We start from the raw sequence: 60,948 nt of genomic DNA on the forward strand, positions 1-60,948 counted from the left end.
TCACTGAAACCTGTTTAACATCATAGCAACTCACAAGCCTTCGGTGACAGATGGGTGGTGTCTGTGCATGAGGTACATTGGCTGGGAATTGATCCAGGGTCTCTCTCATTGAAGGTAAGAATCTACCACAGAACCACCACTGCCCTTCTTCCTCCTATTAATTTTCCCTTGATTTTGCCATCCACATTTCCACTTTCACATTCTTCTTCCTCTGACACTTTTCTCTTGGTCTATGTACATGCTTAGTTCTCTCCCATGCTTCTATGCTTCTCTGCTCCCTTTCAAGCATGCATGACTCATCTTCACCAATGTCCATTTCTCCTCTCTCTCAGGTGCATGAAAGTTTATACTTCCAAGTAGCCTTAAGTTAGGTGAGCTCATATGACTAATTATGGCCAATGAACTGTGAGTGGAGATAACACATCACATTGGGGCAGAAGCTTAGAGATGTTGCAGGAAATATCCATGCACTCTTCTTTCCTGAAGCAGCAACTAAAGAGATCACAGACTACAGATGATACAGCTACAGGACGGTTGAGTCCTCTGTCAGCCTGGATCAAACGGAGACTTCTCCCATGACCTGACCTATGATGACCATCCAGTCTGATGGGGAAATCAAGTTTTGTTTGGGCTAAATCACTGAGACTTGGGGGTTATTTGTGGCTGCAACATTGCCCACCCTATCCTGACCGATACAGCCCTCTTTCTTTCTCTTCAATTTTATCACCAAATATTTTCAAATAATGGTCTAGCCAGCAGTTCTCAAATCTAACTGTGCGTAATAAACACCTGGAATACTTTCTAAGATGACAGATTTCTAGGCCAGGCCAGATAAAGCAAAATATGATTCTGGGGCTAAGGCCTAGGAATCCATATCTTCATGGGCCCCCCAGGTGACTAAGAGGAGCCAATTCATACCACTCCTCAGACACTTTTGGGTATGAGTAGATGCCCATCTTCCGATTCCTCAACTCCCATTTACTTATCAACTTTTAAAAAATATTTTATTGTGTTTTAGGTGAAAGTTTACATAGCAAATTAGATTCCCATTTAACTATTTTTATACAACTTGTTCCATGACATTGGTTACATTTTTCACAATGTGAAAAACATTTTTATTATTTCCATTCTTAGTGTTCTGTTTCCATTAATCTAGCTTCCCTGCCCCTCCTTAGCTTCTCATCTTTGTTTTACGGTAAATGATGACCGTTTGTTCTCATATAGTTGATTATTTAAGGGAGCATGGTATTGTTTGTTTCATATGCCAATCTATTATTTGGATAAAAGGTGACCACTGGGAGCGGCTACTCAACATTTAACCTGGTTCTCCACCCCCTACCATTTACCATTACTGAAAATGCTTTTTCATAGGCCATGTAAGACTTCCAGGACCTCTCAACTGCAAAACCACTCAGTCCCTGCTTTACTCAAATTTCCTGTAGCATTCTATACTGTTTTCTGCCACTCCCTTACCTGAAATTCTCTCCTCTCTTCATTTTCATGACATGATTCAACTGCTGTTCTGCTTCCACCTCTATGGCCAATATGTTTTTGCTATTTCTTCTTTCCTGTCTTCTTTCATCCTTGGTAGAAGTGACCCCTATACTTTTTACTGTCAGTCCTCGGTTCTCTCTATTATATATTCTCTCCCTCAGTGATTTCTTCTATTCAGTGGCTATAATGATCACTTCTGTGAATAAAAAAAAAAAAAAATAGGACCCATTAATCTTGGCCTTGACCTCTCTCCAGGCACTAGTTCACTGATAAAAGTAATATTATTACAAACCTATGATTTCTTGGTTACATATTGAACAAGCATAGACCCTCTCCACACAGAGCTAACAGAAACTCAGTAGGTGAAAGAGAAATTGGTGAGTGTTGGGGTAGGGAGAACACAGGGATCTATGGAAATCTATTGCAATGGAATCTACCCTAGTCTTGTTCCACATTTCCAATGCCTTCTGGGTATCGCCATTCAGATGTCCCACCAACACCTCAAACTCAACATGTTCAAAATCAAGTAAATCTTCTCCCCTTTCAAATCAATGCCTCCAGCTGATTTCTCTATTTCCAAGAGCGACTTTATTTATCTAGTCACCCAGGCTTACAACTTTGCTATCATCTTTGCTTCCTCTCTACTTTATTACCAACATTCAATCAATTGCCAAGTTGGGTCCAATTTAGCTCCAGAATGTGTCCTGTCTACTTCTATCCTATTCCCACTGCCACTACCATAAATTCAGATCCACATCATCTCAACCTAGACCACCATAGTGGCCAAACTACCCTCCACGCTTCCAAGATATTCTACACCATACTATCCAATAGGTTTTCTAAAGAAGAGTTGCTCTACCCCAACATATCTTTCCAACATTATTTCCTGTCACTGCCCTCCTTTACCAAGCACTATTCCTGGAACTTGACCCATGCTTTCCTATTTCTCTCCTTGTCTTTATTATCTAAGATGAGACTTCTATATTTTTACTGAGAACATGGGCTATAATATCTTTCTACCCTCTTCACTCTAGTTATAGTGCCTTACACAAAATAATAGCTTAGTAAATACTTGTTGAATGGAAGTGTGTGGTGTTCTATGGTTCACAAAGGACATAATCTAATTGAACCTCAAATTAAGCATTTGACAGAGATACTAAACTTGGCACTCCCATCTTGAAAAACACAATCCTTCATGGTTGTCAGCCCTAGGCTAAGATGACTGGCCAGGAAATTAGGAGTGATAGCTGTTCTGGAACTTTAAAAGCATGCCCCTTGCCCAGGGAAGCATGTCAGGCCATGTAGAGAAAGGCTGTGCTTGTGAAATTACTTTTGGCACCAGTTCCAGCCCCCTGCATCTTGCTTTCCTCTCTGCTTGCTCCCTTAAGCTTATCTGGCTTCCAGCTAGTATTGCCCTTCCAGTGTGGTGACCTGTTTGATCAATCTTGTGGTCCTTGACCTTCCTGGTTTCTTTCCCAGTTATAAATTACATTCTTCCTCCAGGTTCACATCTCAGACTCAGTTCAAAGACACCATTGGGCTTGGTTCCAGGGACTTATGACTAGGAAGAGCACAGTTGCATCCCATCCCAGGAGGGACCATTACAACTATGGGGCTGTTTTCACATGTTGTACTCAAGTTTGGTGCCAGTGAAAACCACCTTTTGTCTTGTTTTATATGTATACTATAGCTTCTGGGGGTGGGGGCAGGGGGCATTATGGTTCAGTGCTAGAATTCCCACCTTCCATAGGGGAGACCCAAGTTTGATTCCTGGCCAGTGCACCTTATACACAGCCACCACCCATCTGTCGGTGGGGGCTTGCATGTCACTATGATGCTGAATAGGTTTTAGTAGAGCTTCCAGACTAAGACAGACTAGGAAGAAAGGTCTGGTGATCTACTTCTGAAAATCAGCCAATGAAAACTCTATGGATCACAACAGTCTGATCCACAACCCATCGTGGGGATGGTGCAGGACCAGGCAACATTTCATTCCTTTGTGCACGGGGTTGCCATGAGTCAAGGAGCCAACTTGAGTGCAGCTAACCACAACAACAACATTATAGCTTGCAAATGTCTGAATGCACCACCTTCCGTCTATTATCCCTGAAATCCTGGGTCCTGTAGTGGAGGGATGCCAGGTCTAGAGTTGACTGGTCTCTTAGCAAAATCTCCTCAGGCACCACAGTGTTTATTGACCACAGAGGGACTGTGTATTGATTTCCCTCATTGTGTGTGGTGTCCTTATCACCTTCCAGCATCCAGCTCCTAGTTGGTACTTTTCCTGGACTGAAAAGAGAAAGCATTATCTGCTTTGCCCCTTTCTCACTTGCTGAAAATCCTGTCACGCTTTTAACATTTCTGAGATGGGCGATAGGGAGGCCTTGTGTAAAGGGGTCCAGGATACTAGTTCAGACGACTGGCAGGTCTGGTATCAAAGCGCTGGCTCTGCTTCTCTCTTCACCAGTCCTGAACAAAAAGCCCAGAGCCCTGAGGAAAATATTTACTCTTTCATTCCAGGAACATCTAGGAAACACCAACTCCGGGCTAAATGCAGAGAACCTTGAGGTTGCCTTTCTCCAAGATCTCCCAGGACAGCAGGTAAGAACCAAACAGATCACCTCTTTTTTTTTTTTTTTTTTTTTTAATGATCATTCAAAGTAAGCATTTTCTCATATCTGGGAAACCTCTCTTCTACTTTTTCTCATCAGCTTCTGGCTTTTTTTTTTTTAGCAAGAGAAAACGAAAGTTTTGCTCAGGGAATTCTGCATATAGATCCAGTGGGGCAGCGGCAGCAGATAAAAGATTTCCGTGGCGGGATTTGTTTATAAGCTTTTCTTTGCAGCGATTATTCAGCCATAGACAACATTCCGTTCCCAGGAGAGTTTAGCTTGTGGAAACTCTATCATCAAGAAACATGAATTTGAAAAATGTCTCATTTCAACAAAGAGACCACTTCCTGACACTGTGACTAGAGCAGGGTTGTAGAGGTGAAGCCATGATGCTATGGAAACACAAGACGTCAGGTTGGGACCTGACCCATACTGGGAAGATATCAGGAAAGGCCTCATAGAGGTGATGCTTGAGACAAATTAAAAAGATTGTTGGGAACAGGAGGGAGTGAGTCAGGCAAAGATGGCCACAGTAAATGAGGATTTCATTCCAGGCAGAGCGAAGAACGGGATCAATGGCATGGGGGTGAGGAATGGCAGTTGTGCCTGGGCAATGACATGCAGTGAGAGGCCAAAGTCACCAAAGAGCCTGTCATGGATTGAATTATATCCCCCCCTCAAAAATGTGTGTATCAATTTAGCTGGGCCATGATTCCCAGTATTGTGTGGTTGCCCTCCATTTTGTGATTGTAATAGTAACACCAACCTTACTCAGGTCACCTCCCTGATCCAATGTAAACGGGGTTTCCCTGGGGTATGGCCTGCACCACTTTTTATCTCTTGAGAGATAAAAGGAAAGAGAAGCAAGCAATGAGTTGGGGACCTCATACCACCAAGAAAGAAGCACTGAGAGCAGAGTGCATCCTTTAGACCCAGGGTTCCTGTGCAGAGAAGCTCCTGGTCTAGGGGAAGATTGACAAGAAAGAGTTTCCTCCAGAGCCAACAGAGAGAGAAAGTCTTCCCCTGTAGCTGATGCCCTGAATTTGGACTTCTAGCCAACTCTACTGTGAGGAAATAAACTTCTCTTTGTTTAAGCTATCCACTTGTGGTATTTCTGTTATAGCAGCACTAGATGACTAAGACAGAGCCTTCTTCTCTTCCTTGGCAAACGGGAACAACAAAGATATCTGCAGATTCTCTGCCTCTGATGTTTGGGAAGCCTCTTCAGTGACCTTGGCAATGATTTTTCCCCATGTTGCTAGATAGAATTTCCCCTCCTCCCCTAACTAGACAACAACCTACCCTAAGTAGCCTGGGTTCCAGTGTCATTTGGGAGCCTCTCTAAGTTACTGTAAGAATTTTAAGGAGTGAGGAAAGCCACTGGGTCTCCTTTGAAAATACACAGGCCTTAGGCAGCCATTAAGGCCCTTTCGTGAATGTGTCAAGTAAACAACAAATGTCAAGTTGCCAAAGAAAACTGGAGGGCAAGCTTTCAGGCTGGACCATATGACAGGTGCAGTCTGTAGCGATCAAAAGGAAGGTCACACAAACGAGAGCAAAGGGAAGAGGGGCAGGAAGGAAGCAACACACCAATTTGAAATGGACCCTGAGCTGGCAACAGAGCTCAGCATGGCTCTTTGAAGAGGGTGAACAGAGCAATCTGGGGTTAAGGTGAGCCAGAGTGAAGATCCTAGTCAGCTGCCCAAGTAGAATGAATAACCAAGGGCCAGCATAGCCCAATGCAGTGTGCATGTATTTCCTAGGGGCACTGTAACAAATTAGCACCATCTTGGGTATTAAATCAACAAAAAATTTATTCTCTCACAGTTCTGGAGACTCAAAGCCTAAAATCAAGGTGTCAGCATGCTCTCTTTGATGCTCTGGAGATTTCTTCTTGGCTTCTTCCAGCTCCTGGTTGCTGTAGGCATTTCTTGGTTTGTGCTGCCTCATTCAATCTCTGCCTCTATCTTCACGTGGCCTTCTCCTCTTCATCTGTGTCTTCTCCTCTTCTGTCTCTTCCGAGTACACTTGTCATTAGATTTATGAGCCCAGAACGACCTCATCTCAAGATTGTCTGCAAAGACCTGTTTCCAAATAAGGTTACATTCACTGGTTTTGGCATTAGGACTTAGACATATTTTTTGAAGACCACCATTCAAGTACACATTGTTGATGAGGAGTGATGCCCTCTCTTTTCTTTTCCTGATTGTAAAGTGAGTAAATGTTCATTACAAAAAACATGGAACATATAGAAAAAAAACCATTAAAAAAATAATAATAATTGAAAAGTGAGTAAATGTTCATTACAAAAAACATGGAACATATAGAAAAGTACAAAAAAAAATCTCCTTTAATTGCAGAACCCAGGGGCAGGTACAGTTAACAATTTAAGAAATTATTTCCTGATTTCTATCAATTTATGTACATAACTTATTGAGTTCGTACTGTACTTACTATTATGTAATCTGCTATGTTCCAGTTACTGATGTATCATGCACATCATCCCACACCATTGAATCTCCTTCTATGACATTTTTATCAGCTGTGTAACATGCCATTACATGGCTGTATCATAGCTCAATTAGCCAGTCCTGTGTTGTTCAACATTTAGGCTGTTCCCAATTCTTCAGTAGTCTAATTCACAGTGGCAACGCAATGGTTAAGTGCTTGGCTGTTAACCAAAAGGTCAGCGGATCTAACCCACCAGCTGCTCCACAGGAGAAAGATGTAGCAGTCTACTTTCATAAACATTACAGCCTAAGAAACCCCATAGGGCAGTGGAATTGACTCCATGGCAAAAAAGTTTGAGTTTTTTTGGTTTAAGTCACCCTAAGATGAGAACATTCATACCAAGGTATTTAAAAGAAGGCTTGGGTTATATAATATTAAGGACACTGGCTGTGTCTACCCTCAACTCTTTGCACTTTATACTAAAGTGTACACTGGGCTATACTGGGCTGACCCAGAGGTAGGCAAAGGATTTAGCCTGAAGCTGAGAATCACTTTACTACTCCTTCCCTTTCTCAGGAGATCATCTTATTTCTTTAGTTTCATCTCCCACCAGTCCCTGCCTCATGCTTCCCCTCCACCCCACCCCGCCACGGGTGGGGGTAATATGCCCATTGCCTCTTTTTAAATCTTATTAGTATTTTATTAAGACTTGCCAACTTATCTAGCAGACAAACCTTCTTACTCAGTGAGGTACAAATATAGCTTTTAATTTTAAGCCGCATGATAAAGCCTGAAATGAATGACACTAGAAAAAAATCTACTGTGATGTTTGTATTCACGCTCTACACCTGCACATAGAAATATTTATACCTAGAGGAAGTGGAGGGTAGGAGAGGGGGCCATGGGCAAACACAGTAAATATAGAGCTGTTTGATAAAAGCTATTTAGACCCCTGAATAACTAGGAAAGATGATCCCCAGATTGATGTGAAAGGCAAGATTATGTTTGAATACAACAATGGCAGTGCAAACACACCTGAGAGTTTCATTTAATGAGGAGTACAAAGAGCCTCCAGACTGTTCATTAAAGAAAATTAATTAAATTAGTGTTTGCCGAGGAAGTCCATTCTTGTGCACAGTCAGCTTACTTTTTGAAATTGACATAGAAACTAGCAAATTCTAATCTATTTAGGTTTGTGAATTCTAGGATTATTGCCATAGAATTTTGGCCCATGAAGTGAATATTCTTTTTGACATGGCCTCCTTCATTCTTAAAGTAACCAACTGCTAAAAAAATTTACAAAGGCAATCTTGATGCTATTTCCACATCTGAGTTGGATAATGGACTGTTCTGGTGAAGAGATCACAGGAGGTGAGAGCAATATACAATACACACGCACACAAATTTCAAGTGCATTTTCATCAATTACTCAGGTTGGCTCCAGCAATGATTTCACTCAAAAAAATTTTTTTGACCCAGTCCTGGGAAAGGGGGGTTGTTGAGAACTCCACAAAGATGTATTTTAGTTAAAACAATAGAGCTTTGAATCACTATTAGTGGTGGCATCTGTCATCTTGCAGACCCACGTACCTCAGTCCTTTCCAGATTGAATCCTAATACACAGCATGAACATTCAGCCCTCCAACTGGCCAGAATGCCCTCTCAGACTTGTCCCGTTTGGTTGTTTGCTCATTCATCAAATATTTACTATCCCCACGACCAATGATCTCAGAATCTAATGGAAATCTGTGGAAAACAATTTGCCAGTTCCTCAAAAAGCTAAACATAGAACTACCCTATGATCCAGCAATTATACTTCTAGGTATATACCCAGAAAACTTAAAGCAGGGACTCAAACAGATACATGTACACCAGTGTTCACTGCAGCCCTTTTCACGATAGCCAAAAATTGGAAACAACCTTAATCCCCCTCAACAGAAGAATGGATAAACAAAATGTGGTCTATACATGCAATAGAATATTGCTCAGCCATAGAGAGAAATGAAGTTCTGATACATGCCACAACATGGATGAACCTGGAAAACATAATGCTGAATGAAGTAAACAAAAAACCCACTGCCATCGAATCGATTCCGACTCATAGCAACCCTATAGGGCAGAGTAGAGCTGCCCCATAGGGTTTCCAAGGAGCGCCTGGTGGATTTGAACTGCCGACCTTTAGGTTAGCAGCCCTGTTCTTAACCACTGCACCACCTGGGTTCCTGAGTGAAGTAAGTCAAACACAAAAGGACAAATACCGTATGATCCCACTTACATGACATGTCTAGAATAGGCAAGTGCATAGAGACAAAAGTTGATTAGTGGCTACCACAGGCTCAGGTGTCGGGGGATGGGGAGTTATTGCTTAATGAATACTGAGTTTCTGTTTCGGGTGGTGAAAAAACTTTGGAAATAGTGGCGATGATTGCACAACATGGGGAATGTAATTAATGTCACTAAATTGTACACTTAAAATAGTTAAAATGATGAATTTTATATATATAAAACCACAATAAAAATTTTTTAATATTTTTATTGTGCTTTAAGTGAAAGTCTACAAATCAAGTCAGTCTCTCATACAAAAATTTATATACACCTTGCTGTATACTCCTAGTTGCTCTCCCCGCATGAGATACCACACTCCTTCCCTCCACTCTCTATTTTCATGTCCATTCTGCCAGCTTCTGACCCCCTCTGCCCTCTCATCCCCCCTCCAGACAAGAGCTGCTCACATAGTCTCATGTGTCTACTTGATCCAAGAAGCTCGCTCTTCACCAGTATCATTTTCTATCCCATAGTCCAGTTCAATCCCTGTCTGAAGAGCTGGCTTTGGGAATGGTTCCTGTCTTGGGCTAACAGAAGGTCTGGGGACCATGACCTCTGGGGTCCCTCCAGTCTCAGTCAGGCCATTAAGTCTGGTCTTTTTATGAGAATTTGAGGTCTGCATCCCACTGTTCTCCTGCTACCTCAGGGGTTCTCTGTTCCACAATAAAATTTTTTAAAAACTTAATGGGGGAGGAAACACACAGATGAAAGTATATGGCCTGCTTAAAGTCCAGAGTGGTTGACCAGAGTGAGTAGAAAGAGGCCCTTGGATTTGATCGTGAGGAAATCACATCTGTGCACTCTGGGTAGGCGCATACTGAAAGGGGTGAAGGATGTAGTCAAGCAACAGAAACACTAAGTTGTAGGCAGTCTTCTAAAGTGGGGCAGTGAAAAGGCAGACAGAGTAATAGGTAGCTCTGTGATATGATGAGGTTATGGGGATTGGGCAGGGGCTAGAGGAGGGTTAGGAGACCTGGTGGTACAGTGGTTAAACACTTGACTGCTAACCAAATGGTTTGAATCCACCTAGCTGCTCTGCGGGAGAAAGATGTGGCAGTCTGCTTCCATAGAGATTTACAGACTTGGAAACTCTATGGAGCAGTTCTACTCTGTCCTATACGGTCACTGTGAGTCGGAATCGACTCAACGGCAACAAGTTTAACAGGTTAAGAGGAGAGTTGAGAATATTTTTGAGGCGAGAGAAAGGCTCCTGGAGAAGGAAGAACTTACAGATCTAAGTGGGGAGAAGGTGATTGACAGAGTCCCGAAGGATGGGGGCGGGTATGAATCATCAGAAAGGAGGTGGGGAGGGGAGAGAGGCATTAAATGACTGAGACTTGCGTGCATTTCTGGAGCCATCTTCATCACCTCGACCCAAACCTCATCCCAGATTCTCTAGAGGCCTGTCTCGGATTTCTTCAGTAACTTGCAGCTATCGCCGTGGAACTGTCTAGCTGCGTCATCTGCGCTTTCACAATTCTCAAGTACTGCTTGCTTACCAGTTGATAACGAGTATCACATCTCTCCTGTAGTCTTTTCTAGAACAAGGTCCAAACAAATGATTGAATAAATGAACTCATAAAGAGAAGGAGATGATGGCGCCCAAAATAATCAAGACTTAATTCTAAACCTGAACTTGACACGTCGCTCTGCATGGCCATGGTGAAACATTGAGGTCAAGGCCTGAGGGCACAGACAGGAGAAAGCACTAAGCAAGGGTATCAACAAAGCATATACACAGGACGGATCGGAGCCCTCCACTCACAGCTGGTCACACTCCAGTGACAGGGTTCTCGTAGAAAACAACTGCAAATTCCCTCCATCCCACAAGCTTGACCAAGGTAAATGATGTCACTAAGAAGTGCACAAGAGAAAAGGACATTTTTGGTGAAAGATATGACAAATAGAATTTTGTAAGAACACCTACAACAACCAAAAAACATGAGGTTATACAAATATATATATATATATATATATATATATAGGCATACATGTGTATGAGTATGAATATATGGGTACATATGTGTGCACAGATAGATGTATCTGTATGCATGTAGACATACAGGTATGTGTATGCATGCATGTATATCCTTATATGTAATAAATCACACATGAGACACAGGTACAGATACTTCTTAGACACAACCAAACCCCTTACAAGATTTGTTTTCTGGGTTTGAAGACTTAGGACCATAGACTTGTGAGACAACTCAGTTAATTGGCATAATATTGTTCATAAGGTGTACATTTTATATCCCAAAGTGGTAAGTAGTGTCTGGGGTCTTAAAAGCTTGCGAATGGCCATCTAAGATACAACTCTTGGTCTGTACTTGTCTGGAACAAAAGAGAAAAAAGGAAACCAAAGACTCAGAGAAGAAAGTAGTCTACAGGACTAATGATTTACATGAACCACGGCTTCATCTCCCCTGAAACCAGAAGAACTAGAAGGTACCCAGCCATTACTACCGACCATCCTGGTCAGGGCCCCAGTAGATGGATCCTGAAAGAATAGGACAAAGATATAGAATGGAACTCAAATTCTTAAAAAGTCCAGACTTACTGGTCTTGCTGAGATTAAAGGACTCCCCAAGACTATCACCCTGAGATACCATTTAGACCTTAAACTGAAATTATCCCTTGAGGTCACCTTTTAGCTAAATAACAGATTGGCTTATAAAATAAAGAATATCACCCATGAATCATCTATAGGGGACCAAATGGTCAAAAATCACTCTAAAGCAAAGCTGAGAAAATAATGGGGCAGGGAAACTAGAGTACTGGAAATGGCACAACCAGAACAAAATGAATGAGAATTATGACACATTGTGAAAACTGCAATCAATTCACTGGATAATTTGTGTTGAAATTGTTAAATGGGAACCTAATATACTGTGTAAATTTTCACCTTAAACACAATAAAATATTTTTAAAAACCCGCCATAATTTTCCTGCTAGGGTAACCACCAGTCAAATGTGGGCCTAAATACCTTCTCATATAATGAGCAGCTTGAACAAAAACGACGTCTTATTGCCTCGAGCTTCAGTACAGGTAGTCTCCGAGTTAGACAGGGTTCTATTCCGACAACTTCATCTTAAGTCCGTTCTGATGTAAGTCGAATAGCTTTCTGTTTTTGTTTTTAGTTTTCATAGTCTGTTATACGGCAATGTTTCAAACAGTAAATCATAACATTAAATATCTGGGAGTGAACATCTGAGAATGATAACTTCATCAAATTACATTCTGCCGCATTGTATGTAGTACATGTTACTAACAATAAGATGCACGAAAAAAAAGACAGTCTTATGTGTGGTTCCTCATAATTCAAATTTGCCATAAGTTGGGGACTACCTGTACTTTGACCCAGTTGTCAAAATCTAAGTCTAGTAGACAGGAGCAATCCTACAGATGGGTGCGAGAAGGGTCTTTTTAAGGGCATGTGGATGGCCAGCCACCAGAGCCCCAGTAATTCAGGCAGAACTTTGTAGAAATGGCTATGGGACTGTGGGCCTGGGGACTGGGTCAAGTGGGCTCTTGCTGGCACATCATGCTCATTTGGGCAAATTAAGAAGCAAATATAGAGACTAAAGTTTAATCATGGTTACCAGGGACGGGAGGATGGGGAAAAAGGGAGTCGTTGTTTATGAAGCAGCACGTTTCTGTTTATAGTGAGGTAAATTGGCAACAATTATGGGTGATGGTTACAAAACATGATTAATGTAACTGAGGTCACTAAATTGGACGTGTGAAAAACATTCAGTTGGCAAATGTTGTGTTTATATATATATATATATATATTTACAACAATTTTAAAAAAGAAAGAAAGCCTATTGGAGAAAGTCAAAATGCCATCCCCAAGAGGTGTTAGGAAGCCAGGCTCCCCGAGTGCCAGCTTGTCTTCTAACTACAGATGATTACGGCCTCAAGAATACAACACCACACAGAAGGCAAGCGTGGCGGAATTATCAGGCTTTCTCTCTCCTGTCACAATTTCTCTTGGACTCATACACGTAGTATATATTTATGGAAAGGGTTTATATATATATAGCTTACCTGCCTAAGAGCATGATTCATTCCCTACAAAATGTGACATCTTATAATTGAGCACATACTCTATATACCCTTTCTTCTTTCACTAATTTGACAGTTCTCTTTTGAAATGGAAAGCGCTCATAAACCAGCTCCCTTTGTGTGTGTGTGCATGTGTGTGTGCGCACACACGCATGTGCGTAATAACCAGGAGAATATTGCAGTCCTTAAAGCGATAGGAGCCTAAATTTGGTAACCCTATCCCAAAAAGAAAATGAAGCCTTCAGAAAACTTGACAGGTTCAACCAATAAACCCTCTCCCTTTTAAGGGAGAAGCCACAGAAACAGAGTTTTGAAATTTTATATCAAATTATAAAGATTATTATGTAGTCCACCTGCTAGACTACCCATTGGTAATTCAAATATTTTCTTTTCAGAGCAGAGTTCGCCTGAAGAAACAAACCCCAGAAACAATGCCCGTGGACTCATTCAGCCAGACCCTTGCCGGCGTGGTTTTCTTTTTTCCCTCCTCCCTCCTCCTTCAGGGAGCTAAGAGGCAATTAGTGCTGTCTCCACGCGCTCTGGTTAACCACAGAAGAACTCAATTCAGAAAGTCCAACTGTTGCTCGCTCATGCCAATTACAGGGCTCTGTGCTTAAATCTGCTCCAGGCCATCTTTTAGAAATGAACCTTTCTGACGGAAATCCTTAGATGGGGGAAAAAAAAAGAGGCACTGAAAATTAATTAGTACTATTCCTAGGTTGGTTTTGGGTGGATTCCTAGGTCCCAGCAAGGATGCTACAGCGCCACCATGCTTTAGAAAAGCTCACCTGGGACTTGAAGCTATGCTCAGCCCTGCACGAGCTCACGGATTTTCTAAACCGATTCTTACAGATGACAGATACTGGCAGGTAAGTTCAGGGAAGGTAAAACTCAAAGAGCAAAGAACCCAAAATTGGGCTGAATCTTCAATTCATGATACACATGGCCTTAACCTTTCCCTCAAAGAGATTTGTATATCAAGGATGGCTCTTCGAGCAAGCAGAGATATGCAACCACCCTCCAAGTTGTCACTGCTGATGTGGCATTTAGGGGTGTCAGAGGGGAAAAACAGCTCTTGGGTGCTCTTTTCTGGGACCTGTTGCTGAATGTCAGAATTAAAACAAAACAAAACAAAACCTATTGCTGTTGAGTAGATTCCGACTCCTGGCGACCCCATGTGTTACCGAGTAAAACTGCTCCATGGGGTTTTCATGGTTATAATCTTTATGGAAGCAGATTGCCAGGGCTTTCTTCCAGGGAGCCACTGCATGGGTTTGAACTGCCAACTTTTAGGTTAGCAGCAGATCACAAAGCACTTGTGCCACCTGGGAACCCTTGAATGGCAGAATAAACACTGTCAAATGTTCAAATGGTCAGGCTCTCTTGCCTCATGCTGACCTTTCCATCTCTACCCACTACGCCTTCTTCCCACCCTGCAAAAAACAAGAAATTGCCAAAGTACTAAGCTGACCTGTCGTGATGATGGAGTGCAGCCATGTCTTAATTACAACACATGGCATTGGATAGAAAAAAAGTGGTTCCCTTAAAATATTGGCTTTGACACATCTGCCACTGCCCAACATGTCTGTGGCATCGTGTGATCTGTCATTACAAACTGTGAGTGGGTTATCTTCTACCAAGCTTTAAAAATAAGTGAGGAACCACCTAACATACAGTCAACTCTGAGGTCCCTCTGACTGATGGAGAGGGAGACGCCCAATAGCGCCATGGGACTCTCAGAAAGAAACCTGGCTCTGCATTTAGTCTGTCCGGCACACACTTGGGGTCTGTCAGATCACCTCACCGGCTTCCTTTTTAGTCTCTTCGTCTCCTTGGTTTTAAATGTTAGAGGGCCCCAGGGTCCAGTCTTTGGATGCCTTCCCTTTCCTTGGTGAGCTCATCTGTCTCATGGCTTTAAATTCCATCTATATGCCAACAACTCCCAAATTTATTTATCTCTTCTGAGGCCCAGATGTGTGTATCCAGCTGCCTTAATAGCTCCACCTGAATATCTAATAAACAAAACTAAACCCATTGCCATCAAGTTGATTTCGACTCACAGCAACACTATAGAACAGAGTAGAACTGCCCCAGAGGGTTTCCAAGGCTGTAATCTTTACTGAAGTAGACTGCCACATCTTTCTCCCACAGAATGGCTGGTGGGTTTGAACCACCAACCTTTTGGTTAGTAGCTGAGTGCTTTAATCATTGCACCACCAGGGCTCCTTGAATACCTAATAGGGCATCTCAAATTTAACATGTCCAAAACCCAAATCCTGACCTTCACCCCAAAGCCTGCACCTCCTCAATCTTCCTCACCTACGTTGATGACAACCCCATCCTTCTAGTTGTCCAGGCCAAATCCTGAGAGTCATCCTTGTCTTCTCTCTTTCTCTCACACCACGCACCCCATCTGTAAGGAAATCCCATTCACCCTACCTTCAGAATATGTCTAGAACTCCATCGCTTCTCATCCCTTCCACTGTTAGGACTCGGGTCCAGCCACCATCATCATTCCTTCACAGTATTGCAACAGCCTCCTCACTGGCTGCTTCTGCCCCCACCCCCTTCAGTCTGTTTTCAACATAGCAGACAAGGTGAGCCTGTTAACACATGTCACGTGATATCGCTTCTCTGTGCACACCCTTCAACTGGCTCCCCATTCCTCCCAGAGTAGACACCCAAGTCCTTGCCCTGGCCTACAAGATTCCACAGGATCTGGGCCTCCATGCCCCCTCTGACTTTGTCTCCTAACATGCTCTGCCTCCTCCCTCAGCCACCTGGGTTGTCACTGACCTGGCTACACACAGGCCCATCCCAGGGTCTGCACTTGCTGTTCTCCCACTGCCTGGAATGTCCAACCCCCAGATATCTGCATAGATCCTTCTCTCAACTCCTTCAGGTCTTCATTCAAAAGGCACCTTCTCAGTGAGGCCTTCCCTTACCACTCATTCCAAAATGGCAACCTCTCCCCCACACCACATGTGCACCCCTCTCCCCCACCTTCCTTTAATTTCCTCCATAGCATGTATCACCAACCTACTGTACAGCTTTTTTATTACTTTTTTCTGTTTCCCCCGACCCTTGAATGTATGTTCTATGAGGGTAGGAATTTATGCCTGTCTTGCTCTCTGCTCTTTCCCTAGCACTTAGTGCCCAGAACCCAGTGCCGTCGAGTCGATTCTGACTCATAGCAACCCTCTAGGTTAGAGCAGAACTGCCCCATAGAGTTAGTACACAGCAACAGTGGCTGCTCAATAAATAAGATTTTAATATATGAATTATAATCCCAATCACTAGTCAATCCAGAACAAAACTAAGGAAATATATTAAAGTAGCTGTAAATTAAATAAATTGTTCCCTCCAAACAATTATTTGAGGACCACAGAAACATAGATAGAAAGATAGGTAGATCTATATACCTGGTATAGTTGTGTATCTATATTTATCTGTTGGGTAGCAACAAAGTTGAAGGGGCAGGAATAGGGGATGGGGTGGCTGAGCAGAGGAGCTCCCAGCTTCTGGGGCACCACAAAGGCCAAGGCCAATTTTATAGGCCTGAAGATTTATGGAAACAACTTGCAAAGCTTTTAATGAAGTACTACTGACAATTCAGTTAGACACAAAAAAAGCAGACTCATCTAACCCCTGGCTGAAAACTTTTAACTTTACTGCACAAAACTGCTATAATCAGTTCTAAACAGAATTACCAAGTCTGGTTATTGTGTGTGTGTGTGATTGTTCATCATCAGGAGAAAAACAGACTAAACTCAACAGAAGAAGAGTGATGCTACAGAAGAAAAGAAATACTACAGGATGAACCTGGGGCTTACTGATGAATTAATAATCATGTTTATCCTTTCTACTGGGAAGTCTCGCTTTTCTCACCACTCATTTCTGTCATTTGAGTAGGAAAGCTATCTTTGCAGGATTTTTTTTTTTTTTTTTCAGAAAAAGCCAGGCACTTCATCTCAACCTGAATTTTTTTTCTTTTACCTTTTGATATTTTTCTTCTCAGAAATATTTGACTGTGACAGGAATTCTCAGATGAAAGCAAAGTTCAAGGTAGGTTACTACAGACAAGTCTAATTAAAAATTTGAGAAAAGAGGTCCTTTGATCCAGCAAGAATTCAAAAAATATTTATTCATTTTTGTTCTAGTATGCTAAAAATTGAAAGACGGGGGTTTAAGAGAGCTGAACAAGTGATGTTAACCCAGCTAACCTGAACACAGCCTCAGAGGCTTCTGGGAGGGCAGTGTGGGATACTAACAAGAGCACTGGCCAGAACTCAGAGCCTTGGTTTCCATAACTGTCAGACAGGTAGTAACTTTTCCCTGCCTATGGCAAAGGATTCAGCGAGGTCCAAATATGATTATGAATGAGAGTGGCCTATCCAAACTATTAAATGCTGTCCACGTATAAGCCAAACTACTGGGAAGAACAAGGAAAAACTTCTTTCTACTTGATCTCTAAGCTGAGGGAGCAAATGAGATTGTTAAAAACTAGAAATGTTTGCCCCCCAAAAAAATGAAATGCTTTAAAAACCAAAAGAACATTGTCATGTTGAATCTATCTGAAATTCCATTTATGTTTGATCTGCTATGATGTATTATCTTTGGAGGCAATATGATGCTTCTCTTCTAAAAATGTCACCACTTTGAGGATAATTTAAGAATTTCAGACAGACCAATGAATTTCTCTTAGACTTTCCTTCTCAAAAAATGGCCAAGTATAAATCCTTTCCTCTCAATTTGTGTCATACCATTCCATGGCCAAAGTGGCTGGCTGACCTGTAACTGACTATATCCTACTAATATGGCTGCTGATTCTAGAATGCAGGGAAGCAGCAAGCACTTTCACAAGAGCTTGAGATACATTATTGACAATAAGCTACTTATATAGCACTATTTTCTTACATGCCCAAAACCTCATTATCTCCCTTGGGTGGGAGGATATCCTCTCTGCTCCCTTTTATCCATGTACTCACAATATGTGGTACAATGGCACATCATCTTTCCCCAGCTCCTTTGCTCATTTGCATAGTCATACACCGAGAGGATGCTGAGTGACTATCATTGCATCCTCCAGTTGAAATTCATAAATAGATTAACTACAACTTACCACATTGCTGCAGCTGAAACATGAGAGGGGTTACCTCACAAATCATCCACTGGTACAACCCAAATATCAAAACCACATAATGAAAAGAACCTAATCCCCACGTTTCAAGATTGAGCTCCAGTAAATCTGTGTAGGTAGGTCAGCCAGTTGGACCTCAAACTCCAAGCTCTGTAACCTTCGTTGTTGCTTTCTCTTGCTCTATCAATTCAGAAAAAAGCAAAAATGACTGATAATGGATACAAATTTTCTCCCCTACCCTACCGTGATAAACAGTTGATGTGGATCAAAGCCTTAAAGGGTTAAGAAAGGAGAGTAACATTTATTTTATCAATCACCTTATAGACATCATCTCACTTGATCATTCATTCTTTCATTTATTCACATATAGCCTATGAATGCCAGACAAACCAAAATAAGCCTTGCAGACAATGTCCCCACCTTCCTGTAGCTTACAGTCTATTGTGAGAGACAGATATTTTAAAAATAATCACACGACTTCTGCTTCCAGGCAGACTGCAATAAGTCACAGCAGATAAACACTCCTGCTGTAGTAACTCCTTAAAGATGAATAAGTTACATAAAATCATATTTTTAAATGCTTGAGAGAGCTTAGGGAACAATTAGGACTAGATGAACTAAAACTCCAGAGAGTAGAGAACCACTGCAAGCCCTGGCCTAGAAGAAAGAACTAAGGGAGTTCATGAGGCATAGGAAAAAACAGAAACATGAAAATGTAGGAAGGAATGAAGGACACAAAAACAGACCAATATGTGGGGAAATATAAATATTGACTTCATAAAGTAATAGTAGTAATGTCCTGTAGGATTCAAAGCAAATGGCAGCAATAACGAAAGGCAAGAGAGAGGTAAATGGAGTTTAGAGGTTCTAAGGTTATAGTGTAAACCCTGGTGACATAGTGGTTAAGTGCTATAGCTGCTAACCAAAAGGTTGGCAGTTTGAATCCACCAGGTGCTCCTTGGAAACCCCGTAAGGCAGTTCTAATCTGTCCTCTAGGATTGCTATGAGTCAGAATTGACTTGATGGCAAAGGGTTTTTTGGGTTTTAAGGTTATAGTGGTTACAGGAACATGGCAAAAATAATAATTGGGGTTATACTGAAATAATTCACAAATGAATGTTATAATCTCTAGAGTAACCGCTAAAATAGTAAAAGTATGTATAACTATAAAAATTATCAAAATAAAAAACAGGGTAATATATTTTAATTAATTCAAAAGGAAGTAAATACTATGATAAAAGACATATAAAACAGATGTATCAAGGAGGAAATGGATGGTCAAATGGTAGATATGAACTCATTTATATAAGTAATAATAATAAATGTGAAGGGACTAAATACTGTAGTTAAAACAGCAAGAATATAAAACCAGGCTAACAAACAAACAAAACAAAACACACACACACACACAACTATATATACTGATACCAAAACCAGACAAAGACATCATAAGAAATGAAACTATGGACCAATGTCCCTTTTGAATATAGATGCAAGAATCCTTAACAAAATAGTAGAAAACTGAACTCAGCAAAATATAAAAAGGATTATACACTATGATCAATGGAGACTTATCTCAGGAATTCAAGTTGTTTAACATATGAAAAAATCATTGTAATACACCACGTTAGTAGAATAAAGAGCACCCTTTCATGATAAAAACACTAAGAATAGAAGTGACCTTCTTCAACCTGATTAGAAAACCCCACAGCTGACATCACAATGACTAGTGAAAACCTGAACGCTTTCCCCTTGAGATCAGGGAGAAGACAAGGATATCCACTCTCACCACTTCTACTAAACATTGTACTAGGGGTCTAGCCAGGACAATTAGGCAAAAAACAAAAACAAAGAAGAAGGAAGAAAAGATATCCAGATTGTAAAGGAAGAAATAAAACTATCTCTACTAGCAATTGATATGATCTTGAAAAAACGAAATCCAAAGGAATCCCCCCAAAACTATTAGAACTAATAACAAAGTTCAGCAAGATTGCAGAAAACAAGACAAATATACAAAAATCAATTGTATTTCTATAAATTTAGTCTAAAATGTAATTAAGGAAACAATTCCATTTACAGTAACATCAAAAAGAATAAAAAATTGGGAATAAATTTAACAAAGACTTGTAGACTGAAAACTATAAAACATTGTTTAAAGAAATTAAAGACAAATAAATGAAAAGACATCCCATGTTCATGGATCAGAACACTCCTTAACTCTTTTTATGAGACCAGAATTCCAATTCCTGACAGGGAATCGAACCTGGGTCTTCCACGTGGAAGGCCAAAATTCTACCACTGAACCACCTGGGTAAAAAAAGTTGGTCTAGGCCTCAGCTGTAGGGATGAAACTTCTTAATATCCTTTCAGCCTCAGGGCTGGTTGGGGTTAAGTCCACAGGCTGGAGCCTGGGGAAGGCAGAGGCTGAAAACTAAGACTATCCCTGGGTCGAAGGAATGCTCAGACATTTATTGAATAGAGGATATGTTTCCCCTGCAGAGTTTGATGTGTAAAAAAAAAAAAATGTGTGGGGTGGAACAATTCTATGACTTACTGTTTTGCTCCTGTAACATAAACTCCTAGCAAAGCAATCATACCTAAGACATTCCTCCATCCCTTCTTGGGGCTGCTTCTCTTGAAGAAATGCAGGAGGGTGTTTTAGGGGACACCAGCTGAAGTAAAATGCTAGAGAGCTTTCTCTCCTCAAAGGCTGGCAAGCCCCAGGAAGAGGTGAAATGGCTGAGATGAAACTCTGCCAGCAAAGCCTCTAGAGATCATTCTTGGCAGGAGATTCTCTGGCCCAGCCCTGCACATTCTGTCACTTTGGGCTCTGGTTTTCTGGATAAGTTATCTTGTCTAGCTAACCAGGAGGCCATTGGACAGTTGTTATTATTTCCCAGGCATATTGCAGCATGAGGGTTACTCATTTTGTGGATGGCTGAGCCAAATCTGTGAGGATAAATCTCACACTATTTCTCCCTAATAACTCAGTTGGTCCAGTATCCTTCCCAGTAACTGTTTTCTCAACCTCCAAAATACAGGGCACTTTGTGCATTTATTTTAGTACTTTTTGTACATTCACACACTATTCTCATTCCATTGGCTTTGGTGAAGAAAAGTAACCACAGTTACTAACTGCATTTATTCAAAAACTCTTCTTTATTAAGTTGATTATAGCTGTTTTCCCTTCATGGGCCTCCTTATTCTAGACTGAGTTATCTCAACCATGAAAGTTCAACATGGAAATTTCTCAGGACTACACTTTGAGGGGTGCACACAGTTTGTACTTGACTACTAACCTAAAGGTTGGCCATTCAAACTCGCCCAGTGGCTCCACAGAAGAAACGGGTGACGGTCTGCTAAATTGTGTCCTAGTACATGAAGGATATTATTTTTACCACACAGCACGTGGGTGACATACAAAAGTAACCTCATTCGTTTGGTCTTAAAATTACAGGAAGGAAGGGTGGTAGTGTACAAAAGCATAGTTTGGTAGACAAACAAACCTTGGTCCAAGTTCTGATTCTGCCATTTCCTAGCTGTGATGTTGAGCAAGTTACCTCATCTTTCTGAGGCTCAGTCTCTTCCTCTATAAAGTGAAGACAGCAAAAATTCCCACTTTAAAATGTTGTTGTAAGGTAGAAAAAAGAGTAAGTATGAAAGGGACTTGAGAAGGGGTTCTGCCATATGGTTCATATTCAATAAATGAGCTCCACTGAAATGGTAAGAAATATTAAATAAGATATGCATTGTCTTTTTGAACCCTGACAACAGCTCTATGAAGTAGGTGACAACATAGTAGCTAAACACAAGGGTTTTGTAATCAGAAAGCTCTGAATTTAAATTGTGACTCCTCTGCTTTAATAAGTGCATGGCCTTCAACAAGCTATGTTCTTAGCTGTCATCAAGTTGGCCTCCTACTCATAGAGATCCCATGCACAACAGGATTGTACCATTGTGGTCCATATGGTTTTCATTGGCTGGTCTTTTGAAAGTAGGTCACCAGGCCTTTCTTCCTAGTCTATCTTAGTCTGGAAGCTCCACTGAAACCTGTTCAGCATCATAGCAACACACAAACCTCCACTGACAGACAGGTGGTAGCTGTGCCTGAAGTGCATTGGCCAGGAATCAAACCCAGGTCTCCCGCATGGAAGGGGAGAATTCTACCACAGAACCATCAATGCCCCTCTAGACAAGCTATAGAATCTCTCTTAGACACAAAGTGTCGATTTTGCCCTTTTTTAACAAACATATGATTGCTATTTCATGGGACTATTGTAAGGATCTAAGGAAATAGTATATGTAAAGTTCCTGGTATATAACAACTGTTCAATGTTAGACCACCACCTTCTCTCTTTATAATTTAATAAGGGACAACAGGTGAATTTGTATATTACTTTACCACTCTTTAGATCTAAAATCAAGTCAAGAGTTATAAGAAGCAATATAAAAAAACCAAACTCATTGCCGTTGAGTCAATTCCATCTCATAGCGACCCTATAGGAGAGGAAAAAAAAAAAAAAGAATGAAAAATCAAGCCATCTTGGAAGAAATAAGGGGAATGGAAAGAAAGCTAAAATGAGATTTTTATCCTGGCTTTTTTTCCAACACTACTCCAGAAAATGGTGCTGTCTTTACTTGAACGTGGTATTGTCTCTCAGTTTTATACACTTGACAACAACTTCAATAGGTCTTCTTCAGAATCATGTTTATTGGAAGAAAGTACACTGTGACATTTGAATAAACTAATTTTAGAGCCTCCATTTTGGCCAAATACAGCCAATGTAGATGTTAAGCAAAGCAAGTCAGAAACCCACCCCGTGGCTAACTTCAGTGTCATGGTAACAAGGCTCAATTGCCAATTCCCAGAAACTTTCTCACTGGCCTCCTAGCAAGAGAAGGCAGTATAAGGCCCTGCACAGAGCTTCAGACAAGCTACCCCTCCCACAGAGAGCCACACACCCAAGGTTTACAAACCCAAATACCACTCCATACCTTTTTCTCACTCTGACACCTTTCATTCATGGCCTCTGACCACTGTAACTTTCAGTCACCCCGTCAGCTGGACAGACAGTTAACCTAGTCCCTCTAAACTTCCAGCCTTGGCTTCTTTCTTGGCTGAATGTGTCTCTCATCTCCCTGCATGACACTTGCTGATGGTGCTCGGGGTAACACCCTTCTTGGTGCAACCTGACCCCATAGAAAACTTCTGACCATTCACTGCCCATGGGTGCAGCTTCCCTAATCTGTTATATCACAGCATTGTAAACAGCCCAGGACTGGTTGAGAAAAGTGAAGATGAGCAACCCAAGAACATCCCTCTAAAAAGCCTGAACTTGAAGGCAAATCTGATACCCATAGAATAGACCTTCCTCCTAGAAGGTCTTCCCCCTCCTTCTTCCCCTCCATCTCTCTTTTCACCGTTCCTCCTTGCATTGTCCTAGTTCCAGTTCCTTTTAAGATAAATCCCCACTATCATCCACATTTTACCCCTCCTCCCTTTTCTTTTCAGCTCATCCCTATTTGGATTGGTATTTCCAGATCCCAAGGCAAATGACTGCAGCAAAAGAAGTACCTTTCTGAGTCACTGTTGAACACACCATTATCTTTTGTAGGCTTGAATGGTTTAGCACAACAACATCCACCTTTCCTTTTAAGAAAAACGCTTTGGCTTCTATGGGCACAGCTCCAACTTTAAGACCTCTATTGCATTCAAACAAGTTATACTCCCACCTTCTTACCAAAAGTATTTAAAGTAGCTTACTATACGACAGGATATAATTTTATTTACTGCATTTTATGATAAAATAAAAATTGTGAAAAAGAAGATAAAGGGTCAGGAAATCAGGACAAGGTGAAAATAATGGTAGAATGGTTAAAACAGGGCCAGGAGTAGGGTTGGCACACAAAATGCCTACTGAAAGTCTACAGCACTTGCTAATGGCGAGCCACAAGATTGGCCAGTGTGAAGGAAGAAAAGTGGTTACATGATTTACAGTGCCAAAAAAAAAATCTTTTTTTTTTATAGGAAATAATTGACACAGTGGCTGCAACAATGAGCTCAAGCATAACAACAATTGTAAGGATGGCTCAGGACTGGGCAGTGTTTCGTTCTGTTGTGCGTAGGGTCGCTATGAGTCGGAACCAACTCGACGGCACCCAACAACAACAACAATAGGAAATAAGGAAACCCTGGTGGCATAGTGGTTAAGTGCTACAGCTGCTAACCAAAGGGCTGAGAGTTCGAATCCACCAGACGCTTCTTGGAAACTCTATGGGGCAGTTCTACTCTGTCCTATGGGATCGTTATGAGTTGGAATCGACTTGACAGCATTGGGTTCGGTTTTTGTTTTTTATGGGAAATAAGCCAAACAAGAGAAACACAGGCATTCCTGGTACTGAGACCAGACATCATATTACATTATCTACAGCAACACATTTCATTGACTTGTTTCCTATAAGATCATTCACAGTAGGCTGATGGCTTCACACCAAAGCACAATCTAACCAATGTACTTCTACAGGGAGCCAGAGTGATGGGATTCAGGTAAATAGCTCTCGAATGGTCTGGCTTAATTTAGAAAGAGATTTTAGAATTTCTGTTGGAATGGGTGGATGACATAACTTACAGACAATTCTCCATAAATAAGGTTTCCACGACTGAGTTTTGGGTTTTAGCACCAGCAAGCCCTAGGAAATGTTCCCTGATAAGTCACTGAAGTGGAGCTCTTTTAAGCTACTAGTTAAGCCTCAGAGCCATATTCTTTAGCAGTAACTGTGTAATGGATATACCCCTGTTGGCCATTAAAAACAATGTTAAATAGCCATAAAATGTCTAACCCAGAACAATGTGACTTCCTGGTATACCCTTTAAAACAAATCAGAAGTATGGCTGATAGACTCTTAGGTGGCCCCCATTATACCCACCTTCTTTCTGGTGTCCACACTCTAGTATAATGCCTTCGCCCTGAGTGTGGGCGGGACCTGTGACATGCTTCTAACCAATATAAAAAAACCAAACCACAGCCATTGCCATCGACTCGTAGTAACCCTATAGGACAGTAGAACTGCCTCATAGGGTTTCCAAGGAGCACTTCGTGGATTCAAACTGCTGACCTTTTGGTTGGTAGCTGTAGCTCTTAACCACTACACCGCCAGGGTTTCCTCTAACCAATACATGTGGCAAAAGTGATGGGATGTCACTCCTGTGGTTAGGTTATATTATATAAGACTCTGTCTTCCTAGCAGACTCACTCTACTCTCCTTGCTGATTTGATGAAGTAAGTGGCCATATTGGGGAAACCCACTTGGCAAGGAACCGTGGGTGGCCACTAAGAGCCAACATAAAGCTATGGTCCTTAGTCCTACAGCCTCAAGACAATGAATTCTGCCAACAACCCGAGTGAGCTTGAAAGTGGATTCTTCCCCATTTAAATCTCCAAATAAGTATGCAGACCGGCTGACACCTTGACTATGGCCTTATAAGACCCTGATCAGAGGACCCAGCTAAGCTGCGCCTGAACTCCTGACTTATAGAAGCAGGGAAAATAAAAGAGTTGTTTTAAGCCACTGAATTAGTGGTAATTTGTTGTGTAGAAATAACCAATAAAAGGTAGACTTGTTCTTTAAAATGTGTACCAAAATAGCAGTGCTTTTGTTAATTATCAGCCAATTAAATGGTGGGCACCACCTATGGGAAATGAAACCTTTGGTTTGAGAATAAAATATCTACAGATAATTTTTCTGGCTACAAATAGATAGCAGGGATGGTTGATAATTAAAGTCTCTCCTGGTTTCTACCAATATAACTATTTCTTCTGCATTGGCTGTGTCCTTGCTACATGCCAAGTACTGTTATAGGCTCTAAGAGAGCAAGAATAGGAATAAAAGCCAAGATTCCATGTCCTCAAAATACTCGCAAGCGGGTCAGGGACACCAAACACATATACGTGAAACAACTTAGGAATCAATGGAAAACAATACATTACTTAGAGTAACACAAACTTACAAAGATGTTGGGAATTTGATCTGGAAAAATGACAGTCATTTTTAAATGTACTTCCATTTGCCTTTAGATGTTTTGGGTACCTACATTTGATTGTAAATATGCCTGCTGTTCTGAGTTCACCTGAAAACAAGTAGGACAAGCACACCATGTCATTTGCCCCATTTTCCTGTGCACTGGGAAAGGCAAAGCCTCATTCTTTCATGTCAGTTGCTGCTGCGTTTGTCTCCGTCACATCTGCCCTGGAGCAGAGGAGAGAGGTGGGGGGAAAGGTTGAGGTCAAGGGACTTTTCTTCTTCCTCAGTACCACTACTGTACTTGAGTACATAAGCTGTAGCATTTTTCTTCCTAATTTAAGAAAACTACATGCTTGCTACAAACAATTAAGAAATTGTAAACAAGGACAAAAGGAAAATAAAAACTTGTAAGCTAGTCTCAGAAAAAAATATTTTGAAAATTTTGGGTTAACCTAACTGTACCTATTTGCAGTTAACATGATAGTCTATGTTGAAAATTTCCAGCAACCTACAAAAAAACAAAAATAAGAAGTCCTGGGATTAATAAATGAGTTCAGCAAGGTCAGAGGATACAAGATCCATGCACAAATATCAACTGCCTTTTCCTATGTACTAAGAATGAATATGTGCAAAAAACAAAATAAAAAATGCAATACCGTATATACTCCAAAAAATGAAACATTTAGGTATACACTTACCAAAATATGCATAGGATGTGTCTGCTAAAAACTACAAAATGCTGATGAAAGAAATTAAAGACATAAATAAGTGGGGGGACCCAAATCAATATGCTCAACTGATTTTTTACAAAACTGAACAAGAAGTTCAATGAAGGAAGGATAGCCTTTCAAGAAATGGTGCTGGAGGAATCAGAAATTCATAGGGGAAAAAATGAAGCTTCACCTAAACCTCACACTTTATATAAAAATTAACTCAAAATGAATCATGGACATAAATGCAAAACTATAAATGTTTTAGAAAAAGCATTGGAGAAAATCTTTAGGATCTGGGGCTAAGCAGCGACTTCTCAGACTTGACACCAAAAGCACAGCCCTTATAAGAAAAACATTGATAAATTGGACATCTTCAAAACTTACAACTTTTGCTCTGTGTGAAGCAGATGAATAGGCAAAGTATACTCTCAAAACTCAACCGTAAAACAAGCAAACCATCCAATTAGAACATGGGCAAAAGACATGAAGAGACATTTTACTGAAGAAGATATACAGATGGCAAATAAGCACATGAAAAGATGTTCAAAATCGTTAGCCATTAGGAAAATGCAAATTAAAACCCCAAGGAAATAACGCCACATACCTATCAGAATGGCTAAAATAAAAAAACAACAACAACCTCAAATGCCGGCGAGGATTTGGAGAAGCTGAATCATCCATACATTGCTGGCAGGAATGTAAAACGCCTCAGGCAAATTTGAAAAGTTTGGCGATTTATTAGAAAACTAAACATGTAACTACCGTATGGCCCAGCAATTGTAGAGGTGGGCATTTATCTCAGAGAAACGAAGACTTCATTCACAAAAACACCTGAACATCAATCAATGGGCTCAAACATAGCAACAATTGTGAGGATGGCACTGGACTGGACAGTGTTTCGTTCTGCTGTACATAGGGCCGCTATGAGTCAGAACCGACTCAATGGCACCTAACAACAACAAATATATGTACATATATGTATATATTTGTATGCATATGTATACATACATACACATACATTCATATGTTCTGAGGTGGGGTACATATATTTCACAATGGCACAACAAAGTTTATATATTCCTAATTATGAGGAGCACAAAATATCCATCAAGTGATTCAGAGCATGTCAGAATTGGGGCTGTTTTAAGATGAGTGACCAAATGACTTGGTTCTTTCCATCTCTGTCCCTTTAAACTATATGACGGTAGTGCTCCTTGACAAGGATACAATGGGCCCTGCTGATGAATTTTGCTGCCACAGTTACTGCCTGCCCCCATTCTAAAGATGTGTCATCTCCTGCTTCAGCCTCAAAATAGCCGCAGTGGCAGAAGTCCATGGAACCAGAGGCAAAGTTGAATGATGGCCACTGCCCATTCTCTTCACTTGACCCAAGAGGCCAATGGCAATAGCCCACAGACCCACTGAGGGAGATGGATACTATTTACCAGAAGTAAATACGGCCCAGCTTGTACTTTGGAACAATTGATCAACGTTGCCACTTGCATAAGTTTCTCGCAAAGGTTATGCAGCGCCTGAGCATGACCATGGCAGAATCACTGGGCCTCGTTACCATCTGTCTTTTAGGATATCTACTCAGTGCTGACTGTACAGGTTTGTTTCCTTCTTTAAAATACATTGAGCATGTTTGTCTTTTAGATATAGAAATGTCTGGTGCTATCTTTGTCACTAAGTAATGATCACATGATTTGACAGCTATATTTTAGATTCAATCAGCCATCATGTGGGTTGGTAAGTAGGTTCTCTGGTAGCTGGGTCTTCTTTTTTAAGTATAGATTTTCAATCCTAATGTTATTTTTTCTTAATGAACACTGTTGAGCTTATGATTAAATAATGTAATTCCTCTTAGAAAACAGTCATCTACTTGGTTAAAAAAAATTAAAAGAGGAGAAACATTTTAACAAGGATACAGCAGAATACAGAGAAAAAAATTAACTCATTTTGGGTTTTTTGGATGCACCACTTTGAAATAAAAATGTAAAACATTAAAACCACAAACAGTGGTTTTATTTTCATGAAAACTCTGAATTTTAAGACATATTATGTGTTTTAAAAGTTTAGAACTATGTAACGAGGCATGTCCAATTATAAAAATCTGTAAAATTGTCTATCTTCAATTTAAAGTTTCTGTTAAAACACAGCCATTTAACTTTTCATTAGAAAGTTGTTATTTATCACCAGAGTTTTTCACAGATTAGGAGGAAGTCATTTTGTCTCTGATTCCAAACATTTCAAAGTTGAAATTTGGGGAAACTCAGAACACAGTTGAGCTCCCTGGGGGAGTAAAACGAGTACAAGAATTGGCATATAGACTAGGAACTTACTTAAGCCATGTATATTACTTTTTTTTTTTTTTATAACTTCAGTAACTTTCTGCACTCCCCAGAGGAAGATATAGAGGGAAGACATTATTCCATGTGGACAAACAGTGTGTTCTCTCAGGAAGCATTTATCACGCTTACTTGTCAACCTACTAGAATCAAGTCTATCAGCTGACAATGCCAGGATCAGGGGTGCCAACCCCAAGTGTCCCCAGAAAGCAGACTGACGCTGTGGTTTCTACTATAGACATGATGTCAGATATGGAATCAGACTGAAAGGCAGAAATAATGATGTGAGAATGCAAAGGTTCAATCCAACTAGCAAAGTGGGTAGAGTCGAGGGATAAATAAAATTTGCCAGAAGTCACACAAAGCCAGAAATAAAGCCAGGTCATTCAACATATCTCATCAGTGAGGTCTGGGAAGACAAAGGACTCAAGCGCTCCCATCAAGAGAAATGGGGAGATGAAGGAGGTTGAAAGAGGGCTGCTGCAGCCCTCAGACGTTGGGGGATCTCAGATGTTGGGAAAAAGATGGGGCACAGGCAGAAAGAGGGACTAGGAATTCAGAGGTTGGAAAATGATGACTAGAGATAAACATGAAGTGTGCTCCCAAGAAAGCTAAATATAAAAAAAAAAAAAAATGACCCCTGAAAATACTGAGCAGAAAGGCAGTGTGATTCTGGAGCCATCGAAGTCAAATAAGAGGCCCCTGTGGAGTCCCTGGGTGGCGCAAATGGTTAAGCATTGGATTACTGACTGAAGGTTGGTGGCTCATACCCACCCAGAGGCACTTCAGAAGTAAGGCCTGGTGATCTGCTTCCGAAAGGTCACAGACTTGAAAACCCTATAGAGTGCAGTTCTACTCTGTGCACATGGGGTCACCACGAGTTGGAATCAACTCAACTGCAACTAACAACAACAAGAGGAGAGGGCCAGGGGACAGAGTTGGACGAAAATGTGGAACAAAATTCTAACTCACACACACACACACAAAAGACCAGACTTACTGGTCTGACAGAGACTGGAGAAACCCCAAGAGTATGGCCCCTGGACACCCTTTTAACTCAGTACTGAAGTCACTCCTGAGGTTCACCCTTCAGCCAAAGATTGGACAAGACCATAAAACAAAACGAGACTAAATGGGCACACCAGCCCAGGAGCAAGGGTGAGAAGGCAGGAGGGACAGTAAAGCTGGTAACGGGGAGCCCAAGGTTGAGAAGGGGAGGGTGTTGACATGTCATGGGTTGTTAAACAATGTCATAAAACAATATGTGTACTAACTGTTTAATGAGAAACTAGTTTGCTCTGTAAACCTTCATCTAAAGTACAATTTAAAAAGTTAAATTAAAAAAAAAAGAAAGACATGTGAAAACTGAGGAGTGCCACTGATGGCTGGCTGGTAGAGGACACTCAGTCTGGCCATACTCTCATGAACTGATAGCGAGAGGTGCAAGACTAGGGGAGGCCTCTCTTGAGGCCACTGCCATCATCCAGAGTAGACACAAGGACCTACATCAGGACAGTGGCTGTAGAGACAGAGAAGAGAGGAGAGAATTCAAGTGATATTGTTGTTGTTAGCTGCCATTGGATTGGCCCCCAACTCGTGGTCATGCCATGCACGACAGAATGAAACGTTGCCCGATCCAGTGCCCTCTCCATGATCAGCTGCAGATTGGATTGTTGTGATCCATAGGGTTTTCATTGTCTGATTTCAAAGCAGATTGTCAGGCCTTTCTTCCTACTCTATCTAGGAAGCTCTGTTGACACCTGTTCAGCATCACAGCAATACGCAAGCTCCATGCACAGATGGGTGGTAGCTGCATATGAGGTGCATTGACTGGGAATTGAAACTTGGTCTCTTCCAGAAGGGGAGAATTCTACCACTGAACCACTACTGTCCACTATAAATGATGTTAAGGAGGTAGAAATGATTAGACTTACTAACCATCTGGGTATGGAAAGGGAACAGGTTAAGGGGAAGTATACAGAGTATGTCTTGGGCATTTTGAATTTGATGTTATGATTCTGGGACGCAGCTAGCAGCCACAGGCATTGGCTCTGCAGACTGACTGCCAGAGTCTTAATCCTGGCTCTGCTGCTAGTATGTTACCTTAAACAAATTACTTAACCTCTCTGAACCTTAGTTTTCCTCATTAACAAAAATGGGATAAAAGTACCTATCTCATGGGACTGTTATAAGGATGAAATGGGATAATGGATGCAAAACACTGAACACAGTGTCCACCACATCAGAAGCATTAAATAAACATCAGCCTCCACTAGCCACATTACAGTGAACAGTTAGGGGGCTGGAAAGATAACCTGGAATTCAGATGTATAAAAGTAGTTGCAGCCATGAGTATGTGAGCATCCAGGGAGTGACCATGGATATTGTGGCACCTAATATAGTGCCTGGAATCTCTGGATGGTGCAAATGGTTAACAAGCTCTCCTGCTAATGGAAAGGTTGGAGGCTTGAGTCCACCTAAAGACGCATTAGAAGAAAGGCTTGGCAATCTACTCCTGAAATATCGGTCACTGAAAATTCTATGGAGCACTGGAGGGGGGATGGGAAGATAGAGAGAGAGGGAAGATGGCAAAATTGGCACGAAACGAGAGACTGTAAGGGCTGACTCAATAGGGGGAGAGCAAGTGGGAGAAGGGAGTAAGATGTATGTAAACCTACATGTGACAGACTGATTGGAATGGTAAATGTTCACTTGAAGCTTAATAAAAATTAAAAAAAAATTCTATGGAGCATGTGGGGTTGTCATGTGTTGAAGTTGACTCAATAGCAACTGTTTTTTTTTTTTTAAGGAAAGGAAAGAGCTAGACAACAGTGCATTAAACAGCTAAAGGGGATTGAAAAATTATGAAGGAAGGCAGGCAGGCATGAGAGGAATAAGGAGAAAAAGAGATAACCAACATTCACCAGCCTACACATATTATCTCACTAATCCTGCCTACAACCCTTGAGGTAGATATTCTTATTACGCTATCGTTATACCCATTGTACATTGACAATATTAAGGTTCAGAGGGTATATGATTTGCCCAAGGCCCCACAGCCAATCAGTGGCAGAGACATGATTCAAACCGATATATTTTTCACTCCAAACCCGTTGCTGTCAAGTCAGTTCTGACTATTGGTCACCCCATGTGTTAAAGAGTGGAGCTGCTCCATAGTGTTTTCTTGATTGTAATCTTTATGGAAACAGATCGCCAGGACTTTCTTCCATGGTGCTCTTGGGTAGGTTTCAACCACCAACCTTTGGGTTAGTAGTCGAGCACAAACCATTTGTGCCACTGAGGGCCCTTTTGCACTCTACCACAGTGTAAATGGGTGTAGACATAGGCACCATTGTAAAGGAGCCCAAAGCCAAGGAAATGGGTTGCTGAGCAGAGAGCAGGGCCTGGTGGAAGCTGGGAGGCAGGGATATGTGATGGTACCCATCTGCACCTTGGTGATTTTCTCCCACAGTGCTCAGTTGTCTCAGAAGAGAAAACAGATGGCTGCCTTGATCTTAGGTTTGGGATTGCAGGGTAGCCGCAGCACTGAAGAAAGGGGCTAAGGGAATTGAGGAAGTTGGCAAGGGAAGAGTTGAAGGGAAAAAGTTTAAACTAAACTCAGAGAAAAAGTAAAGTCCAGAGGGGATTTTCAAAGGAAGAGAAAAGTGAGGTTGTCAAGAGACCAGAAGTTTCCACTGAAAACACGGGAATAAATTTGTTTTGTTTTGCGAGTTAAGAAGTCAGTTCTAAAAGGCCCTGGGAAGTTCATCTTTTAAGCACATGGTCCTATTAGATGGTGTCACATATATTTCTAGTCTTTTTTTTTTCTTGTTAATCTGTTTTTTTTTTTTATTTATTTTGTTCTGTTGTTGTTGAGAACATACATAGAAGAACATACACCAATTCAACAATTTCTACATATACAATTTGGTGACATTGATTACATTCTTCAAGTTATGCAATCATTCTCACCCTCCTTTTCTGAGTTGTTACATTGCTAGTCTTTTGAAGAAAGGACCAACTCTGGGTGGCTTCTTAAATTCCTGATATTAATCACACACACACACACACACACACACACACGACTTTACAAGTCATATATATGACCATATGGGGCAGTTCTACTCTGTTCTATAGGGTTGCTGTGAGTTCGAATCCACACGACAGCAGTGGGTTTGGTTTTTTTTTTATAGAAAGAGAGAGGGAGAAGGCTATGAAGGGCAGTGTCTTAGTTATCTAGTGCTGCTATAACAGAAATACCACAGGCTGATGGCTTTAATAAAGGAAATTATCCTCTCACAGTCTAGGAGGCTAGAAGTCCAAATTCAGGGCGCCAGCTCTAGGGGAAGGCTTTCTCTCACTGTCTGCTCTGGGAGAATGTCCTTCTCGTCAATCTCCCCTGGTCTAGGAGCTTCTCAGTGCAGGGACTCTGGGTCCAAAGGATATGCTACACTCCTGGTGCTCCTTTCTTGGTGATAGTAGGTCCCCCTCCTCTCTGCTCTCTTCTTCCCTCTTTTATATCCCAAAGAGATTGACTCAAGACACAACCTAATCCTGTAGATTGCATCCTGCCTCATTAATATAACTGCCTCTAATCCTGCCTCATTAACATCGTAGAGGTTAAGATTTACAACACATAGGATAATTACTTCAGATCACAAGATGGAAGACAACCACATAATACTGGGAATCATGGCCTAGTCAAGTTGACACACATTTTGTGGGGCAGGGGGATGCAATTTAATATATAACAGGTAGAGACCTCAGTTCTCCAGAGTTCAGGAGCACCCTCGAGGCTTGGCAATCATAACTAAAATAAACCTCGCCAGGAATCCCAGGGGAATGCTTAAGTCACTGGAATTCCTGAAGGTGTTGTGAGTCAGAAGGGAACAAACAAACCCAGTGGTTTTTCTTGAACATCTAGTGAGAGATATGGGGCTCAGATTAGCAGCTGGACCACAGTTAGGCCCCTGTTCTTCCAGGACAAAACATGTTGCCAAGTCATTTGGGCGACTGCATCCTCCAACAGCCCAGGCAAGGTGATGGAGTAATTAGCTCTTTTCAAGCGATGACAAAGTGTGAAGTTAACTGCTTATTTGAGAACTTTCTTTTTCGTCCAAAGTAAATTCAAATACAATTGAAAATCTGATCTTTTATTACTAGAGCTCTCCTAACTAAAAGTAAAATTGAATTTTAATTCCTAAAACTTCATGTGTATACAGTACCGTGGGAACATCATAGATTTTAGCTCCAGGCCTCACAGAGAAATTAGCTTTGGGATTACTTGGGTTAAAAACAAAGCCTTGGGTAAGAGATGTATTTAATTTTCATGATGTTTTCTTTTTTCTAAAGCTAAAGAATGGTTCTTTTCAATTTTAGTTTTTCTTGATCATGAAAATGCCACCAAAATTCTGAACCGGCCAAAGAGGTATAATTCAGGTAAACTGGAGGAGTTTGTTCAAGGGAATCTTGAAAGAGAATGTATAGAAGAAAAGTGCAGTTTTGAAGAAGCACGAGAAGTTTTTGAAAACACAGAAAAAACTGTGAGTATTTCCATATAACATTCCTCAGATGCAGAGCAAAGAGTAGAGAATCTTTAAAAAAGAAAAAAAAAAACTTCCTTTTGGAATTTTAAAATATCAGTATGTATATGTGTATTATAAATGTTATAAAAGAGAAGGAATAGACCCCCAAACACTTTAAATACTACCATTAATTTGTCCTCATTTTTGTTTTCTTCATAGACTGAGTTTTGGAAGCAGTATGTTGGTAAGCAATTTATCTCACCCTCTTGTTCACATATGAAGCATTTGGGAATTGTGAATTTTTTTTCTCTCTGTAAATAGAAATTATTAAACCTTGTCAAAAATACTCAGAAATATCAGTCTGACTCTTTATCCAAGATTGAATGCTGCTGTCCTACAGGTTTATGCCATTGTGGGAGACATCAGCTAGTGGATAAGTATATTCTTGCCTAGGGCTTCAAAAGAACATCGTTCCATCCCAGGAAACTGGAAAGAAGAAATTGAAATGATTGTATCTTGAGACTGAACGGGCGTTTGCAATCTTCAGTAGAGAATCAGAAAATGCTGATGGGCTTGCTCGTTTGTTGCTTAAAAGCCCTTCTCCTTATGGTGGCCTCTACAATTGCCCTTTCTCTCTTTCTGTTACCCCTTTGACCCCTCCTGCTGCTCTCCTCCTCACACACTATACTGCAGCCACCCTGGCCTCCCTGCTGCTCAGTAAACACTCTAGTAATGCTCCCCCTTTAGAGTCCTTCTTCTGGCTGTTCCTTCAACCTGGAATGCTATTCTCCCAGGCAACCCTAGGCTCACTCCTCACCTCCTTCAGGTTTCTTCCCAAATGTCACCATCTCGGTAAGGCCCACTTTGATTATCCTACTTAATACCTCAACCTGCCGCTCCAGTAGCCCCACCACTCTAGACACCTCTATCCTGCTCTGTGTTGTTCCATAGCAGTTTTCACTATCTAACATAACATATAATTATCTCATTTATAATATTTTTATTGTCTCGTCCCACTAGAATGCAAGCTTCATGTGGGCAGGGATATTAAATTGTTTTATTTACCGATGTATGCCTAGCATCTACAACAATATCTGGTATAGAGGTAATCAGTTATCATAGATTGAATGGATTGACCAAAAGGGGGAAAATGCAAAACTTCCGTTACAACTAATTTTTAAATAGAGTCCCTGGGTGGTGCATATGGCTAATGTGTTCAGCTGCTAAACAAAAGGTTGGAGCTTCAAGTCTTACCCAGAGGAACCTGAGAAGAAAAACCTGGTGATCTACTTCCAAAAGATCACAGACTCTGAAAATTCTATGGAGCACGGCTCTACTCTGACATACAGGGGGTCGCCATGAGTGGGAGTCGACTCAAAGGCAACTGGTTACTGGTTAAATTTTAAAACTAATTTCAAATCCAAGAGGAGAATTTTGAGGGAGTATAAGACCATCTGCATGGACACAAACAATCAGAACCAAATTCATTGAGTTCCATCTTTTCGAGATCCAGTTCTACTTTGCACAGTTCCTGTTCTGGAGACACTATTGGATATTGTTATATCCTTACAACTCATCATTCTTGCACTTTTGCTTTTAAATCAGAGAAGAAGGGGTTCAGTCCACTAGATTGCTTTACCTACTTTTCCTTGCTCTTAGTAACAAACTCTACTGTGACTATTCTCTATTGAGGTATTACCCAACAGTTAGTCCAAACAAGTCTTCCCATGAATTTAAAACTTCAAATCTTGTAGTTTCTTTTTAAAAGCAAATCAATTTCTACTTTTCCAAGAAGAATATTCCTGGCTGTACTTAAACTCCCATGATCCTTCACTGCACCCCTCAAGGGCTGGTCACCTTTGAAGCACCATATTTTTAATTTGGGCCCCTGCCTCCTAGGTCACATAGGCTGTGCGGTGTGCTGTATCTCCAGTATAGATAGATACTTGGGAAACATCAAGGGCATGGTTCAGTCATTGCTGCTTTTTCTTTGAAAAAAATGAAAACTAAAAAGAAAGGAACTCCAAGTCTCTTTTCACTTGCAGCTGAGATTCCTAACCACCACAAAGGTAACCTATGCCATTTCTCATTGCCTGGGCTTTCCTATACAACAGGGACCCAGGCTAACCGCTGCCCTATTGTCTATCAACTTCCCACAGAGAGACCCTGGCTGAAGAAGAGTCATTGCCCAAACACGTTAACTAGCGTCTATCCAAAACTTCACAGTTTACAAAGTGCCTGTCGCGTTTAACCCTCACACTAACCCTGTGAGCAAAGCGTTATTAATTCAATTTTACAGAGGAGAAAACTGAGGCTTAAGGAGGTTAAAGGACTTGCCAAAAGTCACTGAGTTGAGGAGTCATGGAGCCCAGAATCAAACCTAAGTTCTCTAACCTCCCATCCCTTGCTTTCATTATTGTAGCTCATGATCTTCCAATTTAGATGCAGTTATTCGTTATTCATTAAACAGCGACCTAGTAGCCTTAAACAGGAGTCTCTCACTTGGCAAGGTCTTGTCCCTTGTTGTCTTTGACCCCTACCGTCTATGTCTTTACCTCGGCCCAAAGTACAAACAGACGAGCACCCACAGGAGAAACTAAATGTACGATAAAATGACACTCATTTTAAAGGTATGTCTCAGCAAATGAGTTGCTGTGTAGCTGGCTGCAAGCCCAGACCCTCTCAGTGAAACATCCTAAATAATTTAGATTCATTGGTCTGTAATATAAAGTACAAATGTAGCTCATTTTTCAGATCTGTTCTAAACATCAATAATAATAAACCAGAGATAATGTATTTTGTTTTCATAGAATTAGAACAAATTGAAGTATTTGTGCAAAAGCACATTGGATCAAGGGGCATAGGGGACAAGGTCTAATTTTTACAGCAAGCAGATTCTCTGGAGAGGGACTGTTTCTGAGAAAGGGATATTAATCCCTTGGTCAGTGGAACCTAGACACATGCTTCTGACAGGAGGAGGGTGAGTGAGCAGGGATGACACGTACTAGATATCGGGCAGTTTTGCTCTAAAGGATGACTAACAAGTAGAAATTTTTCTTTGGTTTCCCTTTTCGCTCATCCTTTTAATCTTGTCATTTTATTCTTTTATTTCTCATATATTGAGTCTTACTGATCCAGCTCCTTTTTTTATTCAGGGCTATTTTTCTTAGCTAAAAGTGCTTACCAATCTCCCTTTTGGTTCTATTCCTCCTCTTCTGCAGAAACTTCCTTAGATGTGTGGATTGAGGCAGAGAGCTAAGAAACCAAACTTAAGGTTCCCTTCTCATCCTGACCCTTCCCCTCTAGCTTATTCCTTCCTCCTGTTTTCTTACCACTGGTGTCTTCAAAGGCTTTCGAGAATTCTGTAAATGTAGAAACTTCAGGAAAGGTGGAATGGGAACATTGACAATCTGTACATAAGTAAAGCACATTTACAGAATCTTTTTTTTTTGTTTTGGTTCTTTATGATATATTGAAAGTTGTTCCTTACTTTACCTAGACCAGTTAGGACCTAGCTGTTATACAGTAGGCTATCTTTAAGCAGTGCAGTAATAAATGCTTCTGGCATCTTTCCTATTGTCTTGAACCATTACTGCATACTATACTTAAAAAGTACATGAAAATACAAGAAAGTAGGTGCTTTTGCCCTGCAAGTAGGTGGCAAGTTTCTTGAGGAGAAGCACCACAGTGTTATCTAGATCAGCTTACACTGCAGAACTCGTGCCAAAGCAGGTCTTGTCTGGCATACAGATAACAGTTTTTGAAATGATTTGATTTGATTTAGAATTAATTCCTCCATCATTCTATATGGAAGGATTGAAAATCCTTCTCACCTTATGCTGATATAGTACATTTCTATACCCAGACATTTTTCTTCCTCTTCCCTTACCAAAAAAAAAAAAAAAGAGCCCATTACCATCAAGTTGATTCTGACTCATAGTGACCCTACAGGACAGAGTAGAACTGCCTCACAGTGTTCCCAAGTAGCAGCAGGTGAATTCGAACTGCTGACCTTTTGGTTAGCAGCTAAGCTCTTAACCGCTATGCCACCAGGGGGCGCCTCTCCTCTGTTGGGTTGTATAAACTATGGACAAGCCTCTCTCAGGGCAATTTCCTAGGATAGTGCTAACCTAAGAACATTTGCTTAGGTGACTTTTAGAAAACTCAGGAAGACAGGGGCATCACATGCCTCTAGGAATGGCTTCCAGGTCAGCAGTTCTGCTCTAACCCTATAATCAGGCTCCCCTCCCCATGGGTCTGTGTAGGGAGGACTAGGCACTCTAAGCCATTTATCTGCTAATTCAGCTTCTTCATCTGTCTCAAAGATGGAGACCAGTGTGAGTCCAATCCATGTTTAAATGGCGGCATGTGCAAGGATGACATTAATTCCTATGAATGTTGGTGTCTAGCTGGATTTGAAGGAAAGAACTGTGAATTAGGTAAGTAAAGTTTTTAATACTCATCATTCCAAAGTTTCCCTCTAAAACTAGATGAAACTAGAAAAGGTAATATTCATATATCATAATATTCTCTTAAAAATACATACTTTCAAATCTTATGAACATTCACTCCCTCTGTAGTCATAGTTTTCAAGGTATGAGCTCAAGAAACCATATTAAGAGAAATAACATTTAGTAGCTAATATAAGTGGTAATGATGTTTCAGTCACTTTACTAAGGACACCATCTCATTTAATCCTCAATGAAGCATATGAAGTCAGTACTGTTATGATCCCTATTCTATACAGATGAGAAAATAGCAGCTCAAAGAGCTCAAGAACACAGAGGCAGTAAATGGCAGAGCCAGGACTTGAACTTTAATTTGTATGACTTCAAACCCCAGTGCTTCTAACTACCATACTATCTGAAAACTCAGAGAAAACAACCAATAACATTGTTTCATCTCATGACTAATTTGCTGTTAACATAGGCAGTGGAAGCTAATTAAGTATAGAACTAGGGTATGACAAGGTCAATACCCCCATGTAATAGGAACTTCTCAAATATACCATCACCCATCTGTCAGTTTGCTGAACTGTGGTGGCTTGCATGTTGCTATGATGGTGGAAGCTATGCCACCGGTATTTCAAATACCAGCAGGGTCACCCATGGTGGACAGGTTTCAGCGGAGATTCCAGACTCAAACATACTAAGAAGAAAGACCAGGCAATCTACTTCCAAAAATCAGCCAATGGAAACTGTATGAATCAAAACAGAATATTGTCCAATATGGTGCTGGAAGATGAGCCCCGTAGGTTGGAAGACACTCAGAAAACACAGTGGCTGAAAAATGGACTCAAACATACCAACGATCGTGGAGATGGCACAGGAACAGGCAATGTTTTATTCTGTTGTACATGGGGTCGCCATGGGTTGAAGACTACTGGATGGCAACTAATAACCACCACCTCAAATACAAAGCACTTCACAGGTTAAATTTGTTGACAGAAATCAGAGTTCATTCCTGAATTTGACTTCAAAAGAGCTCCATAGCAAATCTACGATCATCATGTATCTTTTCTCCTCATAGCCTGGAACATTTTTTTCTGAAATTTCGGTAATTGAAGCAGTCAACCCCAAAGTCCTTTGCCTACTTGTTTATTATCTCCTGAGGCAATATAACTGGCATTATGATTGTGAAAAGCACACAGTGCTGATGAAGGATTCTTTCTACTTGGAACGAGGAGGAGAATGGAGATACCATCCTAGGGAAATTATTTAACACCACAGGCTACATGACTAAGGGCAAAGAGTACAAAATTAGCAGGAATCTACCACAGTGTTGTAGGAACTCACCTGATACATGGATGAAAAAGGCATAAAATGAAATGAAACGTAGCAGCTGCACTGGCCCTGTTGAGAAAGGAAACAAAGTCACCTGTCAAGTTGGTCAGAAATCCTTTCAGCACTAAAGAGAAATCCATTGATCTTCCTCCTTTGAGATCTAAACGATAAAAAAGAAGATAAGAAAAGGCAACTGTGATAGGGCAAACACACTTAAGAAGAAAGAAGAGAGTGAAGTGGGGTAGATGAAGTGGTACACCTGGCTTGAACACCCATTCCCTCAGGTTTCCCAGTGCAAGTCTCCATGTCACCAGCCAATGCCTGGGTTACATTTCCTGTGGGTGTCATAATTGGTTCAACAGCTCTGAAGTGCTCCTGTCAGCTGAAAGGTTATAATTTCAGATTCAGATTTACCTAGATAAAGTTGATCCTGCTATTATATTATTATAGAAATTAACTGAAATCTTTGGAGTAGTTACTCATTATCAACTTAAATAATATAACTACTGGAGCTGAGGGAATGAATAACCCAATTAGTCTTAGCTAAGGCTTAGGAGCACATGAAGAAAGTATAGTTGAAAACAGTGCTTAGCGTTAAACATTCCTAAATACCTTTATCTAGTTCAAAATAAAAACACTTTGAAAGAGGAGACAAATCACCCTGAGGAATGTAAATATAAGCCTCAAACGTCTAGAGCAGGTTTTACTGCAAATGTAAGGTGGTGGTTCACATAACAGGAAGGCGCCACCCCCAGCTGCCACTACGCTGGTTACTCTTGGGTCCCCACACTAGTTTGCTTAGGCCTCTGCAGTCGTACTGCAGCCTATGTAGCCACCGCTACCACACCTGGCCTCTAGGGTGCATTGATCTCCCCAGCCATCCTAATGAAGGCTTCGAAAAATCCTTTCTGCTCAGCTAATTCAGAAACAAGGTAGGAATGCTCCTCAAAAGTTCTTTATGTGTAGACAACTCTTGGAAGAAATTTGGCTAAACTAGTGGAAGTAAGAGTGTAAGTTAGAACAACTTTTTTGAATGGTAAGTAGGCAGAATTTATAAAAATTTCAAATACATATATTTTAACTCAACAAATCTACTTCTGAGAAATAATTCTACAAGTGTACTTCACAAGTTCACAAAGACCTATGAAGGATGTCTGTTGAGGCGTTTTATAAATAGCTGAAGTGGAACGCCCTGTGGCGCGCAGCTATACTCGGCAACACGTAGCGTCGCCAGCGGTTGGAATTGACTCCATGGCAACTGGTTATGGTTAAAGTGGAATGCAGCTCACCTGTTCATTAAAAGAGGGCTAGTTAAGCCTGAGCCCAGAAGAACTAGATGGTGCCCGGTTCCTACCACCGACTACTCTGACAGGGATCACAACAGAGGATCCCAGACAGAGTGGGAGAAAAATGTAGAACAAAATTCAAATTCACAAAAAAAGATCAGACTTACTGGTCTGACAGAGACTGGAGGAATCCCTGAGAATATGGCCCCTGGACACCCTGCTAACTCAGAATTGAAGCCACTCCTGAAATCCACCTTTTAGCCAAAGATTAGATAGCCCTATAAAACAAACAATAACACACATGAGGAACATGCTTCTTAGTTCAGTGAAGTAAATGAGACTAAATGGGTAGCTCCTGCAAAAGCAGAATGAGAAAGCAGGAAGGGACCGGAACACGACAAATGGACACAGACAACTCGGGGTGGAAAGGGAAAGAGTGCTGACACTTTGTGGGGATTGCAACCAATGTCACAAAACTATTTTTGTATAAATTTTTAATGAGAAGCTAACTTGCACTATAAACTTTCACCCAAAGCACAATAAAATTAAAAAAAAAAAGGCTGGTTAAAAGAACTACAGCACAGCCATACAATGAATATTATGCAACCATTAGAAAGAATAGGGTAAATTTCTATGTACTGAAATGGAAAATATATCCAAGACTGGATGTGTTCAGAGAAAAGGATAGCCATGTATATTTTTATAAATGCATAGAAATCTCTTTTAAAAAGATACTGTATTTTTATGCAAATAACACACACATTATACATTTTTGCCAACCACACAACTCTCTCGAGTGTTATTTTTCTAAGTGCACTATGAGTGTTATATGTGTACATACATTATTTACATGGGCACGTTATTTGTGAAAAAGATACACAAGAAACTTCTCCTTGTGGTTGGTTACCTCTGTAGGGTGGTAAGGGTAAGAAAAATTTTACATTGTCATTTTATGTTTTTTGGTCTGTTTGGATTTTTATTATGGGTATGTACAGTGGAGGTTTTAAATATAATTTCTGTATCTTAAAAAATAAAAAGCTGTTTATCTCACACTTGAGGAGTGCAACAGCAAAAACACATACAAATTCCCATTTAAGCTTGTTGCTTTTTCTTCAAACTGAACTAGTCTAGTCTCAAAAGTGCTTAGAGGGTACAGTTCATGGAGTATCTGAGTTCCAAGCCACTAGCCTCACCCTGCCTGGGAAAGGGAAGAGAGATTTCCATTGTTAAAACCTTTTGGTTTTCCTTTCCCTTTCTTCATCAAGCTCCTCTCCAGGCGCATGCTTTCCAGTTAGAAGAATAACAATTAAGTGGCTACTGGGGCCCTTTGGAAACCCTGGTGGCACAGTGGCAAAGAGCTACAGCTGCTAACCAAAAGGTTGGCAGTTCAAATCCACCTGGCACTCCTTGGAAACTCTATGGGGCAGTTCTGCTCTGTCCGATAGAGTTGCTGTGAGTTGGAACCAATTCAGTGGCAATGGGTTTCGTTTTTCGGGTTTCGTTTTTTTTGGGGGGGCCCTTTGGCTAGACTAAAGATGATTGTATGGCCACAGCTGCACGTCACATCAGAATCCCTTTCAGACAGATCAAGGTCTGTAAGAACTTGGTCTTCCCTGTCCTTCTAAAGAGTAGAAGAGGGTATTTTCCCACAGCAAAGTAGGGTGGGAAGAAAATAAAAATCACAACAAGCACATAAACGCTCTTTTTTCTTTTTCCCATTTTGCTAGCATGTCACATCACTACTGTCCTATTCACTGTGTATGTCCATGAAGGGGAGGGAAGGATACATAAGTTGAGTTTAGTCAAATAACTGCATATTTTATGGTCAACTTGCCAAATAGAGCATCTTTTGGCCAAGCTTCTGTTCTCACATCAGTAAATATATCAGGGGAGATGAAGGCAGAGTAAAATAAAACAGAATATGACAACATTTACACTAGACATGAGGGGACAGAAATAGCTGTTTGTATTAACAGGGAGGGAGAAGAAGGGATGCTTTAAGATGTTTTTTAACAGACAGTCTGGGCTCTGAGATCAGCTCCAGGACCAGAGGAGAACCCATGCCCAACTCAGCACCTGACATCTAAGTGCTAATACGTGACGGATACATGAGTACCATATTGACTGTTCCATAGGCCCCAGTCTATGAAACTCAGCCCTGGAACTCCTTGTGCTGTTATTGTGTTTTGGGGATCTTAAGCTCCTTACCTGAGGGCAAAAAATTACTGATTGGCCAGCAATATTTCCCACCACATCCACAAACCAAGCTGGAGATCAACAGCAAGGTACTGGGCCCTTAGGGAAATGGCAAATGTGGAAAATGATAGAGAGATCTGGTTACTCAGCCAAGGACACAGGATCAGAGTTGGGAAAACCACACTGAGTTTACTAATTCCCATTGTACAGGCTCTGGTCAAAGCCAGGCTGCACCTACCACCTACCTCTGTTAACTTATCTCAATCTCATATTGACTGAACACTTTCTACAGGTGGTATTTGATTTGGCTGAACATTTTAGTATTGCTTTGTAGCAACAAAATGATAGCTAGTAACATGAAAGGAGCCAGGGATCTTATCATCATTAGTGAGGAGAAAGGTCCTAAGACAATAAATAAATAAACAAATAAATAAGAACCAAGTGCCATTTTGTAGATCATGTACTCAGCGGATTATTAGTAGCAAAGGCTAAAACTCAAGCTGGTTCCTTTGTCCACCTGGCAAGAGTTGTTTTGTCTTCCTCTTTTCCTGGAATTCTCAGTGTAAGTAACTTGAGCTAATTATTACAAAACCTATAATCCCAAAAAACCCACTGCTGTCAAGCCGATTCCAACTCATAGTGACCCCGTAGGGTTTCTAAGGCTGTAAATCTCTACGGAAGCAGATTGCTACATCTTTCTCCTGTGGAGCCGCTGGTGGTTTTGAACAGCCAACCTTTCAGTTAGCAGTCAATTGCTTTAACCACTGTGCCACCAGGGCTCCTTTAGCCTATAATAGTCTATGTAAAATATAATTAGAAAGATTAGATTTGTTACAAAAAAAAAAAAAAACCTGATATATTCCAAAGCCATATAGTCACTCTCTTAGCCTGGATTCCTGAGAGAAAAAAAAGCCTGTGACAATAGTTTATTTATTAGGAGAGGCAACCCTAGGGAGCAAGAGTAAAGAACAGGGGAGTAAGGCAGTGAGGAAAGGAGGACCAATAAGAGGATGAATTCTCTAACTATTCGCCTATAACTGCAAGTGACTGCTTGATCTCCTGGAATATCCTCAAAGAAGCCACACGAACTGCATTTCAGGATAGTCCACCTCAGAGAGGGGTAGAGGTGAAAGGGGAGAGAATTTCTCCAGCAGCATTTGTCTCCCATTGGTCAAAGGATCAGTCTATGGGGTGTTAATGCCCTACATTCCCAGACTGCACTATATAGGCGTCCAAAGAGATTGGATGGCAAAACTTGCCTGAGCATCAACAGGGAGGTGCCAAATCAAGAGACGAGAGGCACATAGTGCAGATGGGACAAGGCAATTCAAGGGGGGACCTGTATGGAGTCAGCTGAAGTCCACGCAGAGCTGATCACCACGATGCTGGAAAAAGACACAGGAGGCTGAGAGGACCTCAGGTGGTGCATTCCAAAAAAAAAAAAAATTGCCATCGAGTTGATTTTGACTCATAGCAACCCTATAGGACAGGGAAGAACTGCCCCATAGAGTTTCCAAGGAGTGGCTGGTGGATTCAAACTGCCGACCTTTTGGTTAGCAGCTATAGCTCTTAACCACTACACCACCAGGGCTCCATCAGGTGGTGCATAAAAGGTGTCTAATACAGTCACTTTTTTTTCAAATTTCCCATGTTATAATTGCACTGACAACTGAGCACTTCTGTAGCAAGTTGCAGTGTCAAGCATGTATGTTCAGCATGCAGGTAAGAGGGAGGGAAGGTGTCATATACACATTATGCTCCCATACTGCTCTAGAAATAGAAATAGCCCAAACATAGAGCCTGTTTCTCTTAACCAAACAGGTCTCAGTTAACAAGCCCTGAACCATGCCACTTCCTACTCTTGAAATAGCATAGGAGAAACAAGGTGCCATTTTGGTGCAGAAGGGATTTTGGATTTTCAATAATATGTAATATATATAATATAATAATATATAATAATATTTTCAATAATATTTGGATTTTCAATAAATAGAGGTGGGTCAATTGGATATTCATATGAAAAAAAATGCATTTGGATCCCTACCTCACACCATATACCATAACCAAGTCCAGCATCATATGCATGTGAAAGCTGGGCAGTGAATAAGGAAGACCGAAGAAGAATTGATGCCTTTGAATTGTGGTGTTGGCGAAGAATATTGACTATACCATGGACTGCCAAAAGAACAAAAAAATCTGTCTGAGAAGAAGTACAACCAGAATGCTCCTTAGAAGCAAGGATGGTGAGACTGCATCTTACATACTTTGGACATGTTGTCAGGAGGGATCGGTCCCTGGAGAAGGACATCATGCTTGGCAGAGTACAGGGTCAGCGGAAAAGAGGAAGACCCTCAACAAGGTGGACTGACACAGCCGCTGCAGCAATGAGCTCAAGCATAACAACGATTGTAAGGATGGCGCAGAACCGGGCAGTGTTTCGTTCTGTTGTTCATAGGGTTGCTATGAGTTGGAACTGACTCGATGGCACTTAACAACAACAGTGAAATATAAAACAATAAACTCCTAAAAGATTACATAGGAGAATATATTCATCACCTTGGTGTAAGCGAAGACTTCTTAAACTGGATACAAAAGGTACTCACTATAAACAAAAAGATTGATAAACTGAACTATACTAAAACTAAGGACTTCTCTTTCACAAAAGACACTATTTAGAGTGAAAAGGCAAGTCAGAGAGTGGGAGAAGATATCTGTAATACATATATCCAACAACTGGAACTTCCATACACTGCTGGTGGGAAGAGAAATTTGTACAATAATTTTGGAAGATTTGGCAGTATCTACTGAACCCTAAACATATGATCCAATAATTCCACTTATAAGTATTTACCCAGTAAAAATGCATGCCTGCAACCAAAAGATCTGTACAAGAATGCTCATTGCAGCATTATGCATAGGAGCCAAACACTGGAAGCAACCCTTATACCCATTAACAGTAGAATGGGTAAACAATGGTAGTCATATTCATACAACGGACTAAATCAAAAAAACCAAACCTCGTGCCTTCGAGTCGGTTCCGACTCATAGCAACCCTATAGGACAGAGTAGAACTGCCCCATAGGGTTTCCAAGGAGCGCCTGGAGGATTCAAACTGCCAACCCTTTGGTTAGCAGCCATAGCACTTAACCACTAAGCCACCAGGGTTTCCTACAAAAGAACAGACTAGACAGAGACCCATGCAGGGAAAGACAGACGCCGTGTGGCAACAGAAGCAGATACAGCTAGGAGCCCAGGAACCCTGAAAGGGATATAGAAGGCTTTTCCACTAGAGGCGGGGCCCTGAATTGTGAAAACGTAAATCTCTGTCCTTCAAAGCCATCACCTCGTGGTACTTTGTGATGGCCGCCCTAGACAGCCTGTATAAACACTAAGCAGATCAAAACATAGGACGTTACCACATCCCAGGAGCTCCTTTACTGTTCTCTCCATGTCACTACATCCTTCCGCTTTTCCTAAGGTAACCATTGTCCTAACTTCTAACACAGTGAATTACTTCTGCCTGTTTGTGAATCACATGATATGCGCTCAGCTGTCTTTCATTTAACATTATGTCTGTGTTGAGATTTATCCAAGTTGTTTTGTGTAGCAATGGTTCATTTGATTTGTTGTATAGTAGTACAAGCAGAAGGATGTAGTGACATGGAGAGAACAGTAAAGGAGCTCCTGGGGTGTGGTAACGTCCTATGTTTTGATCTGCTTAGTGTTTATACAGGCTGTCTAGGGCGGCCATCACAAAGTACCACGAGGTGATGGCTTTGAAGGACAGAAATTTACTTTTTCACAGTTCAGGAAACTAGAAGTCCCAATTCAGGGCCCCGCCTCTAGTGGAAAAGCCTTCTATATCCCTTTCAGGGTTCCTGGGCTCCTAGCTGTATCTGCTTCTGTTGCCACATGGCGTCTGTCTTTCCCCGCGTGGGTCTCTGTCTAGTCTGCTCTTTTTTATAAGCAACCTCTCCGAAGAGATTAGGTTGAGGACCCACCATACTCTGGTATGACCTCATTAACATAAGAAAAACCCTATTCCCAAACAGCATCACATTCACAGGTACAGGGTTAGGACTTAACATCTTTTGGGAGGGGACACAATTCAATCCATAATACTGGTGCATTTACTTTATGAAAATTCACACCACTTAAGTTTTCTGTACTTTCCTGAATATATGTTATAGTTCAATAAAAAGTGTTTTTTTTTTAATTGCAGTCCACGGTTTAATGAAAGTACAATGCTCAAACATTCAGTTTAACTCCAAATCAAATATATCGCTGCCATCATGTTTATGCCTTATGGAGAACTGTATTTTACCCTTTTCTACTCTCAGCTCAAGGCTCCCAAGTTTCTCGCCATGTACGCCCCCAGCTTATGTTTGACCCATACATGAGTCAGTAAAGCCACATACTTTTTGGAAATGCATGTTAAGTGATGCTATTACTATTGACTTTGCTTTATTTCAGATGCAAGATGCAGCATTAAGAATGGCAGGTGCAAGCAGTTTTGTAAAACAGGTGCTGACGGCAAGGTGGTTTGTTCCTGTACTACAGGATACCGACTTGCAGAAGACCAAAAGTCCTGTGAACCAGCAGGTCAAAATCTAAGTTTTTTTTAAACCTTTACAGATACATTCTCCAAATCTACATTTAAGCCTTCAACATTTCAACTAGCCTACATAATTTTAATCCCAACTTGTATCTACTTCCCTTTGAAATCACAGAAAAACTCAGTAGCTTGAATTAGACAAACTAATTCCCCAAATTGCAGCTTCATTTTAAAGATAAATTCTGGAATTGTCCACAACCCGAATTCTTTTCAGCCTGGCCATTTTTTTTTTTCTCTGACTTTGATATCACGGAGCATTGATTTTCATGACTTCTGTATACCAAACCCAACCAAACTCATTGCCGTGGACTCAATTCCAACTCATAGTGACCCCATAGGAGAGAGTAGAACTGTCCCATAGAGTTTCCAAGGCTGAAATCTTTATGGAAGCAGACTGCCACATCTTTCTCCTGTGGACTCCTGTCCACTTATTTGTAAGTCATCAAGTCAAATGAACATAGTGATACCGTACCATAAAAGTTCCATAAGTGATTGAGTGATAGGCTTCTTGTTCAAGGATGGTGAATTTTAAGCATGATTCTATCAGGGTCTGGCTGGTTTACTCTGAGAAAGTTATTTCATATCCTTGACTTTCAGGCTGAGCTTATACACTTGGTGTCAGAATGGTTCCAACAACAATCTGGTTGTTTTATTTATTTATTTTTTGCCAATTCAACTTTTTACAAGGGTACATCTTATTGACAGCAATTACAATAATTGGCTGTGCAACCCCACCCTTAATCAGTGTGACTTTTCTGTCACCATTAACCTCCCTTTCCCCTCTCTCTGCTGCCCCAAACACTAACCACTGCTGTTGAGTCCATTCCAACATATAGGGACCCTGTAAGACAGGATAGAACTGACCCAGAGAGTTTCCAAGGAGCGCCTGGCGGATTCAAACTGCTGGCCTCTTGGTTAGCAGCCATAGCACTTAACCACTATGCCACCAGGGTTTCCCTCCTGCCCCTGGTAACCTCTAATAAACTTTAGTCTCTATACATGAAGTTCTGCTGTCAATCTACACAGCAACAGACAAAGCAATGTCTCCCAGTCCTGTCAACCGTGGCACCACTGTAGCAGCTGACTGGTGTATTCAGAACATCTCTACACTCGTATCGCTCTTCTCTGAAAATGAAAGCGGTAGAAACTTTGATTAAAAAAGTACACGCTGCAGGATTAATTATATTTGATAAAGGAGGGGCCTGTTTGAAGTAAACGAGATGTAATTTCTTTTGCATTTCCAAAGCCTGATATCTTATTAAACTGGCACATTAAGTTATGCACCATTCCTCTGTAACTGGGTTCGATACCTATCTCAGCAATGCACCAGGCAGAGGAAATTAAAGAAAGGAGTAGAAGCCAGGAGTATGTGTATTGCAACTAAAATGAAGAGTCTCTAATTCAGGGCCACCTGCCTGTCGTTCTGACCCGCTTCTTGACATGTACTGCCTGAAAGCTAGCCTATCTTGGGAAGAGGAAAAATAAAGGTTTTATCATTTAAAAACCAAACTGCCAGTGTATACAGTGTGGCTAAATCCTTACAAACCATTCTAAGTTCAAAGAGGAAAAAAAAATATTGAGAACTACCTTCCAAATATTAAGTGTTATGTTGGAATATAGCTTCATGCTTTAGCAGATTAAGGAGACCAAACCCAAAATAAGCTTATCTGCCTTTCAATAGTAATGGTCCGTTTTCTCTAGCTGTTGTTGATGATTTATATTTGTATGTAAGTATTTTGAACTAATTTCCTGTTTTCCCAACCCCATGCTGTCTTCATGATACTTTGCAGCAGTTGGTTGCTATAGAAATGTCTGTTATAAGGAATGTGGCTAGAGCAAAAGTGAGAAATTAAAATGAAATATGAGGTGACTTTGCTTGACTACAAACTTCCATTCTGGTAGACCCCAATGTATCAATAGACTCTCCCTTTTCTTCAGGAAATAAACCAACCAAAGGTAAAAAGATGACCAGGTCCTGGGAGAAGGTAGCAATGATAATCATATTAGTAATCTATTTGGTTACTATTTTATAGCCAAGTAGCTGAATTACAGTGCTCTGTCCCCAACAGACTCCTAAAAGGTCCACTTTGGGATCTAGAAGGCATCCTAGTCTACAAAATAAAGCCTGTTAACAATAAGCAGCAGGCATCCCATTTACCTAATCCTAAAGTTACAGTGACCAGTTGCCTTGGAATTGACTGTGACTCATGGTGACCCCATGTGTTACCCGGCACCAATCATCAGACTCCCATTCAGGGAGCACACCTAGGACTAAGACTTTTTTAGTAAAATAACTAAACAGAAAGTCATCAGACTTTATAAAAGTCTTAACAAATTTGATTCTGGAACACCTGTTCTACTTCCACAAAGATATGGATTCTTGAGCCAAACATTCTTCTCATGAAGTGTTTGAAAACTTTCCATGAAAATAATGTAATCAATCTTTTAGTTTGAGACATATCTATTGATTCGATTTTGTTAATATTGATGGGCCTGCTTCTCAGAAATGACAGAGACGGACCTCATTCTCAATTTTTGTAATACATGTTCTGTTCGCCAATGAGAAATATCAGAATACTAATTTTTTTTTTCTGTTCTTTTAGTGCCATTTCCATGTGGAAGAGTTTCGGTCTCACTCACTTCTGAGACACTCACCCGTGCTGAGATTATTTTTTCCAATATAGACTATGAAAATTCTACTGAAGCTGAGAAAATTTTGGATAATGCCACTCAAAGCACTTCATCATATAACGACGTCACTCGGGTTGTTGGTGGAAAAGACGCCAAACCAGGTCAATTCCCCTGGCAGGTACTTTATACTGATGGTGTGTCAAAGCTGGAGTCCAGCTGACAAAGCTCAGCTGCCAGGTGGGAGGCCGAGGATTGGACACTAGACAGACCTATGGGAGTCAGAGAAGTGTTTAGGCAAGCTTCAGCACTAAGCAATCTGGGGAAGCCCCCAGGGGTGGGCAGCTGATGAGAAGTTCAGGGCCAAGTACCATACAAGATCAAGAAGAGTTTGGCATCAAAGAAATAGCACAGCAGGATTCCAGACAGCTGATTGGTCAGAGGTAGGGAGGCCTAGAAGGGAGGTCACTGTACCTGGGGTCAGGGTCCTACTTCAGCTTCAGCCGCTGGGAGGACTGGTAGAGTCAGATTAAGCCAAATAAGCCAAATCTGGCCAAAATAAGCCAGATCATTTTGAAGGGAGTAAAGAAAAGGACTCAAGTGTGAAGGATTAAGGCAAGAGCTGAATTGCTGAAACCAGGGTATGGGATGGGGACTTGGTTCAAATTTGTGGCTTTCAAAGTGTGGTAGGTAGCATCAGCATCACCTGGGAACTTATTAAACAAACAAACAGTTGCTGTCTCGATTCCTACTCATGGAGACCCCACGTGCGTCAGAGTAGAGCTGCGCACCGTCGGGTTTTCAATGGCTGATATTTCGGAAGTAGATCAGAACTGCCATCAGAGACCAACGGCCTTAAAGACTGTTCGATCATCAAATCAGTAACAATTTAACCCAGGATCAGATAAGTTTCCCCAGGTTTAATGTCGCTAGAATTTTCTGAGACTCGACAGCAACTTACAACAACAACATTTATGTATCTCTCCAGGAGTCTTCAGGATGTCTGCCGTTCTCCAATATAATGGGTGTCGAACATACACCTAGTGGTGGAGGGGAGGGTGGCACAGACATTGTGGAGAACAGGACTCGAAGGTGGCAGGCCATCGCAACCAAGACTTTATATTTTCCTTTTATCTTTGCTGTTCTTTTAACGATATTCATTGGATCTGTTCTTATAGCCAATAAAATACACTATACGGCCCTTAAAAAAAAAAAAAAAAGCAAAACCAGGTGCTATGGAGTCTATTCCGATTCATGGTGGCTCCATGTATGTCAGAGTAGAATCGTGCTCTGGGTTTTCGATGGCTCATTTTTTGCAGGTAGATGACCAGGCCTTTCTTCTAGGACACCTCTGGGCAGATTCAAACTGCCAATCTGTTAGCAGCCAGGGCAAACCATTTGCTCCACTCAGGGACGCCTTCAAATTGGGGAGAGGTGCGGATAAGAAAATCCACAAAGGGACTTCACTTTCATCTGGAGTTATGAACACTTTGAATGCACTGGAAATGTTGAGTCTGTTAAAGACAAGGCTTAGGTGAGTTGTTTGCAAGAGTGAAAGAGCCACAGGGGAAAAGAAAAGAAGACATTTTCTTTGTGGACTTAAGGGTGAATGTTTGGGCAGGCAGGTCCTGGCCTGGTTAAGAAAGCCCTTTCCAACCACTGGGTCAGTCACATGGGTGGGCCGGGCCGCTCTGGGAGGAAACGTTGGCTGAACAAATGTTTGTAGGATTGTTGACTTGCAGAATAGTTAAGTCGCTGGGCAGCAGCTGGATAACCCCAGCGGGGAGAGTGGGAGAGGGATTCCTTCATCTGGAGGGAGATCAGAGCAGGCTAGGTGACTGCTGGGACCCCAGCAGCTGGAAACCTTCCAGTGCATAACTCACCTCCCACTTAACCATCAGAGGTCACAATCACTTCTTAACTTATTCTAGAGCTTTTCCCTCAGCTTGCTGGCCGGAGGCTAGTTCAGCGGAATTCACTTCCTAGGAGCCCCTAGAATTCCGACATAGCCACCCCACCCTAGCTGTGGTCTTTGGCCCCTCATTACTGAGACAAAAGGCCTAGGGGAGGAGGGGGAGGTGTATGAGGCCAACCAAAGGATGCATTTCCTTGTTTTACCTCCAGGAGCCCAGCAGAGGGCTCAGAGTCCCTGGAGAACTGGGGGAATGAAGCAGGACTCTGTGGGGGCTCCAGGAGGGGAGAGAGGAAGCTAGAGATGTAAATGCACTGTATAGGAACAGAAAGGATATTTTCTTAGAATTAGCGTGTCTTTAGGAGTCCCTGGGTGGCGCAATCAGTTTAAGTGCTGAACTGCTAGCTGAAAAGTTTGGTGGCTTCAAACTACCCAGAGACACTTGGGAAGACAATCCTAGCAATCTGCTTCTGAAAGATTACAGCCTTAAAAATCTTATGAACACATGGGGTCACCATGAGTCAACTTTGACTCAGTGGCTACCCACAAGAACACAAAGGGGGAAATAAAAATTTTTGAACTTTACAGGCAGTTCCTGGGTTATGAATGAGATCCATTCCTAAGTGTGTCTGTCTTTAAGTAAAATTTGTAGGTAGGTTGGAACGGGTTGCATATGGTTCTTATTTAGTGCAGCCCAGGTGATGCAGTGGTTAAAAGCTTGACTGCTAACCAAAAGGTCAGCAGTTCAAATCCACCAGCCACTCCTGGGAAACCCTATGGGGCAGCTCTACTCTGTCCTATAGGGTCGCTATGAGCTGGAATCGACTCGATGGCACTGGGTTTTATACTACCCAATGTGGAAACCCTGGTGGTGTAGTGTTTAAATGCTACAGCTGCTAACCAGGAGGATAGCAGTTCAAATCCGCTAGCCACTTCTTGGAAAATCTGTGGGGCAGTTGGGAGTCAACTTGATGGCAACGGGTTTGGGTTTTTTGGTATATTACCCGATGGAAACCCTGGTGGCGTAGTGGTTAAGAGCTACGGCTGGTAACCAAAAGGTCAGGAGTTTGAATCCACCAGCCGGTCTTTGGAAACCCTATGGGGCAGTTCTACTTTGTCCTATAGGGTCACTATGAGTCGGAATCGACTTGAAGGCAGTGGGTTTTTTTTTTTTTTTTTTGGTTATACTACCAGATCACCTTTATTAACAGCTGAAAAGTAAGCAGTTTGAGGAAATTTTCTGGTTCGGTGCCCCTGGCCTTGCCATCTGACAATTCTGAGCATGCACAAACTGACTAAGCGCTTTAGTCAATTTCCTACTTGGGATTAGGATCTGCCTGGGCCTGTATGTGAAGTACCTGGTCTTTTCATTTGCTGTCTTATAAGCCTCAGTTCTGTGGTAGCCATATTTATTCTACATTTAATAATTTGAAATCATTCTACTAGAGTAAAAAATAAAAAAAACAGAAGTACAATGGAGGCCAAATGGTTAAGATTTCTGTAGCCTTTTTGTTAAGTTGTTTCTTATGCAGTTGCCAATATTTGACCATTTTTAACCTACAGAAAATGTCTAGAGAAGCAGTCTGTCTATTCCTTATTCTATTCTTGGCTGAAACGGTCTTTAAAATGTCTTAGCATTTTCCCCAGTCTCGGCCTCCCTTCCGCTTTGGCCTGTAGCTATCCTTGAAGGTATCTCCAGTCCTTTCCATTCAATTAGGACCCACGCCAGTGGCAGACAGCACTCAAATTTACCATCTGCATGAACCAGGAGTTTCTTTCATTTGAGGGGGGGGCAAGGAGGAATGTTGCATGAAGATCCTAAGACTATAGACATATCTTGACCTGGAACAGATAGATACCCCTCTATTATTTCTATCTCAGATGATAAAGTATCAATTCAGACAAATAAAAGCATGGCCTATGTAATCTCAATTTGCCCCACACAGCTAGTTTGGACAGAATATTTAGACTATTTTTCTTTATGTTCTAAGGTGGCTTGATGAAATATATTTCAATGACTAGTCGAGTTAATTATTAAAAACCAAAAGTGAGCATCCCCCCCCTCCACAGTGCCCAGCAAAATGACCCAGAGCCAAGGGATGGGTGAACCACACCTGTAGACACAACAAACTGCACACACATGCATTATGCAGAAATGGGTTTGCTTTGTATGGAGGAGAGAGAGAATATGCACTCAGAGAAAGTGTTATTGTAAAGCTGGAGGTGGGTGGGGAGAATAGGGTTTTTACCAAAAGCCCAGGGAAAGGCCGGGTTCAAGTTAAAAGGTTCAGAAGAGAACAAGAGTGTAACAGCTATTGCTCTGGGCTGAGTTTTTCAACAAGGAGCATCAAAAACAGATGTGTGAATGTATGTTTTGCAGATGCATGTAAGTGTGTTTTGTGTGTATATACGTGTGTGTCTTTGGCAGGAGTCCGACTAGCTGTATCAGGGTCTCTGTGCCCAGAGGATGTGGCTATCATTCAGTCTGTCCTCACTAACTCATTAAGCTGAGAGATGTCCATATCCACCCACACAGTGGTCAGAGGAGCAGCACCATGGTATCGTTGTTCCAGTTGCTTGAACAGGTGTGTTCAGTTGTAACCATCATGACCAGTATAAACCCAAAAAACCAAAACCAAACTCACTGCCATCAAGTACTTCCAGCTCATAGTGACCCTATAGGACAGAGTAGAACTGCCCCACAGGGTTTCCAAGGAGTGGCTGGTGAATTTGAACTGCTCTCAACCGCTGTACCACCAAGGCTCCGAGTATAAAACAGTCCTGCCCAAATTTGCTTGGTGATGAAGATCGCCTAGGCTCAGGCCATACCTCATCCCAAGATGCTTTGGGGAGTGTCCCACAGCACATTAGGAAGGTAAAGGGTGGAGATAAGCCTCTCACCCATCCTCGTTAAGATAATGAGCATGTCCTAGAAGGGAAACTGAAATCTCCAGGGAGTCACCCCCTTTGCCCTTTGGTTGCTGCAATGGACCAGTAGGAAGGGAAGATTGACTGACCCTCCCGTGCTGGGGCACAGTGTCTCAGGCCAGTGGCTGGCAGGAGAGGGGACCCGGCAGCTGATAGGTGTGTGGGCATGCACGCTGAATCCTGGGGTGCAGCCCCTTGGCGCCTGTAAGGGTCTGCATTCTCTCAACAAACATTCCCATGCCAGAAGTGAGACATTAAGTACCAAATAAAAAACTCCACGAGTGAGTGAGCGAGGGAGAGAGACTGTGTAAAGAAGGAAGCAGCTTTGTATTTTAATACTTTCAATGGCACTTTTTCCCCTGCCTTTTCATTTTCCGCTGAACTGCGCAAATTATGAAGCCAACCTTGTCTAGAATGAGCACTTCTTAAACATAAAGATTGCCAAGCCTTGGAAATCAGTACATATATAGCTCAATTATTCATAAGAATATTCTGGAGATCATCAGTTCCCCCAGAGCTACCCACCAAATATTCTGACTAATTAAGCCTAGGAGGGCCCCAGAATCTGCATTTTACATGCATCCCAGATGATTCTACTGCCACTGGTGCACAGACTACACCTCGAAAAATACTAGGTGTTTAGGAGCATTTTTTTTTTTTTAGGAGCATGGATCAGGAATCAGGCAGACTTGGATTTGCACCCTAGCTTCACCACTAACTAACCTTAGGGGAGTTACTGTGCCTCTCTAAACCTCAGTTTACTAATGTATAAAATGGACATATTAATACCACTTTATAAGGTGTTGTGAACAGTAAATATTTACTGTAGGTATTAAATATTCACAACACTCAATAAATGTCAAAAAATTAGAAAGTTGTTGATTCTAGGTGGTGCATACATGGATGTTTATTATCTTATTCTACAGGTTTGCAAATGTTTTTAAGACTGTTCAAAATACAAAGCAATAGGTAGAATGAGAAGGGTAGGTAGAGTATGAGGAAGGGGATCAGAGGCTTGAAATGAGCCAGCCCCATAGTCTCCAGGTAGGAGGCCAGGCCTTCAGTGTCTAGAATGCACTAGGTGTTCAGTACATTGAGTTCAGGACAAAAAGAACATGCCCCAAAGACTTTCTCTGACTTACACTTCAAGGGATTGACAACCTCTTTTCCTTCACTGGGTTGGTGCCTAGGGCACCAGTTCACAAAGAGCAAGTCAGTGCTAGTAAAGGACTTACCAAATGTTGAGTGTGCCCTCTAGTGTTCACACTTCTCAGCTTTCTTCCCAAAGAGGTGGATCAAGGTCCTTGCCTGTATTGGAAGGGAAATTCTCCAGAGGATCTAGATGTTGAGGTGGTGTAAATAGTCACTGTCTACTGTGTTCATGCAAAGAATGGGCTGGGCTCTTACCTAATAATGCACACTCTCAATGCAGCGCCCAAATGCCTTTGTCAATTTGGCCCAAGAATGAAGCAAAACTAACATAGACCTTTTAGGACAAAGGCAGCTTACATGCCCAGCCCGAGGAAGTTCACGTATGGGAGGGGGAGACAGTAGCATCACTAGGCATGTGGGGGACTGTGGACCACGCTGAGTGACACTGTCAGAGGGGGTGACACCAACATGACTGTCTAAAAATATCCCTGTAGTTAGTTATAACAACAAAAACATTTTTTGCAAGCCCAGCTTACATGTATCAATATATCTACAAGGCTAAAATTCTATGTTAATTTACTTTTTGAACCTTCTAATGCACTCTGGTCAGAGCTGCCCTAATTACCCAATTATAATGACTTCGAATCACGTAGTTTCATCTACACACACGACAGGCATGTGCTGTTGTTTTCATTGCTGCCATTGTGTTTATAGTCACTGATTTTGTCAAATTTTCTGGTGTTTTAGCTACAATATTGTGGTAATTAGTCTCTGTGAACCTGTATCAATAACTTTTTTGAGAACAAAATAGTAATTAAAGGAAAAGGAGGAGTGATATGTGGAAATTATGATTTATGGGTAACATTAGTACAAAAAACATTACTAAAGAATCTGTGTGGTCTGGTACGGGAGGAGGTCCGTGGGGGGGTGACACCATGAGTTACCACACTGGGTGACACCTCTCCTAGTGACACCACTGAGGGGAGGATGGAAAGAGTGCACGAGCCTTCGCTTTCCTCACTGCCTGAATGGCTATGAGTATAGCCCCCAAGGAGGCCTTAGGTCTGGTTTTATAATATTCCACTTTGGAAAGGGCTTGAAGAGACGTCCCAGAAAAAAGAAGTAGTCCCTGGGTGATAGAAATGGTTAACATGCCCAGATGCTAACCAAAAAGTTAGAGATTCCGGTCTACCCAGGGGCACCTCCAATAAATCAGCCATTGAAAAAACCCTCGGGGGCACAGTTCTATTCTGACACACATGGGGTCGCCAGAGTCAAGATCGACTCTATGGCAACTGGTTTGGTTTTTTTTGGCTTTTCTAAAATGGCGTAGATCAAGGCGATTTCCTCATGCAGGGCCAGAAGACTCAATAACCACTTTTGATCTCGAGAAGTCAAGTCAGCGTGTTTCGTTAAGTACCTCCAGTATCCCGGTGAAGCCAGTCATGCTGTCAGAGAATCTGACTCACCTGGAAAAGGAATCGAAGGCCCCAAATCACCAAAGGAAGCCAGTGCCTCCCATTTGCCTCAGGTGGACCTCCCCTTGACTCTCATCCAGCAGGTTCCCTTCAAGGCAGTTATAGAAATGGCTCTTTTGATTGTGCTCCAGAAACACACATTCATTTGCAAAGCTGACACTTTCCAGAAAACACTCCATTTCTGCCAGCATCTAGACACCAACGTTTTGTCCACTCCTTTAAACAGCGTGCATTTTTATTTTGTTCTAGAACAAATATACTATGTAGTAAGATTCTTAATTATGTTCCCACAGGTCCTTTTGAATAATGGAGTTGATGCATTCTGTGGTGGCGCCATCATTAATGAAAAATGGGTCGTAACTGCAGCCCACTGTATCGAACCTGGTGTTAAAATTACAGTTGTTGCAGGTAAATAAACAAACAAAAAATAACACTAATCTGCAGCATCATTGGATCTCCTATGTGATTGCTAGGTTATATTTTACTAAGGTCTTATAGGATCATTGCTGAATAAGTCAGGCTAGCGGTAGAGGGGCCATATTTTAAAAACCCAACTTGCTCCACCCTCCAAGCCCACGTCGTTCTTTTTGTGGATCTTTATTAGCACTAATCTCAGCGGAGTACAATTATTTATTGATACGTCCATTTCCCCAGCAGGCTGAGCCCTCCCTAAAGCAGGGGACATGCCAATGATCTTTATATTTCTGGTGCCTGGCACAGCCTGTAGCAGGTCCTCAGCCAACATTTGAAGGAATGATCAAATGAATATATTATACATGCTCAGAGCAGAGGCCTGAATACTTGAAATTGGGAAAGCCTAAGAGTATTCATGACTAGATTCATTATCACCTGTGACCAATGTAAGACTTGTAACAGCATGAACAAATGGAACCATCTCTGTGAAAGGATGCCCTCCATTTGGTCCTGAATGGTTTCTTCGTCTGAAAAGTAGGTATTGGTCCTCATTTCATGTTACCAAAATCATCACAATATAAGATTTAGACATTTGGAAGTCAGTTAAGTCAACGATACCAAGTGGATGCTTAGAAAATTGGCTGCTTTGTGGAAAAGACTGTAATTGAAAAAGAAATTTATTTCCAATAGGTGAACATAACATTGAGGAGACGGAACACACCGAACAAAAGCGAGATGTGATTCGAGCTATTCCTTACCACAGCTACAATGCAACCATTAACAAGTACAACCATGACATTGCCCTTCTGGAACTGGACAAACCCTTAACGCTGAACAGCTATGTAACACCAATTTGTGTGGCAGATAGGGAATACACAAATATCTTCCTCAAATTTGGATCTGGCTATGTGAGTGGCTGGGGGAAAGTCTTCAACAGAGGGAGATCAGCTTCGATTCTTCAGTACCTCAGAATCCCACTTGTTGACCGAGCCATGTGCCTTCGGTCCACAAAGTTTACCATTTATAATAACATGTTCTGTGCCGGCTACCAGGAGGGAGGGAAAGATTCATGCCAAGGAGATAGCGGAGGACCCCACGTTACTGAAGTGGAAGGGATCAGTTTCTTAACTGGGATTATTAGCTGGGGTGAAGAGTGTGCAGTGAAAGGCAAATATGGAATATATACCAAGGTATCCAGATATGTCAACTGGATTAAAGAAAAAACAAAGTTCACTTAAACACTTATTTCCAAGGCTGGCTTCTTATTTGGAAGTGAAAATGGACAGGGTCTCTTACTAACTAATCATTTCCCCATCTCGTTAGATTTAAATATATACATTCTAAGAATACTGCCTTTTGTCCTCACAGGAGAGTATTCTGTCTAGAATACATATTTCACTAGAATAAGTAGATTAGAAAATGTGATTGCTAGTGAAGTAGACGGTGGTAGGAAATCATGACCATACCTATAGGTCTAGCCCTTGACAAGATTGTAAGATTAAGTTCCCCACCCTGCCCATCAGGCACTATGGCATCTTGCCTGAGTCTCCCTCCTTAGCAGCATTCCGCCTTCCAGATGTTTCTTGCCTCTCCCACCACAATATCAATATTTATTAGGTCTGTGTCCAGGATTCTTGTGTAGTCAATCACAAGGCCAGCACCACACTCATAAAGGAGGAAATGTGGTAGTTATCATAGGTGGACCCCATGCCCTGAACACAAGAGCAGCTGACAGGTTAAAACTTATCAGAAACACTACTTCTTTACCTGTGCCTCATTCCTAAATCCATTATCTTTTCCAATTCCCAATCCCAAATCAGCTTCTCTCTCCCTCTCTCCCTCCACAGGCATTAAATG

The 60,948-nt window shown here is 41.4% G+C and overlaps 1 protein-coding gene across 2 annotated transcripts; it reads left to right on the forward strand.

The window, feature by feature from the left end:
• Positions 1-28,349: 28,349 nt before the first annotated feature.
• F9 (coagulation factor IX) lies at positions 28,350-60,626 on the forward strand. 2 transcript variants are annotated; one of them, XM_003420506.4, is made up of 8 exons: positions 28,350-28,437; positions 34,554-34,717; positions 34,919-34,943; positions 39,025-39,138; positions 48,438-48,566; positions 51,183-51,388; positions 58,971-59,085; positions 59,782-60,626. In XM_003420506.4, exons 1-8 carry the CDS (start codon positions 28,350-28,352, stop codon positions 60,327-60,329), a joined length of 1,389 nt encoding a protein of 462 aa, XP_003420554.1. In that variant the 3' UTR covers positions 60,330-60,626. The 2 variants fall into 2 exon arrangements, with proteins under 2 accessions (XP_003420554.1, XP_010598336.1); XM_010600034.3 differs by lacking the exon at positions 39,025-39,138.
• The last annotated feature ends 322 nt before the right edge of the window (positions 60,627-60,948 follow it).

Source organism: Loxodonta africana, chromosome X (genome assembly GCF_030014295.1).
Source record: "Loxodonta africana isolate mLoxAfr1 chromosome X, mLoxAfr1.hap2, whole genome shotgun sequence".
NCBI classification, from domain to species: domain Eukaryota; kingdom Metazoa; phylum Chordata; class Mammalia; order Proboscidea; family Elephantidae; genus Loxodonta; species Loxodonta africana.

Excerpts from the sequence above, each read along its gene's own strand:
- F9 (XM_003420506.4), top strand. The coding sequence starts at position 28,350 with ATGCAGCGCCTGAGCATGACCATGGCAGAATCACTGGGCCTCGTTACC. Across the intron at positions 48,567-51,182 it reads AAAGTCCTGTGAACCAGCAG|TGCCATTTCCATGTGGAAGA; the intron begins GTCAAAATCTAA and ends CTGTTCTTTTAG. Across the intron at positions 51,389-58,970 it reads CAGGTCAATTCCCCTGGCAG|GTCCTTTTGAATAATGGAGT; the intron begins GTACTTTATACT and ends ATGTTCCCACAG.